Below are 56,517 nucleotides of genomic sequence, written 5' to 3'. Positions count from 1 at the left end.
GTTTGTATAAATAATACATATGTGCCAAAGGATTCTGGAAGAAATTGTGTAATTGCTGAGAAATCAGCAAAGAAGCACAGGATTCGGGTAGGGCGTCGTGCCCGACGCTCAAAGCAATAATAATACACTGCCCCACGTGCGCTTATCTGTGTTGGTGATCTTCAGCGTGAACATTTTTCATCGTAGATTTCAAAATTTTACAAAGTTCGGTTTATGTAACTGTACCAGATCTAGATCCTCGATGATATACTGACAATTAAGCCTTGTTTTACAGATTTTCTCATGAAATCAGTGTTTACAGGAAATACTGGAATTTCTCTTTAAAGATATGCAAAGTGCAACACAGAGCAGAAATTTCATTAAAAAAATGCTGCCATCAAAATTTGACTTACACGCACTTTTGAACAGATGTAACATCGATATTAAATCTGACCAATCAAATCTAGCATATTTTGTTCACACGAGTTAATCCCCACAAATACTATTAGTAATATAATAAAATAAAATAGATAAATAATGGAAAAATTTATGAAATAGAATAAAGAAAAAATAAATGAAATAAGAATAAAAAAATATACATTGTAGTCATGACCGGCATAGCGGACTTTATTTCACTAGGGATGTTTAATGTGGTATTCTGAGTGACAATTTTGACTTGATATAAAAAGTTAAAACAACGGTAATTCAACATGTTTTCACATAAAAAAGGGTGAAGAACTGTTTTTTAAAAATATATTTCACATGCTAATATACAAAGAAAAATGAGTAGATGATGTTACCGGACCCTCATTTTCATACTGAGTACGATGTGCATTGTACATTGTGAAATTAAAGTGATTGTTTAACATTGATTTGACTTTAAAAAAATCTGAGCTAGAAGGTCACACTTGTCACCTGTGTCTGTGATTTGTTACAAAAATGAAGCCCAGAAAAAATTGCGTTCGAAAATAATTATTAGGTGCTTCAAAAATTGAAATATAAAGTGACCGGAAACACCACCTTAATTTCATCCCATATACTTATGTGTACTATTTAGGCGTCTATTAGACGCCTATTTACAGAATCGGGGTTTGACTTGTAGTTTAAGCTTTTCATTCTCAATAATGGTTGTTTTCAGGGTTTATTAGTTCTAATACTTGCACTTTTACACATGTTTCATCTTGGTTTAAGAGTTTTTTTTAAATCGGCTGCTCACAAAGTTAAACAATACCTTTAAGCAATATTTTAAAATGGCACAACATTCTTATTTCACATCCGATTTTGAAGCAATTTTCAGTATTATTCCTATTTGATTCCCCCTCTCTCTCTCTCTCTTTTAAAATTCAAATCAAGTTTCTGCTGGGTGGACTTGCCCTTTAATGCAAGTTCTTCGGGGTTAGCAAGACAAAACATGCGGAAGTTCGTCAAGTGCATCTCTGAAATTATATTTACTTTGTGTACTTTCTAAAGGAAGTTCAACCGGAAGCGAAAGTTCAATTTATTTTCTGGTTAAACAAACATGTATAGACGGCCAATGTAGGCCAAGTTGAATGATTTTGAAAAAGGTAGGGGATAAAAATGCAGATAAATACATTGGACATAGATTTGTGTACAAGCTCCTCTTTTTAGCAACCTCCTCCATTTCAAACCTGGTATGTAATCATCTTGAATATAATTTTTGTACAGGGATACTTGAAATATGTTTTGTTATCTATACATGTATGTCAAAATGTACAAAACAAACTGTAATTGTTGAAAATGGAAATAAACGAAATGAAAGTGTATGAGTGCGTGTATGCCTGAATGTTTATGCGTGTTTGAGGGGATAAAAATATAGATTAGGGGGGTAGGGGATAAAAATAAAGATTACATTGGATAAAGATTTGTGTGTGTGTCCGTGTATGTCTGAGTGTTTAAGCGTGTTTGAGGGAATACAAAATATAGATTAGGGAATAGGGATAAAAATATAGATTAGGGGATAGGGGATTAAGATATAGATTAAAACATTGGATAGAGATTTGTGTGTGTGTCCGTGTATGCCTGAGTGTTATGCGTGTTTGAGGGTGATAAGGAGAGCAACGATTAGCCATCCTAATGCCTATTTTCATGTATATTAGGGAGTTGGTGACGTCAGACTATTTAATTTCCCATATTCAATGTGGTATAATTTGATTAAATGAATTAATTTTTATATTTCGCTTCAATGATGATAAAAAACACGGTCTGTGCCTCTGTTAACGGAACATAAGAATCACCATGTAATGGTTGTAAAAATAAGAACTATTAGCCCACCTCCAAAAATACATACCTGAGTAACCTTACATAGCAAAACCTGTCGACTTTTTTTTTTCAATTTGGCAACAATTAAAAAAAGGAAAAAAAAAACTGTGACGACCGACCCACCCTTTTCATTTCATATTTCTATAATCATAGTAATAATTACTGTTATCATTATTATTTTTATTATTGTCACTGATATTATTATTATCATCGTTATTTGAAAACTGGGTCTAACACCACCAATAGACCTACAGTGAAAATGTAGGACAGACAATGCATTCAATTGCATAATGTTTCATTGAGACTACAATAAATACAAAGTTTTATGCTTCAATACGAGATGAATTTTACCACATGAAATTTCGGTTCTTTACTCCTATACCGTTTGCAGATTGGCCACTTATTTCCACGGCATTTTCCGCTCGATCATTTCAGTTCAAGGCCGTGAAAGCATGCTTTCGCCAGCTGATAAGAAGCCAATGAATTAACATAGAATGGCTCGCTACAACGTACTTTTTGTTGACGGCACTGAATGGTCGACTGTCAACTCGCGCGCCATTCTGATAGAAGCTGATCGTTGATTGGTCTGATATTGTTCAGAGCACTTGGTAACACAAGAGGACGCGTTCAATTAGGGAGAGGGGTGATCAGGGGCCTCGTTATGAGGGACATCATTCATTTTGAAACAAGCCAGTACATTAAAATTAGTATAAATGAATATGTAATTACATGTTGATTAGTAGCGTAATGATTAAAATAACAATGATTGTGTGTGTGTGTGTGTGTGTGTGTGGGGGGGGGGGTGAACTACGGGGGGGGGGGGGGGGCAGAGGGGTCAGTCTGTCCCCTGACGAGCCACCACCCATGCATGTATCCCTGCCCCCCCTGACGAGCTTGAAAGACCTTTTTGCCCCCCTCCCATGACGAAAATCCTGGAAAATCCTAGGTACGCCACTGATGGGGAGGGGAGGCAAAACATGTCGTGCAAGAGAGTGGAGAGGCAAACGATAGACAAACGATGGAGAGGATCTAATAGTCGCTCGTGATCAAACTGACTCTGCCATATTTTTTTAAAGTAATGTTTAATTTGATAGCAGGTTTTACTGAAGATCGATAAAATGATTAAACATTTCACACTCTCCCGTTTCCCATTTCCCCCATTTTATAGCGGGGGGGGGGGGGGGGGGGTGGGGGATCATGGCATTATTTTACAGTATTCGACATTATCATAATTGTTTATAATTATTTCATTACTCTATTTAACAACTTTTTAAATTGTTTATTTACTATTCATTGCTGAATCTTTCATTTATCTGCATACTGAAAAAAAATCAGGCGTTGAAATCAAGAACAAAAATCATATATTTTACCTAGAAAGCAATGTGATCACGATTCTCCTGACACGACATGCACAGTGTGACTTAACGAGAAATTTAGGCCGTTCGAAAGCATCGACAAAATAATCCGCTGACAGTCAAGTCTCCATTTGTCATTTTCACATTTAGCAGCAGCGGTCTGTATCTTTGAACAATCAAACTTTTTGACCAACTTCACATCGCACAGAACTAGTTTTCTTAAGTCCGTTCACCTCTGTAATTCGCATGTTTTCACATATCTCTATGCGTACGTACACGTACATTTCCTGTTTTGTAATACCTTAACATGTACGCGCATTCCAAAGCTTGCACGCTTTATCGATTTTCCGACCAACCAATCAGGTTTTGTTACCAAACTACAAACGAATGAAAGCTTTTGTAGATGGTCAACAAACTTTGTTCAACCAATCACTTTAATTCAAGGCGTGGCTTGATAGGAACATTTTGAAGTGTGGAAACATCCTTGCCTTATTTCTTCTTGTGATCTCGAGGAGTCCACTGCGTGATCGCACGATATAGGAGATTAATCGCCTAACCTCGTGGTTTATACACTTGACCCACTCTCTTGGATTTCTACTTCGTCTCTTGGATTGATATGTTTGGCGTTATAACTTCGTCTTTGGACTTTTATACGCTGGGATAAGCATCTGTGAACACACATGTTGGCCCTGGTGTTGATCCGTGACGTCATACTATTAATGTGGAGGGGGGGGGGGGTGAAACAAGAGATCAACCCCCCTGAACAATATAACACGACAACACAAATCGCTCGATGAGAGCCACAATAAATCTTAATTTGTCCCCTTTTCGGTGGACATGATAACGCGACATGTTAATTTTTCATTGCTGAGATTTTTGCAATAACCATGGACTTGACCTTAGCAGTGATTCAGATAGTATGATCAACCACGAGTTAACTTTTTAAAGATCGATGTTATTCGCTTCCCGATCCGTATAGCGCCCTCATCCTTTTCATGGTGGATCACATTCATTGGATGAACTGGTGTGGTGAGCATAACCTCGCACGTAGGATGAGTGGTGGTGAGTAGATTTGTTGGAAATTTAATTTTGACATATTGCTATAGCGTATTTGTTGAGCTTAAAAGCTGTTCCCAATTTAAAAAATTATTTTGAAGCACGTTTGTTTCACCAGATTCTTTATTTTTTTATGGTTATAAAAGAAAAAGATACATGCTCACATTTGAGTCTCATTAAAAGAAATCGAGCAAAATTGTTTTCCAGCCACCATTTATTCTGTATATATAATGCTTAGGCCTACAATATACATACATGTATATACCATCAATAAAAAAATGTCAAACCGCATTTACAGTCATGAATTATCTCATAAGATAGACATACCTTTCGATTCAACATAAATACATGTAAAATTAATGATCTATATTCGAACACCAGATATGGAGTTGCTCCGTCATGTATTTTTCTTTCAAATTTCTTCTGATGAATACAAAGCAGACAGAGCATATTAGCATAACGCACATGTTATTGCTCAGTCTTTTTTAAAAATTCTTCTGATGAAAAGAAAGAAGACAGAGCAATATAATCTTTAATTTTATAGACATTATTTTTACAGCTTATGCAAAAATTTCAAGTTTAGTTTTTTATGATAGCGGTTTTAAACGAACTACATCATACGGTTGTATAGTATTGAGTTTGAATGTACATTATAAGTTCAAATAATAAGTGAAAGGAATAATACATGAATGAAGGCATCAGTTTATATACAATCACATGTACAACTTACACTCTTGGCCTGTTTGGCCCAAATCAAAATATTAACAAACATGACAAAGGAAACTTAATATATATAACAAATATTGACCTACAGGCAACGCATGAAGTTAGAGAAAATAGGATAGCAAAACCAGGGGCCCGCGGAGCGGTTTTCAAAAAATCACAATCATATGGTCATTTTTGCGTTTTTCTACAGGGTTTTGGAAAAAGGTGGGGGCTGAAGCCTGCACCACCCCCCCCTGCTTCCGCGGCCCCTGCCAACTAAAAATAATGTACAAGTAACAACCATGTTCATAAAAAATAAGCAATTAGAAAGTTCTAAGATGGGGATGTGAATGAGTGGATTGTGTAATACGGAAGAAGCAGATGTGCTGATGGAATGAATGAAGATATTGGAATAGGAAATGAATGAAGATGACCAGAGGAATAGAATAATATCTAACACCTCTGACACCCCTATTCTGACACCCGTTTCCCCCAATTCACTTTTGTACACGTAGTGAATATTCATTAGTGTCTCATGTATTTTTCATAAAAAAGAGGTGTGGCCAAATTCCCTTTCTGTGATTGGTTTTTATTGCTATTGAATATCCATTAGCCATCAATGCTTCGTAGTATCGGTGATTGTCCCCTTTTCATTGCACGAAGAAAACGATAAACTTTTTCAAAACATAATAATGTTGGTTTAATTTTAGCAAGACAATTTAGTAATTGGTATTTAATACTATATGGTTTAGTCAAATTGGTCCTTATTGGTCCAAATCTGTAAAAAAGAATGCATACTTCAAACAAAAACAAGACAAACAGTGAGTGAGGGACACCATCAACTGTCTCATTTGCATGTCACTGAGTTGTGCACATCACTGTTTTGTGAAAAATTAGGGAAACTATGAAATATCATAACCTTATTTTACATCTGATTTTGATGAAATTTTCAGTGTTATGCTAGTTTGATTTTTCTCTATTTATTCAAATCAGCATTTTGTTTCTGGGATGGACTTCACCCTTAATCAAGGACTTGTGGAACATCACATATCACATTAAATACATACATATATCCGATCAATCCAATATCAAAGATCAAATATCAGATTGGTTGCACAACGAATCTCTAATCATTCAAATATCAAAATTATCAAAATAACAAATATGAAGCTAATTAATGTGCCATATGTATGTTTCAAATATCAAAATAATCAAATATTACAAACATTAACATGGCAAAGATTAATAACGTCTATAATATGCTTATTGGTCAATATTCCCTTATTTAGTACATGAAGCCAACTGTGTATAAGAATCAGTAAAATTCAGCTACAAGGTCCCAGAAGGATAAACATACAGTTGAATTTTAGATTGGAAGCGTAAGTTTGGAAATGAACAGACGCCACCATCTTCATGAGGTTTGTCCAAGAAGATGTTGATGAGAACTATCAGCATACGTCACCTCATATGATTTCATCAAACCTAGGGTGGGCAATGAGAGCTGAAAATTCAGTAGTAGAGTTCGGCCATGATGTACATGAAAACGTGGTCTTGAAGACCGTAGGGTTGACTTTCAGGTTTGGAGCCTCGGCCCAAAAGTGAGCAACTGTCATAAAGTCTCACATAGTTAATCCACAAAATAGTACTTTAAGCCCCCTGCTATAGCATCAATTGACAATGTCTAATGCTACTCCCACAAAGAAAGGGGCCTCACAAAGGCCTTTCCTGTGTCAAGCCAAAACTCACTTGGCGCGGCCAAAGGCGAGACTTTATCCACACAAATAAGAGTTATATATATCCTCAATAATAACAGCTATCTGTAAATCCTACACTATGCTTCGCATGTAAGAGTAACTATTCCTTTTACAAATCTCATTCATAATAATACAATAGGATATTACTTTTTATGTCATGATAATGGTTGTTCATAATTTCAAACAGCTAGGAAGATTACAAAACAGGCTGATACTATATACACTGCAAACCAAAAAAAGGTACTAACGAAAATAAGCAAGTGATTTAAGGACGTTCCACAGTTAAAGTGAAATCCATGTCATTTTCACCAAACTTTGCACATAGATACTTTAGAACCTTAATATTCGAAATATGCAAAAATTAACATAGGTCCATGTGCTTGATTTTTTGCTATAGAGCTTCAAAGTTCACCCAAATTGATGTTCTTAAGAATTGCGCATTCAAAAGAATTTGGCATTTTTAGACCGCCCAAGATTAGTACAATGAGTTTAAACCTCTATTACTCAGTCAAAATACACGAGAAAGTCATCAAATTTCGCAAGAGAGTTAATAATTGTATCGTTAGAATGGAGAATCTATTTATAGTGCAATTTGTTTGCAATTTTAAGCTTAACAGCACTGTAAGTTCTTAAAAATGGCGTAAAAGATAACAAAATCCCAATCTAAAAAATGTAAAATTTCAGTAACAAACTACGAACGTACAATAAATGCTGCACATTATTCAAAATCCATGTCATTTTTACCAAAATTTGCAGAGTTGTAGAGGAAGATATACCTAAGAGGTACAAACATTAAAAAATAGGGGTTCATGTGCTTGTTTTTGAACTATCAGCATTTTTATTAGAGCAAATGTGCTTTTCAAAACACCAAAAATGCGCCGAATGGTTTGTATCTATGTGAAGAAAAAATCAAAACCACTCTACCATTTATTCGATCTCGGGGTAATATTCGTGATTCTTGGCAGCACTGCAGAGTAAAGTATTTTGAAATCGTAGAGAATTTATTTTTTGAATGGTTAATGGAATAATTCCATTTTAGCTTCATGAAATAATGCATCGGATCTGCAGTTAAAGTGCAGAAGATGAGAAAAATCAGCTTCATACCCGGAGCTAATTAATCACCTGTTCATCCATTGTGACGTCAGCGCGTAGAGTGTAAACTATGCGCAGATCATAATGCGCACAAACATAACTGTGCAACGTCCTTAACATGACTTAAAATTGTTATTCAGAATGTGCATTTCGAAAGAGCTTTGCTCCCTATTATCTGATTAGAGTGTTAAAATATAAAGGTATAATTCAACTTACAGCCTAAGGCCAACCAACAGTAGCGTACCGTGAACCGCATGAGACAAAGTATGGGGGGGGGCACTGCATTGTCTGTGAACAATGCTTTGCCCCCCCATGCTTTGTCTCCTCCGAGTCACGGTTCGCTACTGCCTACCAACCAACTTAAACCAACAAAAATGGCAAAACGGCGACACAGAATGTCTCAAAACGTCAATAGGAAGAGTGCTTGCCAAATCTATACAAGTATAGTAACCATTCACACTATATTCTACTCCACACAGTCACAGTTGCTCAGACCATGGACCTATTACAAACTAACAGACATCTTCTATAGAGGCCAATTCGCATAAACTCACACTTCCCTGGTCTAACTGTAGCTCCTGCAATAGAGGAATCAAAGAATGCTTTATATTACACAGCCAAATTACTGAGAATTTTTGAGGAAAGAAATGAGTGACACCTGGCAATACATAAGCAGAGTGAGACGACGAATACATGTACATCCAATGTGGTATCATGGCATTGCTGCATAACCTCAAAACGATTTGAAGAACCCTATCCAGCCAATGTTCCAGAGTTGTCTGTGCCCTCAAAATTTTACAATCTGTATGATGTTATTATTGCATCAGTCTCTTTCTTTCCGAGAATCTTGGTTTAGAAATAAAAGTGATAATGTACAAACCTTAACCATGTTTACTTGTACAAATAACAGAAAAGGCATTTACAAGCCAAGGCGTTTGGGATGTTTGACTGCTCTACCAATACGTGTACACACATTTCCATGTACTTCACATTCTATATAAGTACTGTCTATCTTACAATTTACAAGAATCTTCCTATTTACTATTTGACCAGTCGGAGAGTCTTTTGCCACCTCCACTAGCAATGTCACCAAGTTCCAAACATAATAACGTATACACGTGATGTGTGGAAACTCTTCAGCAAGCCATTTAGGAAGATCTACGAGTCCACGATTTTCAGTATCTTTAGAACACTTTCTAAATTATTCGGATAACCTCTACGAATCTTTCAGTTGATAAGAACTTTAATAACTGTGTTCGTGAGTCTTTATTAAGCAGTCTGTTGTTGTCTCCAAGTTCCAAAGATGATTATGTATACAATATGCGCTGAAATAACTAGCTACTTAAGAAGAACAACGAGTCCGCCAGCTTCAATATTTTTAAGTACATTCTCTAAATCAGGCTTATAACCTCCTGTTCGAGTCTTCCACGCCACTAGAACTTCCATGACTGCCTCGTTGTAATCTTGCTTGTATTTGACTAGTCTGTTGCTGGCTGCAGTAGCAGTATCTCCAAGTTGCAAACATAGTTTCGTGTATTTAAAGTGCGGAATATTTTCAGCTAGATTAAGTAAAATGATGTCCGAAACAATCATTTTGGCACTACATATAAAGAGAGAGAGAAAAAAAAATCAGCTTTAATTTTAACAATGTTGATAACGGTATACTGGCCGGTATTCTGAAGTCGGGTTTATCTTAGAACATGGCCTCACTCTGTGCTACCATTACGGGAAGCCAAACATGACCCCCAAAATATGTACACTGTTGTATGCTACCTATGTTTACTGTGCTCTCCTAATTCTTTAATATTCTGAAGACAACTATCTTGTTTATCATTCCCATACACTCTAGAATGATTGATAGTGAAATAACTCATATACTGAATCTCAAGATTCATGTCACGATTACATTGTAGCAATCAAAAGTTAAACCACAACTTATAGGGATAGTGCGGGCTGAAAGTATGTATAGCTTAATAATAAATAAGAGTAGAATTCACTGAGCAAAATGCTGAAAATTTCATCAAAATCGGAAGAAAAAAAGTTATTGAATTTTAAAGTTAGCAATATTTTGTGAAAACAGTCGATATGAATATTCATTAGGGGGGCTGCTGATGTCACATCCCCACTTGTTCTTTTGTATTTTATTATATGAAATGAGGTTTATTCAATTTTTTTACTCCAAGAACTCGAAAAATTGGATTGACGAATGATTTAGTGCATTAGATATTTATTGCTGCAACTTATTTCATTATAAAGGAGACATATTATTCACACAAGTATGAAATAATGAAAAACATATGATTCTATGTAATAACATAAGAAAACGGAAGGTGGAGATGTGACATCATCAGCCATCCTAAAATAAATTCCTGCCAGGTAACCATTTACCTCACCTGGGTCGAGTGCAGCACAATGTGGATAAATTTATTGCAGAAGGAAATTACGCCATGGCTGGGATTCGAACCCACGACCCTCTGTTTCAAAGTCCGAAGACTAATCCACTGGGCCACAACGCTCCACTTGCTCATTGAGTTCTACTCTATGTATTAAAATATAAATATATTTAGCCCGGACCATCCCTTTAATATTGTATTTTTACTTTAGCACGACTTAAGAACACGGGCCCTGTGTTTGTTTGTGTTTGAGGCAATTATCTCAACTCAAATATTGAAAGCCAGTATTGTCCATTAGTTTTGAGGTAACAGCAGCAGAAGGTCTACCCTTCAGAGAATGGAGAGTTTTCGCTCAGTAACAAACGGAGCAATCAAGAACAGAGTTTATGTGTTGTGAAATGCCCGTCCTGACAAAGAACAAAGAAGTTTTCGTCGAAAATTTATTGATGAATCAAAGCAGCATCTTAGTCTTTGATTCTGGTCAAACAGCATATTTGCACTGTTGTCAGCTTTAAAACTGACGAATCTGCTGTTCCGGTTCACCAATTTTCGGCAAAGGCTTCTCCATTTCTTCTTTGTCATTTTACGGGCATGGTAATATATTACTACTCTGTTCTTTAATAAACCCTGTCTCTACTCTCTATGAAAAAAAAAGAAAATTCCTCAGAAAAATACCCGTCTGGACTAGTACACTGAGAAAAACTAGAGAGAAACGGCTTGGGAGAGGTAACGGTAGATATATAGAGAGGGAGCAATAGTGCCAGAGATGGAAAAATTATGAGATAAAAAGAGGGTGAGAGATTGTGGGAAGCGGGGAATAAGCGAGTACGAGTGGGGATTCATAATGAGCTTGAAATAGAGACATTAGGTAAGGGTTCCACATTGGGATATTTTGTTTTATTTTATTTATTTATTTATTTATTTACTTATTTTTTTTTTTTTTGGGGGGGTCCAACAGTAATATTTTGTACGTACCTTTTTGACCCCTTTCTTGTTTCTTCTACTGCTGGTCTTGTTTGAGCTTGTGTTGGTCTTGCTGCTCCCATCTCTTGTTCTGTTACTTGTCGTGTTGCTTCTGGTACTGGTGCCACATACTTTTCTGCTCCTAGTGCTGGTCTAGCAGGTCCTGGCGTTGATCCTCCAGCTCCAGATACTGGACTTGATGAGCTTAGTGCGGGTCCTGTTGCCTCGGATGCAGATCCTGGTATCTTTAATGGTCCTGCTGCTTCTGCTGCTGGTCGTAATGGTTGTGAAACTAATCTTAGTGCATATTCCGTTTCTGCATACTAAGGATTTGAATTTTATTATTCATAATCCCATTTTTTAAACATTCCTCAATATGTTCTAGAGATGCATGGCGCATAACTTGAGAGGACGACTCTCTCATTGTTATTAAGGCTATTACAGTGTTTGTAGGAGTTTGAAAATCGATGACAACATTTTATAACACAAAAGTCGTCTGCTTAAATTATCCATTTCTTGTGGTTCTATAATCACCAAGTCCCGTACTTTCTCTTCGTGTTTCATTTAAAGTCAGGTCTGAAGTAGTGGTTTAATTATGTATAGCCAATTGTGATATAAATCTCTAACAGTAGACATGGTATAGGTTCACAGTATCAGCTAATTTGACTTTCAAATCATTCTTAACCGTCTGGGAAAGATAAATAGATAATTGTCATCCCCATTAAATGATTATAAAAGTGCAGAGTAAATATGAGAAAAAAATAGAATGGGAACAATGTTTACATCCTTGGCTTCCCATAATTCTAGCACAGAGTTAAACCTGACTTCATAATACGGCCCCAATGCTCCTACGCCAATCATGCGTTGTGATGATTTATTATAAAGAGTTAGTACGAGATCAAAGGTGTGGCCTTTGATAAGACACCTTTTCATAGTCCAACCCGTTCTCCGTTCCTAAGCCCCCCATTCCAGACACTAATTCTCGAGACCCCTATTCAAAATGTTTAAAGTGAAGTTCTCAAGCACCCTTATTTGCAGAGGGAAATCGAAAGTTTAAGCCCCTCATTTCTTAACCAAATTCCGTTCTTAAGAATATGGTTTCAGATTTTGGGCTACACCTCTCCCCAAATCTGAGTGCCCCCAGGAAATACCCATAGATCGAATTATTATAAACAGGCGTTAACAAGAATGGTAAAGTCGTTTAAAGCAACACTGTACTGTCAGGCTCATATCCTTGGATGCGGATGCTACATGTAAATCCTTTCCCCCAAAAGATCTCCTTCATTTTTCTCTCTCTTTTTGGCTCGTTTATTTAGTACAGTTTAAAGAAGTGTTTAAAACATCTTTAAACTGTAAAATTCACAGAGCAAAATGCTGAAAATTTCATCGAAAATCGGATAATAATAATAATAATAATAACTAGAATTTTAATTCGTCATGAGGACGAATTAGGTGATCTGTCTCTGATTTCATGATCAGGAAGAGAATCAGCATGTTTATTGAGATCAATTTGATCATCATGATGAAAACTGAACTTCTCTTAGGGTCATTCCGTGTCAAATCACCCCAAAAAAAATAAAATTAAATCGCACCATCTCAGAATTTGTTCATTTTTGGTATATAGGGAGTTTGACATGGCCCATATCCACATATTTTTTCAGCGCAATCGGATGCACGGTTTTCCCGTTATGACACGCCCAATTTCGGTGATTTTACCAAAAATGGGCGCGGCCGCCAAGTTTTAAATGACCGTAGCTCGGTAACCGATTGTATCATTGGATAGGATATTGAATGAACTATCTGAAAAATTATTATGTTTTATGTAGGGGCGATATAATGAGTGATGACCTTTTAACCTTTGCATTGACCTTGGATTTGACCCCCGGGGTCACACTATTTTTATTCAAAATTTCAATATATGAATTACCAACATTATTTCTATATACTATAAAAAATGGAGGTGTATTATTCTTTTTTGTTCCAACTTCTCTCGAAGAAGGCATACTTTTTGCAAATATTTTTACTACAGTCCCACACATACTAATTTCTGTATTGTATAGTGAATACACATATGTATGTTGATATGAAGTATCCCAATTCTTTGTTAATTACTGGAAATTCTGAAATATTCCATGTATGTAATGATGTGCACGCATGCAAATCAGCATTATGAGGTAGGTCAAAGAGAAACATGAATTACACTACATGTACCTTACATTTTACCAATCTCCCGGGGGGCAGTCAAATGTATTGCTGTACACACGCGTGACCCAAAAACGTGTTTAAAGGTGTGGTTTTTCAGTTTTGGACACGGGCCGCGCATGCGCTCGTTAAGGGTATCAAAAACACAGATTTTCAAAATAGGGGTAGTTTTGAAAGACTGGTCAATGATCAATCGCAAGGTGAAGCGCATTTAGGAAATTTTTTCCCCAAGCTTTTTCCCCGGGGTCATATTCTGGCGACAACTTGTTTAGGGGCCAAATGTGTAAATAGTAAATAAAGCCCGCGAAAAACTTGTTTGCAGGTTTATTTTGCACATAGAGAAAAACTCGATTAGGTGGTGTTTGGAAATAATTTGGCCACGCGTGTGTACAGCAATACATTTGACTGCCCCCCACCCCAGGACCAATCTTGTAGTGATCAGAGCTCAAGAGAATGTGTCCAATGTGGGTATATTTTTGCAATATAAGTGTCTGAGATAACATATTTCTGAGATGATGATGAAGTAAGAGAAGGAGCATTAATCTAGCACAGAATGTTTTCTTCTCCAACCCAACACATGTCTTCCTTTGTTGGCCCATGAGGATGCATAGACTTGACAGGAGTCACAGGATAGTCTCCAAACTCTTTGGAGATCTCATCTCGAATCATATTCATATTCATACACTTCCATTGACAAGTTGATACCATGCATGAACATGGGGTTTAGAAAAGCGCACTAAACAAGTATTTTCGATGTTCTGAAAATGCACCCCTTAACAAGTATTGACATGTGAAAACAGTACCCTTAACAAGTATTCCCTTTGACCCCCTAAACATGTAGATCTACAGCGATAGTTTAACAGCCCCCTTCCCCCATTAGGAGCAATATATTTTCTAGTATGTGTATGGACATTTGGGTTAAAATACCAGAGAGGCTCACAAACAAATCTGGTAATGTACGTCGGTGTTAAAGTTAAGGTCGCGAGGTACATACAGTACCACTGCATCTCCTGTAGGACCCTAAACACATAGTCTTGGTGCAAAAAGTACATCATTATAAACTATTATAATCTTTTATACCCTCGCAAATTGGACAGTTAACACGTAGATTTCCTAGCGAAATAGATACATGTACCCTGTTTATGTTATTTAAGTATTTTTGACACCCTTATTACTCATGTATGTAATGTGCAATATCTTGAAAAAGAGATCATTTTACGTGTTTTGGGGGGTTGCGCATGGTATCTACTTGTCAATGGAAGTCATCCCCCGTCTAACTTCTGATCAATAAGCAATGTGCTATCTGAATGGTCACCCATGAAATGGTTCATCTGTGTCATGGGATAGCTGGGCAAGTGTATTGAATGCATGTTCACTGACCCAGCACAAATAGATATGTGTGGGACTGTAATGACAATTTTCGCAGTAAGAAAGCATATTTTGAGAAGGGTTTTAAGACAGAGAAAAAATAATACACCTCCAATTTTTTGATATTGTGTAAAAATAATGTTGGGATTTCAGAATATTGGCTAAAAATAGTGTGACCCCAGGTTGTCAAATTCAAGGTCAGTGCAAAGGTCAAAAGGTCATCACTCATTATATTGCCCCTACATAAAAAATAACACATTTTTCAGATAGTTCATTCAATTTCCTATCCAATGATACAATTTTTACTGATTTTGATGCATCGGGTACCGTGCTACGGTCATTTAAAACTTGGCGGTCGCGCCCATTTTCGGCCAAATATCCGAAATTGGGCGTGTCATAACGGGAAAACCGTGCATCCGATTGCGCAAAAAAAAAATCATGTAAGCATGGGCCATGTCAAACTCCCTATATACAAAAATGAACGAATTCTGAGACGGTGCGATTTAACTCGTTGGGTGAATTAACATGGAATGACCCCTTACGAAAAGAACGTATTGAATACTCTTGAAAAAGAGGGAAATGAAAAAGTTGTGTGAAAAAATTAAGGTCATACACATATTGTACAGGAATATTGTACAGTGCGTCCCACAAAAAACGAAACCAAGATTTATCGATGATTTATCATAACTTATTCACAAATACAGTAGACAAGTGACCTACCATTGTAAAGCTTAGAATCTCTTTCATCTAAAATTACTCAGATTATTTCTGAGTAATTCACGCATGAGTGAGCAAAAATAATTTGAAAAGGGGATACCAAAAAGTCACTTGGCGGGCTGTATCTGGCTGTCAAAAAGAAAACTACATTTTCAAAAAGTTCAATATCTGCTCTTTAATTTGATACCTCAATTACAGAAAATGGTCAAGAAAAAAGAAAGTTCTGGTCATTTGAAACAAGGCTTGATTTTCAATAATTTCATAAAATGAAGAGGTTTTACAGGCTACCGTTCAAACTCGCTGACATTCAGTTTTGTTGACGATCAGCCATGCATTAAGTCTTTTGTTACCGTGCGATAGCTTCTGTGGGAAACCGGTGAAAACATTTCTATTTAATGAAATTATGGAAATGCAAGCATTATTTCGAGGGATCATAACTTTTTAAGTTCTTGACCATTTTCTGTGATTAAGGTATCAAATAAAAGAGCAGATATTGAACATTTAATCATGTGACTTTCTTTTTGAAATTCAGATACCCCCCGCCAAATGAGTTTTTGGCATCCTTTCTTCGAATTGTTTTTGCTCACTCATGCGTGAATGAGAAATAATCTAAGTAGTATCAGATGAAACAGGAGATTCTAAGCTTTACGTTGGTAGGTTATTTGTCTATTGTATTTATGATTAAGTTATGATAAATAATCGCTAAATCTCGGTTTCGTTTTTTTGTGGGACGCACTGTACATTAAAAGGTATTTTAATCTCTTTTATTGTCCAATATTTTATCTTATATACATTGTAATGGTCATAAAGGACCATTTGTGAAATGTTGAAAAGAAAAAAAAGGGAAACAATTCTCATTTTCACCCCTGCCTGCTGGGCTCGAACCCTCGAATCTTAATGAAACAAATCTCATGCCTTACCCATTGAGCTACACACTTCCCATAGACTTTACACATAAGCAAAACAAGAGGATCTCAAATCCAATTTTGCAAGTGAAATACGGGCATGATCCCGGCATCTGATTGGAAAATGGAGACCACATTTGCGATAGCTTACAGTCTCAGCTACAACATACTCCAAGCTCAGAGAAAACCGACAAATAGAAATGGAGATATGGCTCGCGAAATAGAGGAATGTAAAATCCAGTTTTTAGAAAAAGTCATTTCCCATAGAGATTGCACACAAAATGAGTGAAAATGACATGTCTCTATAACTTACCATTTTTCAGGATGATTCGTTCCTTTGAATGTAAATATAGCGATTACATTAGAAAGAGTATGTCCTCAGCTACAACATATTGAATAATGAGCGAAAGTTGGCCAATATTTACGGAGTTAAAGTCAAATATGCATAATTATGATGACGTCATAGGAAGCAATATGGGAATTTTGAGTTCCGACGCCATTTTGATGACGCCATGATAAAATTTCGGATCAAATGTGACATGAAATCATATCTCCCATTCATCCTCTATTCAAATATGAAAAAATGGGGGTCAACGGACTTCCTGAAGAGCTATAATGAATTTTGTATAGGCATGTTTTTGCACGTATATTGTCTATGGTTACTGTGCGCGCATGCTGTAAACTTTGATGGAGGCTAAATTCCGTTATTACTTGTCGTAGAAGGTTGATCAAGGTATCAAATTGTTCAAAATAATATTATCGGTGCAATGATATAAAAAAAATGGCGATCCTATGTTGCATATTGCCGTTACGCGCGAGAACGCGCGCGTAACCGTGCGCGCGCGCAAATTTTTGAAATGCTTAAAATGACCTGATTCATACTCTACTTTGGTCAAAAAATGATTTTGAGCCTTTTAAAATTTTGACGCGCGCGTACGCGCACGTCGTGACCTTTTCATGACCTTTAATGACACGGACAGTTGACTCTTGACCTGAAGTTAATGTGATGTAAATATGGTTAATTTTTGATAATTGATAATGAAGATATGATTGATAATGTGATTTTACAAAATGGCGTCTAGATGACGTCACGATGACCTTTTGACCTTGAACTTGTTTCATACAGATGACATGATAAGTCCCCATATCTGATGATATTTTGAAGAAAATTGATGATGTGGATTTTGAGATTTTACGCTAACAAGAAAAGGGTGGAAAAATAAAAATTAAGAAATAAAGAAAAAAGAAAATTTAAACGAAATTAATAGTTGATCTGTCGATTGACAGATCACCTAATTAGATTTATATCGCGCCAAATCCACTATGTAGAGTGCTCGAGGCGCTTTTTAGGAAATTATGAAAGAAATTAAGAAGAATTGCAGAGAAATGTTTTAAGGTAATGTTAGAAAGTTTCAGATTTGATGTTTTCAGGGAGGCTATTCCATAACTTAGAGGATGAGTAAACAAATAATCTTTTCCCCCGGGTTTTGGAAACTTTGTGGGTAACAAGAGAATTAGAAAAGGAGGGACGTAAGGATCTTGAAGGGGTATAACTTTTGATCAGTGAAATGAGGTACTGGGGAGAAGAGCCATGGACACAGTGGAAAGTTAACGGCAAAATCTAAAACATAATACGTTGTTTTACAGGGAGCCAATGTAAGGATCTTAAAATAGGAATAATGTGAGTGCGCCTGGTGGATAGAAAAACGATGCGAGCGACAGCATTTTGAAGTTTCTGAACTTTGAATAATTGATTCTGGGGTAGATTAAACAAAAGGGAGTTTTCAAAATCGAGGCAGGACGAAATTAAGGCGTGAACCAATTCTGTGGCCGGTCGAGACAAGTATTTCCAAATAAAACCAATATTTAGCCATTGGAAGCGAACTGATCTATAAATCGAGATTGCGACAAGAACTTGACAAATGAGATGGAGTCATTGTGGATTTAACTGAGCTGTACTTTGGAGCCAAAAAGAAGAAATTCACATTTTACTGGATTCAACTTGAGAGAGTGAGAAGTCAGCAAATCGTGAACATCTACCATGCAACATTTTAAACGATGAATGGAACTTTCTGCAGCTAGTTGATCCGAATTAAAGGAAATCATGAGTTGGATGTCGTCTGCGTAAATATGGTATTTTATGTTGTGTTTCAAGAGAACTTGTCGCAATCCAGATAAATAAATCGAGAAGAGAGTAGGCCCGCCCACATAACCCTATGGTACTCCACAAGTGAGAGGCAAAGCATCAGACTTATAACCGTTAATACAAACAATCTGAGAATGGAATGAGAGATAAGACTCAAACCACTTGTAAGCCTCACCCTTGACACCAAGTGAACTAAGTATGTTCAAAAGGATAGTGTGATTTACAGTGTCGAAGGCGGAGGACAAGTCTAACAACAAAAGAGCTGTGGTGTTCCCTTTATCCATGCCTTGTAGGATATAATTAGACGCATCAAGAAGTAGTGTTTCTACACCATGGTTGGACATATAACCTGATTGGAATCAGGTTCGAGCCAATCATTATCCGAAAGGTATTCAGACAATTGAGAGAACACAATCCTGTCAAGAATCTAGAACAAAGAAGGTAAGTTTGAAACAGGGCGGTAGTTTTGGAGAGATTTCTGGTCCAGGGAGGTTTGTTAACAGTGGGGTAACGAGAGCAACTTTCAGAGAGGAGGGAACATATGCCTGTTCTATACTCATATTAATTAGATAACAAATAACGAAGTTATTGAATTTTAAAGTTTATCAATATTTTGTGAAAACAGTGCACATCATCATAAATATTCATTAGGTGGGCTGATGATGTCACATCCCCACTTTCCTTTTCCTTATGTTATTACATGAAATCATAAACGTTTCATTTTTTCATGCATGTATAAATGATGTGTCTCCATTATGATGAAATAAGTTGCGGCAACAATACTAATGCACTTTGATAATCAGTTGTAAATCCAATCGTTTTAGTTCTTGGTAGATATGACATCATCGGCCCACCTAATGAATATTCATGAACACATACATGCTTAGAACTGTTTCACCAGAATAATGCAAATATTAGAAATTTAATAACTTTATTATTTGTTATCCGATTTTGATCCGAAATTTTCAGCATTTTGCTTGGTGAATTTTACTCTATTTATTGAGATATAAATATCTCCAGCCTGGACCGTCCCCTTAAATAAGAAAAGTTCCAGAATCACGGGCGGGCGAGACACAACCTAGCCACCTAGCCTTGTGTTAATTTCTCATCATATAGGAGGCCTATTTAATGTATTATTTTGTTGCGTAATACATTGATGCAGATATCAACATAATATACTCTAAAAAAACCCGAAGAGCTGCGAAGATCTAATTTATTTAGCTCTTAAAGAGCGTGTATAGTGACTGCACTTCGGAGTGCTGATTTTTCTCGTTCAAATTTTATCTACACAAACCAGCACTCTAAAGTGCAGTCACTATACACGCTCCTTAAATTAGCTCTTCGTTTTTTAGAGTGTATAATTATATCAACGCATGTTTTCTAATATGATATGATTGTTTACTTACGTGAAGCTTGAAACAAAAGTTATGAATCGACAATTCAAAATTTTCAAGCCCACCTCCCCCCCCCACACACACACTCATCGTTCAATCAAGAAATAGTCTCAAGGGTTTTTTTCCCTCGAAAATAATGTAGTCGGTTGAAATTATGTTTTTACCTTTTAATTCGGACCCTAGTCTTGCTTGTTCACTCTTGAGATACCGACCAACGTTGCTGTGACCGTCCCGAGATGCTGGGTTGAGAGCTGTTTCACCATCCGCATTATCAGCCGTGTCAGCTTGTGCTCCTTGATCAATGAGATATTTCACGACATCAAGATTACCATTGAATGATGCACTGTGTAGAGGTGTGCCACCCGCATTATCAGCCGTATCAGATTGTGCTCCTTGATCAATGAGATATTTCACGACATCAAGATGGCCCCTGTCTGATGCCATGTGGAGAGGTGTACCACCCATTTTATTAGCCGTATTAGCTTGTGCTCCTTGATCAATGAGATATTTCACGACATCAAGATGGCCCCTGTCTGATGCCATGTGGAGAGGTGTGTACCCAATATTATCAGCCGTATTAGTTGTTCCTTGATCAATGAGATATTTAACGACATCAAGATGACCATTCAGTGATGCCCTCTGAAGAGGTGTGCCACCCGCATTATCAGCCGTATTAGCTTGTGCTCCTTGATCAATAAGATATTTCACTACATCAAGATGCCCCATGTCTGATGCCATGTAGAGAGGTGTGACACCCGCATTATCAGCCGTATTAGCTTTTGCTCCTTGATCAATGAGATATTTCACGACATCAAGATGCCCCCTGTCTGATGCCGCGTGGAGAGGTGTGTACCCATCATTATCAGCCGTATTACTTCGTGCTCCTTGATCAATGAGATATTTCACGACATCAAGATGGCCCCTGTCTGATGCCATGTGGAGAGGTGTGCCACCCGCATTATCAGCCGTATCAGATTGTGCTCCTTGATCAATGAGATATTTCACGACATCAAGATGGCCCCTGTCTGATGCCATGTGGAGAGGTGTGTACCCATCATTATCAGCCGTATTACTTCGTGCTCCTTGATCAATGAGATATTTAACGACATCAAGATGACCATTCAGTGATGCCCTCTTAAGAGGTGTGCCACCCGCATTATCAGCCGTATTAGCTTGTGCTCCTTGATCAATAAGATATTTCACTACATCAAGATGCCCCATGTCTGATGCCATGTAGAGAGGTGTGACACCCGCATTATCAGCCGTATTAGCTTTTGCTCCTTGATCAATGAGATATTTCACGACATCAAGATGCCCCCTGTCTGATGCCGCGTGGAGAGGTGTGTACCCATCATTATCAGCCGTATTACTTCGTGCTCCTTGATCAATGAGATATTTCACATCAAGATTACCATTGAATGATGCACTGTGTAGAGGTGTGCCACCCACATTATCAGCCGTATCAGATTGTGCTCCTTGATCAATGAGATATTTCACGACATCAAGATGGCCCCTGTCTGATGCCATGTGGAGAGGTGTGTACCCAATATTATCAGCCGTATTAGTTTTTGCTCCTTGATCAATGAGATATTTAACGACATCAAGATGACCATTCAGTGATGCCCTCTGAAGAGGTGTGCCACCCGCATTACAGTCAGAGCGCAACGCCGCACGTAATGAGCTATTTGAGCGGGGTTTATCGTACGGTCTCGCTGCAGCACCGTCGCTTTTCTGTCGCGAGATTCGTCTGAAAGATCCGTAGCGTGAAATGCATAGTAATACTGGATGGGATATAAATGAAGTTAGACACCATAATTTGTATCCTCTTTATCTTTTAACATGATCAGTATAAAATTATCTATCTTTTGATGTATGGATTTTTAAATTTCACCTTAAAATAAATTTAAAAAATATATTTAGAAATGAAATATATTTCCCTTTTTTTTAAACGTAAAATTTGCATCAACTTACGTTTTTTGATCACTTGACCCGTGCATTCACAAAAAATACTTCAGATTGGCACATGCTTTGAGAAAAATGAAATTGCGTTGGAGTGCTGGTTGATGTGTTTTGCTTTCGGACGTGAAAACATTAAAAAATCACGAATCTCGTCTTCTTTTTTTCGCCGGAAGTTGGAGGAATGTTCTGATAGATTGGCGCGGGATATTGTAAAGCGGAAGGTAAGTTGGCGCGTGTTTGTATTTTGCAGAAATTTTATGTCAGTCCCACGTATTCGACACGTTCGGTCGGCATGCATGATTGGGCATGTGCTGCACTGCCAGTGTATTCCGTGTACATGTACGGTACGTAAATGACCAGTGCAGTGCCAGTGCAGTGGATCGTATTACCGCACACTTTTCATGAATTCAATCCTATCGAACACATTATTCTCATGAAATTCACCAGACTTTCACCATAAGTACATAAATTATCTACTACATTTTGCCAATTTGTTTTTCTTTTTAGTTTTTGTAGCTTCCTAGCCTACATCATTAATGTTTCGGACCCCTTCTCGCAAACGCATGCATGGCAAATGGCATGTGAAATTTCTAATCTTGGTCACTTGATTAAATTTGAAATGTATCGTACTACCAAATGTGTGTTTTCTATGGGAAAGGTTTAGGAAACAACAAAATCACTAGTGTTGAGCTATTTTGACCATACTTTATTATTTTTAGAATATTATTATTTAACTTTTCAGACTTTGAAGATGTGGGTTTTTAAAAAACCATTTTTCATCATCTCTATTACTCAAAAGTCTCAAGTTCCCTTTGCTTTGGATGTAGCAAAAATAAAAATTGTGAGTGTGTATGCCTGTATGGCTATGAAATTACTTTCTGATGCATACGATGTGAACGTTCGGTAATACAACACTGTTCGGTAATGCAACAAGCACTCACTACAGACATGACAGAGGTGAAGGGCCCCCATCATGAATATAGGCCAATAAATTGTTGTTGTTGTTCGTTTTGGGCCTGTTTCACGACCTAGTAGTCTCCTCGGTAGACACTTGGTGTTGAGAGCTCAAAGGTAGAAAAACTGCTAGGTAATTGATACAGAATATCAAGGACCGCAGAACGGTTTTCAAAGTGGGGGGGGGGGGGGGGGCTGACCATGCAAAAAATAAATATTGTATGGTAATTTAAACATTGTTTGTACTTGGCACTTGTCCTTAAAACTTTTTTTGTATAAAAAGGGGGAAGGAAGAGGGCTGAAGTCCTTCCCTCCCCCCCCCCCCCCGCTTCTGCGGCCCCTGAATATTGAGATGAGAGTGGGACTGACATGACTTGACAAGATTTACGTAGAGTCTAGTATTAGTGAAAAATGTCTGATTGAATGAGTTTTCTTTCCAAAAAAAATCTCACAAAAAGGTGAGGTTTTATTTGTTCAGAATTTTGTTGTAATGTATATGGTCTCGAAAACTTGCTGCCAGTTTTTCATATTTGATTCTAATTAATTCGGCTGTAAAATAGTGAAACAATAGATTCTAAACACTCATTAATTTGATCTGGATATTTTTTAGATAAGAAAAAAAGAAAATGAAATGATTCTGATTTTGTTTGGATAAATACTGCGGGCTGTCATTTTCAATTTATACTTTTCATATTGGGTCTATTACACAATTTCATCGAGGAAAGTTTCAATTAACATTACATGTACATGTAGATTGCATCTTTAATAGAAAAGAAGGAATAATGGAAGAGTTGTGTGCAGTGTGCTGAACTAACTACAGATAACTCATTCTTTTATCAATTTCAGCATCAAGAAATGGATTCAGCATGGCATCGCCACCATGTCCCGCCAGGATAGGAAAGTTCTTTTTGTAGGAGATTCCATCATTAGAAACTTGGAGGATTATTTGTATCATTTAAATTTGGACTATGACTACAATGTTCTTTGTTTTCCGGGAGCGAAAGTGAGCGATTTAAGACATTTGGTGAAGGAACATTTTTATGACATATTATACGAAGAGAATACTACACATATCGTTGTGCATGTTGGAACGAATAACTTGAAGAAAGGCATCTGGGAGAAAGATCAGCGGGATTTCACCAAACTTGTAAACACTTTAACTGAATTATTTCGAAGGGCACACATTATATTTTCAGGTATTTTACCACGTTGGGACTGTGAAGAACTATATGAAAAATCACTTCATTACAATACGCAGATTGAACAATTATGTACAAAGCTACATTGTGGATATGTTGATCTTAGCGATACCATATTGGAACTTGATGATGGATTTGGTGATAATGGATTTGTTAATGATGGACTGCATCTAAGTGCGTTAGGTAAAGCTTTTTTTTCACACTCCTTGGATTTGTATTTAGTATCATTGTTTGCAAAACAAATTAAAAAAACTTCTACTTCGAGTGCATGGATTCCTAAAGAACTAAAAAGGATTTGGACCTCCAAACCACAGAAGCGAATTGATCAGAAAGAGACAAGTGCTCATTCCTTTTTGAGTAATAGGAAAAAGAACAAAAGAAAGTGTCAGTCTAAAAGAAATCAAACATACATCACATCAGATGGCTTTACTCATCCACGGAAGGTCGTAAAGAACAAACCATTACCCAAGCTACCACCAGGACAACACATTGGCAAAAAAATTGTAGGATGGATTCCATATAAGCATACACAAGTACCGATACATACTATTCGCAAAGCAAATGTCAGCAATGTGCCACTGCCAGCACAAAGAAAGGAGTATGTCAAGAGGAAAAACTCTGAAAGACAGAGAAGAAGGAAAGATAGGACAGCTCACCGGAGAAAGAAGAAAAAGGTATGTTGTCCTTTCTAATGTACGTTCATCATCGCCTGGCTTGTAGAAGGGCAGTAGCATGCATGTTAACAGACATTACTGTGTGGCAATAGTTTAAGCGCACTATGCAAAATATAGGGAGGTTAAGTTTTAATGCCATTCTTCTTGACCAATAGGAAGGCAAACTGGTGTGCACATAATGCAAATCCTACCGCCCGTTTGTTAGCCAATCAACAAATACAGATTTTTGTCATCCAGAGGATGACATGTAGGTCAAAATCAGTTGTATAAATTTATATACATGTAGGCCTCATGTACATACAATACATGTATGAGTAGTACATATTACTATCAGCAATCCAGTATTTTTGGTTTCACATATTACATGTACATTGATCTTGTAAAACTAGAATTACAAATTACTGCATGCTTATGTACTAGGCCTAATATGTACCTGTATACAAACGTGTATTAAATATATATTTTTCTTTCTTTAAGTATGTATTGAATATATATTGCCTATTTTAAAAATATTTCAGGTCCATCGCTGGTTTGAAGCCCCTGAGCATGATGTATACCTGGAACAGGAATTCATTTCCAGCAAAAGTATACCACCTCAAGAGACTACATGTACATGCACTCAGAAAGAATCGAAGGTAATGTTACAACTGATAAAATCTGTATTATGGATTAGGTTTGATTTAATTTATTTGTGTTTATAAAAAAAAAGGCAGAATGGAGAATGACAATATTTTTAAAAATTAGAAGCATCACCTTGTGTAGCAATACTTTTGAAGGGAAACTGACCTACTCAATGCTCAGTCAGTAGTTGCTGTGCCATTCTTGTTCTATACAATTGTACATGTGTTAATTACATGTATATAGGGTTGAATTTTTTTCACACATTGGGGAGTTTGGAAGGTAATGTACGGGCTTGTCCAAATAATGTCCGGGCTCGTCCAAATAATGTCCGGGCTCGTCCAAATAATGTTCATTTAATTTCCATGTAAACTTTTATCTGTGAATGACATACTTGCTGCATTCAGGGGCTTTTTTATCTTGAATTAACAATTAACACACTAACTCTGTGTTTCTTGACAGGCATCAGCTGTCCCTAGCACGGATCAGTCCCACTTTCATCCATCTCAGCTGTCACCATTTTCTGCCGAAAATTCACCAAAAAGTGCTTTGCCATCAACGTTTCCATGTTCTAGGCCAAGTGATGGTTCATTAAATGTAAGTTAGTCACAAAATGATATATCATATAAGTAGCTGTACAATAAATATGTACATCCAAGTTGATAGCTACCCTTACCCGTGCTCAATATATTTTACCGAAAGGATCAAGAATTCCCTGTTTTTGTGTACTTTATATCTTGGCTGTCTTTATGTCTAAACACCGCCCTGAAGAAATTACCAATTGCAGAATTCAGGCTTGTATATTTTTACAAAAATATTAATATAATCTTAACAGTATATGGTCATACTTATATGCCTTGTTAAATAGGAAAGCATTTAGTACCATGTACATGTATATATGTCTCAGAGAGCTTTGCAAGAATTTCATTACCTGGGCAAATGACATAACATGTACAATAAGAATTTTTTTTTAAAGAGTTGATATGATTTTCCCCCTTTCTCTTCCAGCCTACTGGAAGGACCATCATGTTTCCTACACCTTCTCCTTCCAAAATGACGGACAGCATTGTTCATCAGCCCTCTGGAAGGCCACCTGACTTGCCCTCCACTCAACCTTTGCCATGCTCACCACCAAGCTTGCCGTCCAGCCAACCTTTGCCATGTTCACCATCTATCTTACCGTCCACTCAACCTTTGCCATGCTCACCATCTATCTTGCCATCCAGTCAACCTTTGCCATGCTCACCATCAAGCTTGCCCTCCAGGCAACCTTTGCCATGCTCACCATCAAGCTTGCCGTCCACTGCGTCCAGTCCACCTTTGCCATGCTCACCATCAAGCTTGCCACCATTTAATGACGGCCAACCAACCCAGGCAACAGATAGGCCTCCTGAACCAATCTTGTTGCTGAGATCTGATGTTACATGTAATACTTCCAATCCATCGTTGGGGTAAAGAAAAGGCTTTTACCTGCATGCCAGAAGCAGGAATGTGGTCCTTGCAAAATATGTAATTGTAAATCTGTTAAATATTCCCATCTGTTAAATGTAAAATCAGTTGAATTAGTTGAACTCATTAAGAATTTATGTCATGTAGATATGGAAAGTTGTATTTGTGCTAAATGCATGGCAAAATATACAAAAAAATTGAAGGATCCCATGTACACTCCACAAAAACATAGGAAGAAAGAAAGGAGTGTTTGTTTTTTATCGTTTTTTGATATGTGCTCTGACACATCTCAGAGAGATTGTAATTGCACTCTTGAATCATTCAATAATTGTTTTTCCTTAAAATGTATTTCAATCCCGGAAACATTATCATTATGTATAAAGCACCGCACGCAGCTGTCACGGTTCCAGAATTGGGAATGCTGTTCTGTTTGTGAAGATTATATTAAAACGGAAGACAGAAGGTATTCATGTGCAACGATGGTTGACATAGATAAAGAGAGACTTAGCAATATAAATGAAAATCTGTCTCTTAATGCTGACAGTATATTATGCAGTTCATGTTACAGATACACTTTGAAACAAATGAATAAACCAGCTTCATCAATTGATGAGCTACAAAAAATGCTGAAAATTGAAGCTGCACAACATGAAATTAACAAAACAACTCAGGAAACAATACCAGACAAAGTGATGTATGATGTTTATTTATATGTATGTACATTATGTGAAAAAGATAAATGTTTCTTGCTTTTAACTGTATACAAATACTATGTTTCAAAACTGAGAATAATATGCAAGGAAGATATGTATTATGAACATATGAAGAAAAGCCCTTCATATCTTAACGGTAGGATAATTCATAAGTTTGGTGATCTTTTGTCTACGCACAGAATTGCACGCAAATATGGTTTGTTTTATTATCCTTCACATTTATCACATGAAGATATTCTATGTGCTTGGCATTTGTCACACTCAAAACTCAACAAGGTCCAAAGTAATCAATCAGGTGAAGATATTGAGATGATGGATGATGAATCTTTTTCCTTCACTAATACCGAATCAGATTGTAATATGCAGTTCAGAAAAATTGCACTGGAATGCAATGAATTATTACGCAAACAAGGAAGGGACATAACCGCTCATTTTATTGCGAACCCAATGTCCTTAGCTGAATTCAAATTTGAGACTGCTTTTGATTTATTCACCCCCCTTATTTGGAACATTATTTGTATCATAACATCTACTCAGGATGAGATCAAATTTTTCAAGCAATCTGACATGAATATTGTTAAAGAATATGTACAGTTTCCATCTGAAGAAGGGCAGGCCAGTCACAGAAGGAAACAGAGAAGAGTTGCTACAATAATCTTGTTGCAATTCATCATAAATGATGAGAACAACTACCCTTTGCATGTCATTGTTGCCAACTGTGTCAAGAAAATGTCTCATTCAACAAAGTTGTTAAAGATCTTAAATCAAATAGGATTTTCTTGCTCTGAAAGTACATTAGATCGATTCTTACAGGATATTCATGATAAACGTGCACAAGCTGGGCCCCTCTCTGAACTTGAAACATCTGCATTTACCATTGTGTCCATTGATAATGTTGATGTTGTCACTCCATATGCTGCTGTTACTTTTGATAAATCTAGAAGTTGGCATGGGACATCCATTATGGCTCAGCAACCAAAACCAACATCTGAAATTTTACACAAAAATGAGCAACTTGATGTGCAATATGCAGGTCCTGTTCAGGCAGATACATCCTCTATTGACAACCCGTCAACGTCATTCAGTATTGAGAATCATTCCCAGCCTGCCACTTTGGTAAGAAAACCCAAAGTGCATAGAAGATTAGCGACTTTAGATTCTCTTGAAATACCAAATACCCAAACTTTTGAGACTCCTGTGTTTAAAACATCTATCAGGTCACAGCTGAATGAAAAACATTTTTCATTGACTGAAGATGAAATAAAAGCTGAAACATCAGTTTATAAGGAAGCCTTTTTGTATATTGTTGAGAGGTACTATTATGTGCATAAAGATATTCCTATCACAATTCCAAGCTTTAAATGCAAGTTAGCCTTACAAGAACAGAAAACAATAGAAAAATCAAAATTTTCTTACATGTATGTTTTGAATGAGAAAGCAGATTCTGCTGACACTTTAAAACGTTCACTTGGCCTTTTATATGACTCGTTTAAAGTTGGTAAAGACATCAACCATCTTATTGTAGTTGGTGATGGGGCAACATTTAGACTTCTTGTTAATCTAAAAAAAGAATTTGGAGCATCTTTAGACTGGGTAATTCCCTACATTGGTGACTGGCATGTGCTTAAGAACTTTCAGGAAGTTTTGATGAAGGTATTTTGGGATGCTGGGCTAAAAGATATTGCAAAATTGACACACAAACAGTCTACTCTAACAAGCTTAGGAAGTTGTTCAAATTTTAAGCGTACTCATAAGTTTCTCATGCAAGTATACGAAGCCATTTTCATGGTGCAGTTCAATTGCTTTCTATCTTATAAAGAAAAAAAACATGTTGATTTCAGTGGAGAAGAATTTTTGAAGAAAGTTGGGGATGTTGTTTCATGCCTGAGCCATAAAGATGGGGAATATGAAGGTGTCCCTGAGTTTCTGAAACAACAAAGTGATTTCCAGACAAACATTCTCAACCCTATTCATGAGGAATACTTAGATTTCTGCAAAGAAATGTCTGAAAGACTTGAAACATTTCGTTTTTGGCACCAGTTTTTGGCAAGAGATTGCCTGTGTTATATAAATCTACACTTGGCAATTAGAATTGGTGACTGGAATTTGAGAATTGCTGCCCTAAAATCTATGGTTCCACTTTTCCATGCCTTTGACAGACAAAATTATTCTTTTCTTATTCCACTACATTTCAGTACCATACACAGTCTGCCAGAATATGTTCTTGAACATTTTAGGAAAGGTTCCTTTGTATGTAGTGTAACTGGAGCAAATTATTCCAAGGTTGCCTGGGACGAAGCGCATGAAATGCTTATTAACAAGGATTGTAAAAACAGTTTTGCAGAACATCTACCACAACATATTGAGAAGATATGTGCAACTCTCGAATTCCAAGCAAAAGTAGTGTCCAACTTAGAAGAACAGACAGGTTCAAAGAAAAGAGGTCTTTTTCAAAGGGACTTGCAGCTGTCAGTTGTTAAAAATGAATTCCTTAATGTTAGAAATTATTTCAATATTCTACATGGTACTTCTATTTTTTCTGATACTCCCAATCATTTATCACTGTATCATATTTTTTCTGGAGTCGAAGCAACCCCTGTCCAGCAGAGAGGCCTACTTTCATATAGACAGTTAGGACAAGAAGCATACGAGTCTTTATACAAATTACAAATTTTAAAAGAAACCTCTCAAAAAAGACCAGTGATGAGAAAATTCAAATTGAAGACTTTTGCAAAAGAAAAGATAAGGGCAAAGAAGATATCTGATCTCGAAAAAGAAAAACGAATGATAACAAAATGCTACAAACATGCGATGGCATTCTCACTTGAGAAAAATCAGCCTATCGCAGAGCTGAATCAATTTGTCGAAAATCCACGTGCAATATGTACCATTGATGGTCTCCCATACAAAGGGGCCAAGTCAGTTGTCTACTTTTATTTTGGTAAAAGGTACACAGCTGACTATCAAGTTTTGAGTAATTCAATACAATTTGATGACAATTCATCTGTGTGTGTCATATTAGAAGGTATGAATATGATTCACTCTTCTCCATTAAGACAGTTCAAGATATTTAATGAATATGCAGACTTTTTGACTCGAAGGTGGATTGGTTTTTATTTGGGTAAAGGTTACAGAGAGGTACGAGTCCTTTTTGATCAATATAATACGCAAGGAATTTCACCAAAGTACATGGAAAGAACCCGTCGAGATGGTGGAAATAAAGATGAATCTGTAGTTTATGATACAATAGATGATAATGTCCCATTACCAAAGAATTGGGAAAAATTTTTGAAACATAGACCAAATAAGCATAAACTTTGTCAATATCTGTCTAGAAAATTTATAGAAACTGTTAAGCCATACTTGCAGAATAGGAATCAATTATTTATTACATCAGGAGGTTTTCACGTGGGTGAATCTGGAGAACATGAATGGAGTGGTGCTGTGGTGACAGTCCAAGGGGTTGATAGACACCACATTGTCCATAATCACGAGGAAAGTGATACTCAAATCTGGCTGCATGTGTTTGATACTAATTGTAACACTATATTGATTTACTCTATAGATCGAGACATTGGTATGATTGGCCTGCCCTTAGATTTTGGTAACAAAAAAAAATCATAATACAATATAGAGCGAAGGCTTTTGATGAGAAGTATCTGGACCTGAGTCTTTTCCAATCAGCTTGCATGAAAGATGCTGATTTAGGGCATTTGATAGAAAGAAACATTGATGTTAAAAAGTGTCTTCAGGTTTTATATATTTGCTCGGGATGTGATTTTGTGTCATTTTTTGTTCACAAAGGAAAGGGCTTGTTCTTTAAAACATTTTTCCAATTCGCGACATTCATTTCTGGTGAAGAATCGCCTTCAAGTCCAGGTCATCTTTCCCAAACAAGTCTTGACATAAACTCAGAAAATGGTATGTTAGCATTTTACCGCCTTGTCATGTGTGTTTACTTCACAACAAACAGAGCATGTTTACATGATTATGACTCCCCTGTAGAACTCTTTCACAGTATCATTGCTGATAATGTGGTAGAGAAACATTTAAAGGCACTGGATGTTGTACGGAAGGCATCGTGGAAAGTGGGTTATGAAGATGAAATGTTACCATCTGATGAAGCCTTGCGTCTTCATTGGTTAAGATCTTGTTGGGTAAGTTCAGTATGGGATAGTGTTAAAATAGAAAAATTCATGTATCCAGATATTTGCAAGTATGGCTTTAAAGTGTTCGAGGTTGAAGGAGAAAAAGTAGTAGGTGTGGAGTGGGATTCAGAAGAAAACATGCATAAAATAAAAGAAAATGTACTCTATTTAACTCGAGGTTGCTCATGTGCCAAAAATAAATGTACAACTCGCCAATGTAAATGCCGAAAGAACAGCAACCTCTGTGGCCCAGGCTGTAGATGTCGAAATTGTCAGAATACTGCACCTGTTGCTCCTCCTGATGGTACGTCAGCCCATTCTGTTATGAGTGACATTGAGATTTCTGACAGCGAAGATGATAGCGATATTGATGAGATGAGTGAATCAGGTGACTGCACTGAATTAGGACTTGTACATGCAGAAGAGATAATTGTTACAGAGTCTGAGGTTTCAGATATTGATGACTTCTAGAAATGCAAGTCTTTTCTAATTTTTTTGCTTGCCTTTATATGTTTATGTGAGAAATTTTTCTCAAGTGGTGTATCCCACCATGAAAAAGTACAGCTTATGCCAGTTGTAAAACATACACATTTTACATTTTGTTGTGTGCATTATAAATTTTGTTGATTTAAATATGTTTTTGCTGAATCTTGATATGAGGTTTCTGGACTTTGTATGAAACTCGATATACCTTATGCAGCTTTTTTTAAATTCATGTCTTTGGCATGTACTTGTTTGCAGAAACAGTTTCATAAAAGAATGAAATTATTGACATTTATGATGTGCCAATATACCTCAATACATCCATGTAACATAAGTTTCTGTGCATTTTATATCCATTATGTTGTTATACATATATACATGGTGTCATATACACCTAACTTTGATGACATTGTAAATATTTTATATTATATGGTTTGTTCTTTTTTTATTTTGTTGTACAGTACATTAATGGCTGTTGCAAAGCCTTTTTGATGTTCATAAAAGGCAATCTTAAGCAATATCTAGTCAGTATTATTATATTCATGCAAGTAATCTTTCAGGGTCAACCAAGTTTTAGTGTGTGATTATAATATTTGCATCTTGAAGCATGTGTAAAGTTTTGTATTTCTTTTTTCTTTGAAACAGTGTTTGCATAACCAGTAATGTAATTCATTAGAAGTACATGTATCTTTGTCAGAAGGTATTCCAGTATTCATTACTGAGACAGTGATTATACATGTAGATATTGCATTTCATTGCCATGATTGCTGAAAACTAGTTTACTTTATTTAATTTCCTCCTTGCTTTATTTTGTGATCAGTAACATACAAAGAGAGAGGGGGAAAAAGACACACAATGTGCAGTGTTTGCATCATATGTTACATGTATATGGAGTTTTATTTATTTTACAAGAGCTCACAAATTTGTTTACAGTACTAACTGCTGTCTCCAAATATAAGACCTGTCAACCAATTTGACAATTAACAAAGAACCTTATTTCTACATGTACATGTATGTTAGTATGCCTTGTTTCATCGAGATTTTTTCTTTCTCTTGGAGTTAGACCTAACTGAGATCTACACTGTGTATATATATATATTTATCTGTGTTATGATTTGCAAAAAGTCGAAACCAAACTTTTCGTGATGACAGTTTGGTCTTTAAAGAAATGGCAGAAACTATTTTTTAAAATAAAACGGTATCAAAATCTGTTTGATACCGTTCTCGGCTGAAAACCATAGCACTTGTGCAATGTGAAAAGATATTCAATATTGAGACTGTATTATATTTTACCTCTTAACAAACGTTTTAGTATACAGTCATTTTGTTACCATTGCATTTAAGGATCTCTTACAGACACTATTTTTTATGTGTGTCTACATGTAGCAATATTGTGTTCAAGATTTTATTCTATATAAAGTTGTGTTAACATTTTATATCAACAGGAAATTTCATAAATCAGTTGTCTTCTTTTATTTTTGTGAGCCTACATAGTAATAAGATAGAATGAAGTGTGCATGTTTGACTTTGAACCTTCAGTGTTTTAGCTGTGTAAGAGTGGGAAAGTGAATAGATATGTTTTTATTTGTTGTTGTTGGTGTATGTGCTGAATACGGTATGTGAAAACACACTTTTTATAATCGACACAAGTTTTCAGAACGGATGGATGTTTCATAAAGTAAGTTACAAATGACTTTGTGCTGAATGATATATTCCTTTGTAACTGGCTTAGCACCTGAGAACATTGGCGGTGGAAGCAAAAAATTTTGGGGGACCACCTGAAATTATGGGATGACACAGGTAAAAATGTGACAAGCAAAAAAAAAGGGTATCAACCACAATTTTTTAGGGGGGATCACCCCCCAGAAAAGGTTATGAACAAAAAATTTAGGGGGGGGGGGGCATCGTCCCCCACCTCAAATTTAGGGGGGACGGGTCCCCCCCCCCGCCGCCTATGCTTGAGAATATGCTCCAGTTGTGCTTGAAGTTGTGCGTAACTTTATGAATAGCTTTATTAGAACTCTCCTGGGGCTCGTTGCAGAAAGAGTTGGGTTTAAACGCAACTCAAAATTCAAGCGCAAGTTCCTTATAATTATGTGCATTCATTGGTTAAAAAGCAAATTGTGTTTGATCGGAACTCTTTTTGCAACGAACTCGGGACTATGTAACTGAACAAAATCATAATTTAATGGTAGTTATGTTATTGTATACATAAGTTATCATAATAATTGGGGCTTCAACACCCCCCCCCCCCTCCCATTTGCATGGCTCACTTCCCAGACTAGATAACCGAGCCATTAAAAGGATATCCTTTTCAAAGAAAATGAGGTCAATATTAATTTCTAGGTTTACAGTTGTGGATGAGGCGAGGGGAAATCAGCATACAGTTGGGATTTAACAGGTTTCAGGGGTTTGTTTTATTAGGAAAGAGGTATTGTTTATGGATAGGTTTAGAAACTTTCACACCTAGCTGGCCTGCATTAGGTAACATATTGTTGTTGCCAATACTCCTTGCTTGTAAAAAAAATGCAGTGTAGACTCATCCAACCTTCTATGCTAGAACTTCAAAAATTTAAATAATTTTTAAATTAATTTTGCATGTCATTTAGTGCATTGCATGGATCCAATCATAGCGTTAAGCCCAAGGCACAACGCTTTACATGGCTCAATCTGAACCCCTCCTTAGTTTAAAATATTATTTCTCCTATTTTTACTACGAAACTATGGACAGTCGGTTTGAAAACTGCCAGAAGGAAGTCAGTTTTATTGCTAGCTCTTGAGTTTGTTAAATTTTGTTTTTAAATATGTTATTCATATCTGGATCCAAGAATTTATACGAAAGGTGCTTTTGTTTCTGGGAAGCTAGATTGCAGGCCAAGCATAGATCTCCGCGGTAGATCTACTGGCAAATGCAACGCCTGTACGCCTGGCCGGTCAGCTGTGAAATCTATGTGAAGTACATACACTAAGTTGTTAACGTGGGACCGAAGAAATTAATCACGGGCTAAATAACCGAAATCCCAAGCTTAATATTGACTTAGAAGAACAGTTTTATCCCTTGAGTTGAATACTGATGGAAGTGTTTTCATAATTTGCACAGGAAATTCACAAAACCTTTGTTTTCATGGAATAATCCTAACGGAAAAAGTGTCGCCCTTCGAGAAAGTTCGTTCTCATCGTCGCACTCGGAGCTCTGACCAATCAGGTGATCGCATTTTCGCGAAACCTGGAATCTTGTCATATTCGTGAAAATTAACTATGCAAGGCAATGATTTATTCGTTCACCTGACCCGTGCAAACAATTTTGCGATATAATCAGACATTATTCTTAAAGGTAAAATTATATTCTTTCAACTTGTACCTCAAACATTTTGCTTTCGGGTCATTACGCTGGTCTATTTTACCCATGTTTAAATGTGAAAAAATATTCATATTTTCTGATGATTTTCATCCGAATTAATCATATTTTACATGTTTAATTCTTCGAATTGGTTAGGTTTACGAAAAAGGACAACTCTTAAGCTTTCGAATGGTATATAACTCGACGTAATTGGCATATGATTTCGGGTCTTACAAGGGCAGTAGAAATTCGGTCTCCCAGCTCATTACGTATTCATGCCGGCGAGAGTCTTGCATACGCGTACGATAAAATAGCGGACTTTTCTCCGTGTTGCGGGCTGACTGATTATCAGCCGTATTAGCTTGTGCTCCTTGATCAATAAGATATTTCACTACATCAAGATGCCCCATGTCTGATGCCATGTAGAGAGGTGTGACACCCGCATTATCAGCCGTATTAGCTTGTGTTCCTTGATAAATGAGATCTTTGACTAATTGGAGATTGCCATTTTCTGCTGCAATCAAAATGGGCGTATTTGTATCATAAGACATCTCTATTTTATAATCTATGATGCGGATTTGATTATTGCGTGTTAGCCGTGTTTTCTCTTCTGGAGAATTTTTTCTATGTTCCTCGCTGAATTTTAAATCCTGCTTCAAATGGATGAAAATATCAAACTGCACCCTTCATTGTATCGTTTTGTTGCACTGTTCAAGCGAAATACGCGACACCAAAATATACCGATGACCTACATACATGTATGTAAAACTGGCGACTCAATTTATAAGCCTACGTCCATTTGTATGAGTTATGCACTTCACGTGATTTACCGTTGTTAATCTCTCGTTGTTGATCTCAGTATAAAATATGAATTTGTTCTGTAATTGCCTTAAAAATCGGTAGGTAATCTTCACGTAGAAACCTTCTGGCACTAGCTCTTCATCGCTTATCCGGATATTAGGGATGTGCTGAAACGCTAAACATTTATAAGAGACGAAACGTGCAATAAGTTGGCGAATTCGCGGATAGATTTGCGGTTCGGAGATTCCCCCAAATTCATACTTTTTTCTGATAACGAACATATGAAATCAGCTATGCTGATTTGTCTGCATTCTTTGTTTACGTAAATAATAAAGGACTGACCAGTACTTCTCTTAGAATTGTTTAAACGGGAGAGCGATAGTAGTTGGTCTACTCATATTTTGTGGGAACTTTATCAATAGCGCAAGAAATTTATCACTACTCCTGACTAACCTTGGGTTCACATCACTCAAAAGGAACAATATGTATTGATATGGATGATCGCCTTTTCATATTTATACATGGCACTCAGGTATGTTTTGTGTTTCGGAAAGCTGGCTGAGAACTAAGTTCAACTTCTTAAAGAGAAATTCCAGTAGTTGCAGTAAACACTGATTTCATGAGAAAGTCTGTAAAACAAGGCTTAATTGTCAGTATATCATCGAGGATCTAGATCTGGTACAGTTACATAAAATGAACTTTGTGAAATCTTGAAATCTACGCTGAAAATGTTCAGACTGAAGATCCCCAACACAGATAAGCGCACGTGGGACAGCGTATAATTATTGCTTTGATGTCGGGCCCGATCGCGCTCTACCCGAATCCTGTGCTTATTTGCTGATTTCTCAGTAATTACGCAATTTTTTTCCAAAATCCTTTGGCACATACGTTTTATTTATACAAACAGACACTTTGGTGGTCATTTAATTGGATTCTGTACGAACTCATTTTGAAATCGTTACCAAAACTAGCATTTACCTTTAATGTCATAATTAATTTCGTGTTCCACGGCTTGCTTTCTGGGGCTTTCTGTACTATTTATAGTACACTATTTCCTTAGCATTTCATTACTATGGGGCATACTATTGCTTTGAAGATGATAATTGGTAACCTGTCAGCTAGGCGAACAATATTAACAGTAATAAAGTATAAAGTAATAAATAATAAGGAATAAGAATATCTTAAAACTTCATGTCTCATAAGGTGTCTTTTTTTCAATTTCAAAACAGTCCGCTTTGAATCGACATTTGCTACACATGCAGCACATGATAATTCGGCTGTAATCAATGATGCTGCCGATACAGACCCAGTCATACCGAGTTTTTTTTCTTCCATTTTTTACCTAACTGCTAAGAAAGCACGAATGCCTGTGAGCAAGCAACCAGGGGACAAACGGCTTAAGGTCTTCTCCGAGGGACCTGGTAAAGAGGATAAATGCCTTTCCAAAGGGCACTAGCGCACGCACCATTTGGGAATTGAACCCGGGTCACCGGAATCCGAAACCCTCACTCTACCGACTGAGCTATCGCACCTTCCTTCCTTCCTTCCTGATTTTCTCCCTCCGCTGCTTTCGGAGATCAGCCCTATGAAGGCAATAGGATCCAAAAAAATAACCAATCATGTAAGGGTTAAGACAGGGCAAGTCGTAAAGTCATGGTTCATGCAGTTTCATCATGGTTGCATGCAGGTTCTGAGCATGTATTAACAGATTTCAATCGACACATATGTAGTTTATAGATAAAAAATAGGGTCTTGAGAAGCAGGCAGTCTTTGATAGAGACTGGTGGATCAGATACAGGAGGAAGAAGCACAACACAAGTGAACAGAGTAGGGTTTGCTGAGTTATAAGAAGAGATCACATCTGGGTAGTTTTTCAGAGATTCATTGAGTAAGGACATAAACTCAAAGCGGATTGAGTTGGAATGGGGACATGTGGCAATGAAGTGTTCTACTGTTTCGTCTGCACTATGACAGAGCTGGCAGGTTAGGTCAGCGGTCTTCGCAATCTTATTCAGCCTAGTTTGAAGAAGGTAGGTGGAAGAAAGAAGCTGTGCTCTCACTGTCAAGGCCTTTCTAATCAAGGAGGATGGAGGGTTTCTTGGGTAGAGGTCCTTGACGTCCATAGGCAGATTGCCTTCCCAGACTGAAAGACTAGATTTCAAAAGGATGGCTTGCTCTAGTTCCTCATTGACATTTCTCCTCACTGCTATGTTGACGATGCTTTTCCACTTGTTGTATTGAGGTGGATCTGTAATTAGATCAACAAGTGGCGGGAGATGATAGTTAGACAGAGTATCAGCAAACATCCGGATGGTTGGAGTTGTTTTCTCTGAGGCATGTAGGAAGATTCTAAATTCAAACCGGCAGCGATCAATAGAGAGAACTAATCCAAGGAGGAGGAGTCTGTCCAGTTCTATCTGAGCAGATACTGGGATCAAGTCTGTGAGAAGATAAACAATTTCATCAGCTGCAGTGATCGGTACTCCTAGGATCCTTTTGAATAGCTGGAGTTGTGTCTTGTTCAGTTTCTTTAGCATTGCCTGGGTAAACTTCAGAGTAGCACAGCCATAGAGCATACGTGGGATGCAGTAAGATGTCCATAGGCGGGCAGTCACTAAAGGCACAAGACCCTCCGAGTATGCACCCGTTCCTACCATTGCATAGAAGGTGTTCAGACCTCTTGTAGCGATCATATCAGATTGGTCTGATTTCGTACTTGTCTTTAGAATTCCTAGATGGGTGTGTGAATCTGTCCGCAGGATTGCATCATTTGCTACTGTCCAACTATCCTGGTTACTGGCTTTGCGAGGATTGGTGACCACAATAGCACTCTTAGATGGATTGATACGATAATGCCAGCTAGAAGCATATTGGAACGTTTCTTCAAGCATTTGTTGTAGTTCTGAAGGGGAGTTGCTTAGGAGAGTGATGTCATCAGCCAGTGCAATCACACCTGCATATTCTGAGCGTATGAGGATGCCAAGCCGAAGTGACTTAGAGGCCATCTATGAATACGGTATATAAGGTGGGAGAGAGGATACCACCTTGCCTGACCCCTTGAGTGATAGGAATGGGATCTGACACATCTCCATCCCAGAGAACATGACTTTCCATCCTTGAGTGTAAGTCTTGTATGAGACGAACGAGGGAGATGCTTACCCCAATGGACTGCAGCTTATCAATTAGGCCATCATGCCATACACGATCAAACGCTTTCTCCGCATCAAGATAAGCGGTGTATGTCGGAAGCCTGGAAGCAGTGTTGAGTTCCAGAATAAGTTCAAGGCACAGAGATGTTAACATGCATGAAAAGCCTTTCCGAAACCCAAACTGGAGCTCATCAGGTGTGTTGGCAATCTGGAGTTGACGATCCAGGGTAGGTTTTACACAAAGTTCAAGCAGTTTGCCAAGGGTGGAAGTCAGAGTTATGCCACGATAATTTTTTGGATCCTCTGTATCCTTACCTTTCCCTTTGTGAAAGGGTAGTATCAGACCTTGTTTGAGATTTTCAGGCCAGTGTGAGTCACGCAAGAAAGTATTGTAGGCTAGAAGGAGGAGCCTAACAGCCACTGGTCCAAGATGCTTTATATGTTCACTACTGATGTTATCCATACCTGCTGCTCTTCCAGACTGAAGTTGATGTATTGCAGCTGTGAGATCTTCAAACGATAATGTGATGTGTGGCGAACAGTCAGGGAGAGGTGATGAGGGTAAGTGCATACTGCTGACTCCATAGTAAGCCGGATTTGTAGGTTCCGGATTCATACATGTAGATACTATGCCCATTGAACAGCTCTGTTGAATATTATTTACTGGGGAATCAATGTGGAGTTGTTCAGTGGCAAGATGTTGTGTGTTTACAGGAACAGTAGCCAGATCCTTGAAGTAAAGCTGCCATCCAGAGATGAGGCTATCACCTTCATATCTCTGATTCTTGTATGTGATGGATCGAGTTTCAGCTTGTTGTCGGTCGCCTTTGTTTTTCTTGATGAGATGATAGAAAAGCTTTTGATTGCTCTTGGAGGCAAGCTCAGTTTGCACGATTTTGTTCTTTTCGGCTATGGCAATAGATTGGCGATATATTCTTCTAAAGCTCTTCTTGGCAAAGATGCGCTCATCATGAAGAGTGCCTTCTTTAGAGTTGCTTTGGGATTTCCAAGCTTTCCAAGCAGCCAAGGCTTCATTGTGAGCTTCTTGGGTCTTGATAGACCAACCTGGTTTTCCCTGCTTTTTCTTCATAGCCATTGAATGGGGGAGATCACTGGAATACTGACACATAGCTTGACTTAGCTGGAGAAGTAAATGCTCAGCTTTATTTGCCTCCAGCGACGAGTTACTGTCAAGGGATTGAAAGAGAGCAGCAGCTGTTTTCTCCATAGGGATTGTATAGTGATTCTCTATCTCTTCAGAGGTGGCTTCATTCCACTTCACCTTGAATCGTTGAGCTTGGAGACTAGAGGTTGGGCATGTCATGGAATCTTGGCTCGCCCTGTTAGGCTGGATTAAGCAGCTCTTTGTTGTGGAAACAAGACAATGGTCTGATGTGTTTAGGTCGTCATCAAAGATGTTGATCCCACTGAATTCACTGGATTCATAAGTATGAACATAGAATCCATCAATATTAGATTTGTGTCTACCATCATCGGATGCAAATGTGTATTGTGAGCTTGAGCAGTGTAAAGAGGTCAGACTACACAAAGATTCTTGATGAAGAAAGCTCTGCAAGATGTTACATGTTTTCTTGTTGGGTTTGCCTGTAATGTCATTGTTGAAATCTCCCAGAAGAATTGGGGTGGCATCTTTAGTTGATACTAATATCTGTGAAATGGCGGCTAGACAAGTGTGTAGTTCGTTTTGAGCTACTAAGGATGAACCACATGGAAAGTAACAATTGATGAAGACAATTGGTTTGCAGGCAAATGAGAGTTTGCACAGAACTGCCAATATTCTTGGAAGAGAAGTGGGAATCTCTTTACAGGTGGAGACTACAGACTTTCGAATAAAGATCGCGACTCCTCCTTTACCTCGCGTTCTGTGACTGAAAAAGGCATCAATCCGATCTTCAGATTTTTTAAAGATATGTAGATGAGAGAGACTAGTGCCATGGAGAGGCAAAGGAGAGCAGAGCCAGTGCTCTTGTATAGCAAGAATATCAAGGTCCGGAAGTATTTTCTGGATGTAGGCTTTGCTAGTGTTGAACCCCCTAACGTTCAATGTTGCTATGGAAATATCTATTGTTTTGATGGGTTTGACTGGAGCTTGGTTCGATCTTTGGGAACGTTGGTGATTTGGGTTATCACTTATCGGGGCAGTTGGGATGGGTGCGTTGTCTGATGGTTCTGGAGAAGTACTTGACTTGTCCATACACAGTCGATAATCTGTTTGTGTAGGGTGTGAAGATTGTGAACTGTTCCTGGGTTTTGAATGTTCTCTCCGAATGTTAAGAGATGTAGGGCCATTGGAAGAAGGTAGTAGGCTTTTTCGAGAAGGGCCAGGTGAGAGGTTGTTGACGCTCGGCCATGCCGAAAACCCAGCTGTTGGTTACATGTATGTGAGGGGGGGATACTGGGGTCCACGTTGTGATGATTCTTTCCCTGTACTCCAGAGTTCTGGGTGACTGGGGTTTGTGGGTAGTCTAGATTTTCGGTTGCAACATTTGATGATAGATTATCTTTTCCAAGTGTCCTTGGACTAGTTGATGTAGAGTTTTGTGAGTGAACTCGACCTCCGGGCAGATTTCCTGATGAGGCAGAATTCTTTCCCTGTTTACTATAATCATTAAGATTTGAAGAAGGGTAGTCTTGACTTTCGGGTACCAACCTTGGGGACAGTATGGTAGCATCACTTGGGATATGTGGTGCTGGGAGTGGTTTGCCTCGGGGATGGGAGTCCTGGTTCTTATGGTCTTCACGGATTTGTTTTTGTCTAACCGTGCTGGGGCGGTCTTGAAGTATGGGTTGAGCGGAAGGACACTTAAGATTCTGTGTCACGACTCCCTCACTGTCAGTGTTTTGATAAAACGACTGTCGCTCTGATGTGAATACTGGTTTCAGTATAGTTGGGTCACATCGCACATCTGACATCGACATGTGGGGATTATGTATCTTTCCAGAATTCAATTGAGTACCAACAGGGCCAGACTGAGAATGGTCATAAAGAGAGGGAGAGGAGGCTGTTCTGCGAAGAGGTATTGTGTCGAATCTGTCTTTGGCAGATGTGGAGCCAAATGAAGATCTTCTCACTTCCTTCGATTTTGTATTTTGTCTGGTTTCTTCCCTGGTCGGGCGTCCTTGTTCGTTGTAGTTTACATGTAGGTGTCGTTCATGGTTAGACAAGTTAGAAGTAGACCAACTAGGGTGCAATGAGATACCTGGGACCTTGGGAACCTCTGTTTGAGTTGTTGCATACCGATTGAATGTAGATTTCTCTGTGTTGATAGATCTTGGTAGTGAAAGGTTACAGTTACTGGAGTTTGGGGAGCCTCTCGGCCCTAGCCTTAACTTCGGTGCACTGAGCAGTATGTTACTAGTACGTCTGGTAGACTTGACTTGCCCAGGTGATTTGTAACGTTCGTTTTTATCAGTAGATTTGACTTTCTCATGAGATTGCTTGTGGCGCCATATATTTGAAGTGTTTTCCTTTGAACCATATATTTTCACGTCCCCGCTTTTATCTGGGGATTCATTGGGATCAGCACTCATGTCATCGAGGATACTGAATCGGTTTTTTGTTTTCACAGGGTTTTCTGGTCTCTTCTGATTTGGCGAATGAAGATGGTATACAGAGTCGCCATTGTTCATGCAAACTCTCATGTTAGTTGATTTGTTTTACCTAAATGCCTACATCACTCTCTAAGTACCTATCCCTTCTGCTATCAGAAAAACCTTACATAATTACGCTAAAAACGACCTTTATTCAGTGTCTCCAGGAATTTGTAATTAATTATGTGAACTTTAACCGTCCACAATTTAGAAAATGTCTTGTTCATCGTTTAACCATGAAGCTATTGGTTTAACTGCCTGTACCATATACATCATGTAGCTAGTAGCGTACCTACGGGGGGGGGGGGGCAGGGGGGCACTCTGCCCCCCTGACGAGTCACAACCCATACAAAAGACATATACCTGCCCCCCTGACGAGTTTCTTGAGGCCCTTTTTTTTTTTTTTTTTTTTTTTTTTTTTTTTTGCTTGTCAAATTTTTTCTGATACGAAAACCTTCATTTCTTAATTGAAGACCTTTTTTTTTTTTTTGCTTGTCAAATTTGCCGATTTTGCCCCCCCCCTGTGGAAAATCCTAGGTACGCCACTGGTAGGTATGCAGTGCGTATAAAAAAACGGGACAGTTTACAAAAGTCTATCAAAATTTTCTTACAAATTATGATGTCTATATTTTGATGGTAATAGATGTTCTGACGTTTTATCTTTCAAATGCTTTTTAAAGAAATGAGTTCCGTTTATGCTTGAGCGAAAACAAAAGGTTTTTGCGAGAGGTTAAAAAAAGGTTTGCGCCAAATGCCAGAAAATCATTGATTATCAGACTTCTTGCAAGTTTTACTCAATTTGCTGCTATATATCTTTATTTCTACATCAATTATGTTCATACTTGGCAAATATTATCAATGGATATAATCTGTCTATGAGGATGACGAGGTCGAAGGTCGTCTAGGGGTTAAAAAGTCAAATTATATGTGGTCCTGTCCATCCTTTTTGAGGTTTTTGTTCAACTTTATCTGATTTCTTTATTTCTGCATCAATCATGTTCATACTTGGCACGATGATCCTTGGGTAATATTACATGTGTATTCTTGAGGATGATGGTGTCAAAAGTTGTCTATGGGTCAAAAGATTATATTGCATATTTTAATTATCGCGAAATCAGGAGAGACTTATGGTTCACAAACCACCTTTTTTCATTTAAATATGTTATCTTATACTAATAGCATTGAATTTTTTTTTCATAAGTAAGAAAAAAATGTCAACCTAAGCAAGGAGAAATTAAAGAAACGAATTTGAACTGGTTTCATAGCTACCATTGAGACAGAAAAATTGTAACATGTATTCATAACTGCAACTCTGAAGAATTACCAATCAGCCAAGGGGTTCCTCAAGGATCGATACTAGGCCCGCTGCTTTTTATATTTTTTATTAATGATTTACCTACTATTTTCAAGTCATGCAACATCCATATCTATGCAGATGACACTGTGATTTACTTTTCTCATAAAGATCCCAACGTACTTCAATCAACGTTAAATAGAGAGTTGCTCATTCGTGATAGATGGATGGACTCGAATAGACTTAAAATTAATTATGACAAAACAATGTGCATGCTTTTTGGAAATAAACACAATGGACTAGATTTAGGAATTGATGGTCATACCATCAAACAAGTATCTTCGCTGAAATACTTGGGTGTGTATATTGATTCAGAACTGAAATGGGATAATCATATTAACCACTTAAGTTAAAGGGTGGGTCGTATGATTTCGTTCCTCCGTAGATTAAGTAAATTTATCAATAGGAATAATTTGAAAATTATCTATCAGAGCGTTATACTATCCAACTTGAATTATGCTGATGTAATATGGCAATCTTCCTATGACAAATATACAGATCAGCTACAAAAGTTGCAAAATAGAGCTGGTAGAATTATCCTTAATATTCATAATCGATCAAATGTTTCTACTGACTCAATTCATGAAATAATGGAATGGCAAACCCTGAAGTCAAGGCAAAACTTTCATATTCAAACAATGATGTTTTAGATCCTCCATGAGTTGGCTCCCAAATATAAAACAAAATACATATTTTACACCTCAAGACCTTACCATTTTCGAAAAAATAATTTGTGCCTCCCCAAACCCAGAACTAATTATTGCAAACGCACATTTTTCTATAGGGGGACTAAGTTGTTTAACAGTATCCCAGATAATATTCGTAATTGTATGATCAGCGTTGGCACATTTGAGACATTGATTTTTTTTCATTTTTTTTTTTTTTTTGGGGGGGGGGGGTGTTACACCCACAAATGTAATAATCGCCCACAAATGTAATAACACTTTACCCACAAATGTAATAACGCCCACAAATGTAATAACACTTTACCCACAAATGTAATAATTTCACCCACAAATGTAATAATGCACTTTACCCACAAATGTAATAATTTTTGATCGCCCACAAATGTAATAATGACTTTACCCACAAATGTAATAAATTTGAAGGGATTTTTGGCGAATCCGTTCTAAACTAAAATCCTATAGTAATGCGTTCATATAGCACAAAAGTGGAAAGTCTTTTTTCCAGACCTGGTTAATAAAACATTATAGTACAATTCCAAAGTCTTTTTCCAGACCCGGTTGTTTCAAAATTATAATATACGTCCAAAGTCTTTTTTTCCAGACCCGGTTGTTTCAAAAATTAAAATATACGTCCAAAGTCTTTTTTCCAGACCTGGTTAATAAAACATTATAGTACAATTCCAAAGTCTTTTTCCAGACCCGGTTGTTTCAAAATTATAATATACGTCCAAAGTCTTTTTTTCCAGACCCGGTTGTTTCAAAAATTAAAATATACGTCCAAAGTCTTTTTTCCAGACCCAGTTGTTTCAAAAATTATAATATACGTCCAGAGTATTTTTTCCAGACCCGGTTAATTCAAAAATTATAATGCAAGTCCAAAGTCTTTTTTTCAGACCCGGTTGATTCAAAAATTACAATATAAGTCCAAAGTCTTTTCCAGACCCGGTTGTTTCAAAAATGATAATATACGTCCAGAGTCTTTTTTCCAGACCCGGTTAATTCAAAAATTATAATATACGTCCAAAGTCTTTTTTCCAGACCCGGATAATTCAAAAATTATAATGCAAGTCCAAAGTCTTTTTTCAGACCCGGTCATTTTAAACATTATAATATACGTCCAAAGTCTTTTTTCCAGACCCGGTTAATTCAAAAATTATAATGTAAGTCCAGTTTTTTTTTCAGACCCGGTTGTTTCAAAAATTACATTATAAGTCCAAAGTCTTTTTTCCAGACCCGGTTGTTTAAAAAATTATAATATACGTCCAAAGTCTTTTTTCCAGACCCGGTTAATTCAAAAATTATAATATACGTCCAAAGTCTTTTTTCCAGACCTGGTTAATTCAAAAATTATAATGCAAGTCCAAAGTCTATTTTACAGACCCGGTTAATTCAAAAATTATAATGTACGTCCAAAGTCTTTTTTCCAGGCCTGGTTAATTCAAAAATTATAATGCAAGTCCAAAGTCTTTTTTTCAGAAACGGTTAATAAAACATTATAGTACAATTCCAAAGTCTTTTTTCCAGACCCGGTTGCTTCAAAATTATTATAAGTCCAAACTAAGATATAATAATGATATTCTAGTGGAATAAAATGAGAATCGAGCTTAGTCTTTTCTCCAGACCTAGTTAATTAAAACTGGTGGAAAAGTAACAAAGACCCCAACTCTCTTGTAAATGTTAAATAACATGAAAATGTAGCGTAGTCTTTCATCCAGACCCAGATCTTTCAAATAAATGAATAATAATAATAAATTAGTAATAATAAAAAAGCAAACGAAGACCCACGATCCTATTTATGTTGAATAACATGAAAATATAGCGTAGTCTTTCCTCCAGACCCAGATTTTTCAAATAAGAAATGATGAATAATAATAATAGATTAGTAATAAAAAAAAAAGCAAACAAAGACCCACGATCCTCTTTATGTTGAAAAACATGGAAATATAGCGTAGTCTTTCCCCGGGCTCTAAGTTTTGATGTTTTTTATTTTAAATTTCTTTGCCTGGAAGAAAAAAATAAATGTTTAATTACATCATTTATTACAGGATGTTAGGCTGGAAGAGGGTTATTTTTTTTCCTGTTTTTTTTTGGATAAACTTGTCTGGTCAAATTAAGTATGCGTTATCACAAGGGTTTTATAGTTTGGAAGATGCTGGGGTCTAAGTTTTAAGATTAATGTTTAGCTTAATTTGTATTTTTAAAGAGAACTGGGTGAGGGGTAAAGAGAACACTCTAAGCCCAAGCATTTTAAGTGGGTTTAATTTTGAAGATTGGTCTTAGCTGTGATTTTTTTTTTCAATATTTGTTTATCTTTTAAATAACTTGGTCTAGACGAAAGACTAAACATGATACTCGTGTTATTCCACAAGAATATGACAAAGTCTTTCGTTTTTAAGATTGTTTAAATCATTTTTAAATTACTGGGTCTCGAATAAAGACAACGCTCTAAAAAAAAATTCTCCTCCTTTCTTTCCTTTTGCTAATTATCCGAGTTTTTTTAATTTGGCGTTTTGTCAGGGGGACAGAAAGGAGATAATGATGAAGAGAGAAGTTTCGTTGTTTATTTGTTGGTTTGTTTAGTTCTACTTTCAAGTTTTGGCTTTGTCTTTGTTTTGCTTTTGTTTGTTTTTGTTTGTTTTTTGCACTTTCATCTCATACTTTAGTTTCGGTTTCCCGAAACCTGAAGTTTTATCAGGCCACAAATCCAGTTTTCTTTTGTTTTCTCTGTTGCAGCTTACTGTAGCAGAAGAAAATCAAACGTGCTGCAAGAATCAGAACGCATACAATAGAAAAAAAGAATAATAAAGAAAAGGAAGGGAAAGAAAGAGAAATAAACAGAAAAAGAGAAAATAAAAGAAAAAAGAATAAGAATACCAAAAAAAGAAAAATAAGAAGATAAGAAAACAGAAGAAAAGAAAAAAAAAAAAAAAGAAGAAAAAAAAGAAAATAAAAAAAATAACATGAAAAAGGAAAAAAAGGAAAAAGAAGAAAAAAAAGAAGAAAATAGCAGAAAAGAAAAGGAAGAAAAAAGAAAAAAAAAGAAAAGAGAGAGAAGGAAAAAAAGGAATGGAAAAGGAAAAAAAAATTATAATAAGCTACTGAAAATGAACAAAAGCTGTGGCAAAAATAGTCAATCCTGACTGGTTGCCAACCAAGGAAAGAAGAAGAAGAAGAAAGCTTTTCTACATGCATGGTCTTAATTTGAGGATTGTTGGTTCTAAGAATCGTTTTTGGGGGTTGGGTTTTATTGACTTTTATTCTTGAAATATTTGTGTCTGGAGGAAAGTCGATCTTCGACAATCGGTCTTCATGTTATTCCACAGTAATAAGATTATTGGGTATTCGTTTTAGAATATTTGAAAAACTATTTTATTTTTTTTCAAATAATAACCAAGTCTGGAGAAAGGATGTTTGCTTTACTATAGGGTTTAGTTTTTAGTTTTAAGTAACCGGGTCTGGAGAAAAGACTACGCTTGATTCTCAATTTACTCTTAGCGCATATATTCACAATATACGCCGTATAAGTTGAAACAACAACAAAGACATTAATTCCACCAGTTTTAATTAACTGGGTCTGGAGAAAAGACTAAGCTCGATTCTCTTTTTTCCCACTGGAATATCATTATCGTATCTTATTTTGGACTTATATTATAACTTTTGAAACAACCGGGTCTGAAAAAAAGACTTTGGACTTGCGTTATAATTTTTGAAACAACCGGGTCTGAAAAAAAGACTTTGGACTTATATTGTGATTTTTGAAACAACCGGGTCTAGAAAAAAGACTTTGGATTTATATTACAATTTTTGAAACAACTGGGTCTGGAATAAAGACTTTGGACTTATATTATAATTTTTAAAACAACCGGGTCTGGAAAAAAAGACTTTTGACTTGCGTTATAATTTTTGAATTAACCGGGTCTGGAAAAAAGACTTTGGACGTATATTATAATTTTGAAACAACCGGGTCTGGAAAAAGACTTTGGACTTGTACTATAATGTTTAATTAACCGGGTCTGGAAAAAAGACTTTGCACTTTTGTGCTATATGAACGCATTACTATAGGATTTTAGTTTAGAACGGATTCGCCAAAAATCCCTTCAAATTTATTACATTTGTGGGTAAAGTCATTATTACATTTGTGGGCGATCAAAAATTATTACATTTGTGGGTAAAGTGCATTATTACATTTGTGGGTGAAATTATTACATTTGTGGGTAAAGTGTTATTACATTTGTGGGCGTTATTACATTTGTGGGTAAAGTGTTATTACATTTGTGGGCGTTATTACATTTGTGGGCGTTATTACATTTGTGGGTGCAACAGGGGGTAGTAGGGTAGGAGTAAGCAAACTGATAGTGATTTTTTTTCTCTCTTTCCTTCTTTCTTTCTTTCTTTTTTCTACCTTTTCTCTTTTTTTCTTCCCTCATTTCCCTCTTTTGTCTTTTCTTTTCTGTTCTCATTTTCTGCTCCTTATGACCCTCTTTTTACTCGGTCCCCATGGAACACTCTCATCAGGTATCCCCTCGTCATCTTCAGTGTCATCACAGCTTTCATCCGTCTCTGTGGTGTGGTATGGTGTGTTTCGGTCCGTCACAGTTTGTCGCTGACTTGGACGCGTTTCCACGCTCTCCTCAGTTTTCTCATCATCATCCTCAGTGTCATCGCTGCTTTCACTCTGGATGCGTTTACTGTGGTGTGGTATGCTACGATCCGTCTCACTTCGTCACGTCAATGTACATCTGTTAAAGCTTTCATCCGCCACGCTCTCTTCGGTTGTCTCATCATCATCTTCATTGTCATCGCTGCTTTTACTATGGTAAAAGAATATAAAACGGATGAATAGCGCAGATGAATTGAATAGAGACAAGGTGACTCATTATAATTTTTTTCCAATTTCTTTTTCACCCACAGTAGGGTGTTTTATTCAATAAACCTTCAGTTTACATGTACATTTGCTTTCACAGTCAATATGGCTCCAGTTTACATTTGTTTTTCACAGTCAATGTACAGAAATAATCAGATAGTGAGTGTTTAACAGTAGTACAACAATAGCTGATAATATACAGTCTTGTTATAAAATAAATCATTTACAGTACCAAAAGCAAAAACCATAGTTATAATTTATGTAGAGAACGAGAGATAAAGATGCAAAATTGTATCTCACAAACCGATGAAAAATCTCTCCGACATTAGTCGGAAAAGATTAATAAAATTTGACCAACATTTTTCAAAAGACACTTGCTTCATATTTTCACATGAAATAGCTTTTTCGTACAAAAATAATTCTTTAACTCGTTGAGGATTTTCTGTGGCATAAGACGAATTTCAGCTAATTTGATTTTATATATCATCCATTTTATCCAAATAATCAGTGTATTTAAAGCTCTATTATACTTAATGGGAGTAATTCCAAAAAGGACATTTTCCATGGTTAATTTTAATACTAATTTGCATCTTTCAAACAGTCTCTTTTCAAGGTATTCCCATACTTTTCTAACTAAGTGGCATTCAAAGAACAAATGTTCAATGGTTTCAACATGGGTACAGAAAGTACAAGTACTACTTGATTTAGCTTGGATTTTGCACAAATACAAATTCGTTGGAATAATACAGTTAATTAAGCAGTATTGAAACCACCTGATTGAAACATCTTTCATGACTTGAAACGGCATAGAACTAAAACAACGCCATTTCTCTAGTGAGACGTGTTTTCCGATTCTCTCTTCACATTTTCCTTTTCTTTGAAAGTTATTTGATACCTCTTCTTTCACCAACGGAACATAAATATTTTTACAGCCTTTATTTTGCTTCATCAATATACTAGTGACATTTGCTCTGAATGGAGTGGTTAACTTCACAAAATCGGGTTGCGAAAAACTCTCCAACTTTTCACTGATCTCTTGTTTTATAATGAAATGTGTAAGGTAATCAATGGAAACATTGTACACTTCAATAATTCTTTGTCTACTTAAAACCTAACCATCTGTTCCTATTAAGTCGTTGACAAATTTTAAACCCGTTTGACTCCAGTGTCTAAAGTTAACTAGATTTCTGTTATAACTATGTCTTCATTATGACATAGGAGTTCAGAAAGGAATTCTCTACTACTGGAACATCTATTTGCTTTCCGAAAAATACACCATAAGGAGAGTACAACTTTCCAAAAAGGATTTGTTATTATATCAACAAACTTTTCTAAATAGCCATGACTATAAAGTAAAAAATTGGAGTCTGAAAAAGGGATGGAATGCAAAAAAGAATTTAAGCATATATTATCCATGAATCCATTATGCATTCTTCGTATCCAGGTTAATTTCAACGAAGTGAAGAAACATTCAATATTTACCATTGTTAACACCGCCTTCAATATAGGAATTAGAAATCTGAATTCTTTTGATTTGATGAGGTTTTTTATTCCACAAAAAACTGAACAGAACCATTTCCAGCTCTTTTATAAACACAGGTGACAGATTTGATAAAGACAAAATTAAATAATTAAATTGTGAAAGAAAAAGGGTTTAAACAAGAGTTACTTTACCCAGTGGGGTTATGTTTCTATTTGACCAAACTTGAATTAGGCGCTTCATCTTGTTTAGGGCAGGTATGTAATTTAGAGATACAATGTTATCTCAATTTAAAGAAAAGTTTATACCTAAACAAGTGAAACAGCCATCATCAACCCACGAGAGTTTCATTTTTGTTTTAATTATGTATGAGCTATATTTTTTCGATCCAATCCAAACAATTTTAGTTTTACCTTCATTAATTTTCAATCCTGAAAGTGGATAAAAAATCTCAACAGAAAGGGCAATGTTCAGAGACTCATTTGAACCATCTAAGAAGAGGGTTGTATCATCTGCATACTGAGTAATTTTCCGAATATTTCCTTTAATATCAATTTCTTTATTACAATCATTTTGACGAAGCATAACTGCTATGAGGAAAGGGGATCACCATGCCTACAGCCTCTATTTATAGATAAACGTTCTGACAAATAACCATTTATTTATACTGAAGACATATTTTCACTATAAAACGTTTGAATCCACTGATGAATGGAAGGCCCTAAATTAAAAGTTTCTAAGACTTTGTATAAAAAATCATGCGAAACTGAATCAAAAGCTTTCTCGAAGTGAAATAATAACATCCCAGGAGTATCTAATTCTTCAGTTTCATGAAGAGTATCATAAATTAAACGAATATTTTCTCCAATTTATATATTCTTGACGAACCCTTTTTGATCTTCATGGATAATTTCGTGCAATATATTTTTAATTCTATTGGCTATAGCAGAAGATGCAATTTCATATGACTTGTTTAAAAGAGTTATAGGTCTCCAGTTTTGTAAATATTGTCTAGGTTTCTCTCCTTTGGGTATCAAAGAAATAATTCCCACTATCCTTTCATGAAAATCAGGATTATCTTCGTTTGGTCCGTACAATGATATCAGTCCAAAATTACCCAGTTTCCTTCAGGATCTATTTTTGTTTTATTTACTGTAAAATAAAGTTTAGGATTGAATAAAATGGCGGTTCCCCTTGATTGTGTATTTCCAAAACTGAAAAATCCTTATCCATTCCATTCTTGTTTGATTATGTCAGATAAACCTGCATCAAAATGAGTATCTTGTAAACAATAGATTGAGCCATTTTTACGGCATAAATAGTCAAACACATCCTTCCTTTTATTCGTATCACCTAGTCCTCTACAGTTTACTGTTATTATCCTGACATCAGCCATAATAAAACAACGTTCTTGTTTCCTTATACAAAACACTCGATAGCTTAACATAAAATGTTTTTTTAAAAGTTCATTTTTTTTTTAATAAAATGTTTTCTGCAATAACACATTTTGATCTTTTAACTTTCTTAACATGTTTCAATCAATCATTTTTTCTTTTCTTTTTTTATCAGTGTTTAGAATTTATTTCATTATGTATGTATATGTTACTTCTTGTATCTCTTGTATATACATTGTAATGTGTTTTTTTACGGAAATAAAAAAACAAACAATTCATTATTAATAGAAGAGCTTGTAATGTATTCATATCCTTTTATTATGTGCAACAAAGGTTATGGTGCATTTGAAAGACATGAATCATATTGTCAAGGGGACATTGATTCCTTGAACAAGTCAAATTGTGTGCTTGACAGGACAATATCAATTCTAACTGAAAGACTCATGTCTTTCAAAGGCATCAAAACCTTTGCAACCCACAATAAAAGGATTTGATCAAATAACAAGCTCATAATATGAATCCCCTTACTTGGTGTGACGAAGCAATTGTCACAGTTGAATAATATTCTTGTTATATCTTAGGTGTGTACATGAAAAGATTAAAGAAGGCATGTGAAATTCCTGATAGTATATACAGTAACCCATTTCACATGCCAGGAATTACGTTCATATGGCTACAAGTCTAAGGCCATGGGTCAAAATAGGCCAGGGTCTTTTATCATACTGCAGGAGTCTTTGTCCTTGATACAAATTAAACGTTGGGAGGGATAAACATTCATTACCCCTATCTGGATAAACACAGTTTATCTAAGAAAGCACTAAAATGTGATTGGTCAGAAAGAGTTTTTCTATACAAAACTCTATATTGTTGTCATATTGTTCGTTATTTACAAATGGAATAAATGTTTGACTTCACAATCTGAAAGATGTGACAGACCTACACTGGTTGACATTATTTTGTAAAGCTAAGCACTCAGCCATGAAAATATTTTTTCGTGGATTGTACTATTTATTTCTGTACAAAGGGCCCTCGCTTTATTCCCTAGATTATTCGCGCATATTGTGCCGAGTGTGCAGTATCGTATAAATATCATAAATCGTCAGATCAAAGTCCGAGAGAGGGTTTGAAAATGAATGTATGAATTTATTCATGCGGAATAATCTAAGCCTTTGGATTGAATCAGGGTATAATCTACGCATTTCAGAAAATGTTTGAAAAGGACCCAGACTGGTGACCTCTGAAAGCAAACTCTTCACCCTGATCAACCAGCATTGACGCTAGTCTACAAGCACAGACTCATATTTGACACTTTAAGCAATAACAGGTCTAGAGTAAAGACTAGACTCTAAATAAAAGACTTGGTGTCAGCCAGCCACAGTACACAGTGAATCTAGTCTCACTACTTCAGACCCTGCATTATGCACTGTGCAAATTGCGAAAACCCAGGGTCTGTGCCTGCAGACTACATTGAGGTCAAGGAGGAACATGGCTATTCCATCCGTTTGAAGGTTTCACATCAGTCATGTGTAAGGAATATCCTTAGATCTGAACTTTGATGGAGTTTAAAAGCTCTGGACGAGAATCAGAGTGGAAATTCCAAAATAACCACATTTATAGGGGAAAAGGACATGGGGAGTGGAAATTCTGAACCAGTAAATATAATACTGACGACACATCCCTTTAAGGAGCAGCGCAACAAGAGGAGTCAAATTTTGTCTTAAAAGTAAATGAGCTCAAAGAAAAAACAGATCATAGGGGCTGAAAACTCTGAACCAGCATACCGGCCAATGTCATAGTGTCTTTATCAACTTAATTAACAGTTGCCATTATTCTATCGGTCAATAAACTTCACATATTTATTCATTACGAAAAGGGACTTACGAATCCAAACACTCAATTTGAAAATTTTTAAGAGTTGTTCAAAATACAAAACATTACAAAAGAAGTTGAAAAGATAGTGAACTTTACATTAAACTGTCTGAATTAAAACCATGTCGGACCGGTATAATTTATTTGTTCGTAATACTTCATTCTGTAGATAAAAAGATAACAAGTTCGTTCTAAATGGTGCGTGCACATGTTTAACTCCCTAAATTATATCTTGCAGTTTTTCCCTTGATTATGCTTTAAATGATAGCTATTTTCCCAAATATCAGGGAAATCACGTCCTACAAGATTTGCTTTTTAGTGGACACTCTCATACCCTTTCCTTTTGCATTTTTTTAAACCAAATCTTTTGGTGCAATTTACTATCAAAATGATCATTTATTATGCAACTCAGGGGCTGGAGGGACTGACCCCCCCCCCTCACACACACACATACACACACTTTTGTTCAATAATAAAGGAAAATGACCATCCGATTGTTTCTCTTTCTTTTTTTTGTCGGTCTCCATTCCCTCCTTCTCCACTCCTGTAACTGTTACGTACCAAACTTTACATGGATTGTTTTTTTTGTACATGGTGATGGAAATGGAATAAATGTCTTGATTCAATATGATAAAGAGCTAACATTCCTCATTGGAGATTATTAGAGTCCTGTTTTTTTATCCATGGACGAGCACGGTGTCCACCATGTAATTACTGTGCCCCTACTTCCTTTTGGTTTTCCGTTTTCTTTTTTATTGTTGGCACCCGGTGAACTTTGCCCCTAAGATATTCTGGGTTGTAGGGAAGAGCTATCATTAAAATACTCCCTATTGATTCTCCCTCCGTGGCGTTTGCTCCGTTGACAATTGCTGCGCTAAATTTTCCATTAACAAAACAAATGACACATTTTATGTTTTTCTTTTTTTACTACTATGGTTTCCTCCTCGTAGTGAAAAGAGGCACTTCTCATTATAAGGCGGAATCCATTTTTTTTAATGGCAAAATGAGGACTATGCTTTCTTAATTTTGCACAAAATCCAGGTAATACAAATTAAAACTCTTTAAAAAGCACAAATAATTCGCTGAATGAGTGACATTTTTATTATTTACTTCTCTCTGTGACAAAAAACCAAAACAGGAAGGGAAAGTTATCAGAAATACAAGAGAACTGAGAGATAAAATACTTCTGGCAAGTGATATCAAGATAATCAATAATAAAAACAATTTTTACAAAAGAAAGTAATAAAAATAATATCAAGACATGGAACATCTTTTAATAATAACAATAATAACTAGATTTTAATTCGTCATGCGGACGAATTAGGTGGTCTGTCATGATTTTTCATTCATTGTCGGCTAATGTTGTATAAAATGAATCCCGGGAATGAATCATTCAGATATGATTGATAATCTTGATCATAGACATCAAAGGAATAAATTTTGACCATTGCTAAATGTGATT

The 56,517-nt window shown here is 36.6% G+C and overlaps 2 protein-coding genes across 2 annotated transcripts; one reads left to right on the top strand and one right to left on the bottom strand.

Annotated features, from left to right (window-relative positions):
- Nucleotides 1–4,842: 4,842 nt before the first annotated feature.
- Nucleotides 4,843–22,052, bottom strand: LOC129267937 (ankyrin repeat, PH and SEC7 domain containing protein secG-like). Its single transcript, XM_054905547.2, has 3 exons — nt 20,474–22,052; nt 11,590–11,845; nt 4,843–9,821 (listed from the first exon to the last, which is right to left on the bottom strand). The coding sequence occupies exons 1-3, from the start codon at nt 21,834–21,836 to the stop codon at nt 9,560–9,562; spliced, it is 1,881 nt and encodes a 626-aa protein (XP_054761522.2). The 5' UTR covers nt 21,837–22,052; the 3' UTR covers nt 4,843–9,559.
- A 277-nt stretch (nt 22,053–22,329) lies between these two features.
- LOC129279511 (proteoglycan 4-like) lies at nt 22,330–32,153 on the top strand. Its single transcript, XM_064104543.1, has 5 exons — nt 22,330–22,489; nt 24,069–25,095; nt 25,614–25,730; nt 26,176–26,310; nt 26,722–32,153. Exons 2-5 carry the CDS (start codon nt 24,103–24,105, stop codon nt 27,166–27,168), a joined length of 1,692 nt encoding a protein of 563 aa, XP_063960613.1. The 5' UTR covers nt 22,330–22,489; nt 24,069–24,102; the 3' UTR covers nt 27,169–32,153.
- The last annotated feature ends 24,364 nt before the right edge of the window (nt 32,154–56,517 follow it).

This window comes from Lytechinus pictus, chromosome 9 (assembly GCF_037042905.1).
Source record: "Lytechinus pictus isolate F3 Inbred chromosome 9, Lp3.0, whole genome shotgun sequence".
NCBI lineage: Eukaryota > Metazoa > Echinodermata > Echinoidea > Temnopleuroida > Toxopneustidae > Lytechinus > Lytechinus pictus.
Note: the sequence above shows the minus strand (reverse complement) of the source record. Positions and strands in the feature narration are given on the sequence as shown.

Coding starts and splice junctions, on each gene's coding strand:
- LOC129267937 (XM_054905547.2), bottom strand. CDS start 21,836: ATGGCATCAGACAGGGGCCATCTTGATGTCGTGAAATATCTCATTGAT. Junction 11,846..20,473: donor ACTAGGGTCCGAATTAAAAG/GTAAAAACATAA, acceptor TACGACCAGCAG/CAGAAGCAGCAGGACCATTA. Junction 9,822..11,589: donor ACAAGAAAGGGGTCAAAAAG/GTACGTACAAAA, acceptor CTTTATATGTAG/TGCCAAAATGATTGTTTCGG.
- LOC129279511 (XM_064104543.1), top strand. CDS start 24,103: ATGTCCCGCCAGGATAGGAAAGTTCTTTTTGTAGGAGATTCCATCATT. Junction 25,731..26,175: donor GCACTCAGAAAGAATCGAAG/GTAATGTTACAA, acceptor GTTTCTTGACAG/GCATCAGCTGTCCCTAGCAC. Junction 26,311..26,721: donor CAAGTGATGGTTCATTAAAT/GTAAGTTAGTCA, acceptor TTTCTCTTCCAG/CCTACTGGAAGGACCATCAT.